Source organism: Hyperoodon ampullatus (assembly GCF_949752795.1).
Source record: "Hyperoodon ampullatus genome assembly, chromosome: 3".
NCBI classification, from domain to species: domain Eukaryota; kingdom Metazoa; phylum Chordata; class Mammalia; order Artiodactyla; family Ziphiidae; genus Hyperoodon; species Hyperoodon ampullatus.
The window spans coordinates 54,891,477-54,961,232 of NC_136916.1; the positions used below are offsets into that span (position 1 = coordinate 54,891,477).

General features: G+C 51.0%; 2 protein-coding genes and 1 pseudogene across 3 annotated transcripts in view; 1 reads left to right on the top strand and 2 right to left on the bottom strand.

Annotated features, from left to right (window-relative positions):
- Window positions 1-21,124: 21,124 nt before the first annotated feature.
- On the bottom strand, window positions 21,125-22,630 carry LOC307050653 (glyceraldehyde-3-phosphate dehydrogenase-like; annotated as a pseudogene). Its single transcript has 3 exons — window positions 22,586-22,630; window positions 21,500-22,310; window positions 21,125-21,270 (listed from the first exon to the last, which is right to left on the bottom strand). The product of its transcript is annotated as a glyceraldehyde-3-phosphate dehydrogenase-like (transcript).
- Window positions 22,631-35,668: 13,038 nt separating this feature from the next.
- On the bottom strand, window positions 35,669-42,130 carry PIF1 (PIF1 5'-to-3' DNA helicase; the record flags this gene model as incomplete). The annotated part of the gene is made up of 12 exons (XM_079699939.1): window positions 41,543-42,130; window positions 40,550-40,682; window positions 40,340-40,465; window positions 40,068-40,221; window positions 39,862-39,976; window positions 39,680-39,786; window positions 38,324-38,463; window positions 37,851-37,957; window positions 37,049-37,136; window positions 36,747-36,892; window positions 35,938-36,129; window positions 35,669-35,728 (listed from the first exon to the last, which is right to left on the bottom strand). Exons 1-12 carry the CDS (start codon window positions 42,098-42,100, stop codon window positions 35,669-35,671), a joined length of 1,926 nt encoding a protein of 641 aa, XP_079556065.1. The 5' UTR covers window positions 42,101-42,130.
- A 9,037-nt stretch (window positions 42,131-51,167) lies between these two features.
- The window catches only part of PLEKHO2 (pleckstrin homology domain containing O2), a gene marked incomplete at both ends in the record, with an annotated part of 21,919 nt that continues 3,330 nt past the window's right edge, over window positions 51,168-69,756 (top strand). The window contains 7 exons of the mRNA XM_079699081.1: window positions 51,168-51,353; window positions 51,443-51,645; window positions 51,791-52,034; window positions 58,014-58,163; window positions 63,611-63,727; window positions 68,005-68,109; window positions 69,633-69,731. Of these exons, the coding sequence (XP_079555207.1) occupies window positions 51,168-51,353; window positions 51,443-51,645; window positions 51,791-52,034; window positions 58,014-58,163; window positions 63,611-63,727; window positions 68,005-68,109; window positions 69,633-69,731 (1,104 nt within the window). The remainder of the gene's footprint in view (window positions 51,354-51,442; window positions 51,646-51,790; window positions 52,035-58,013; window positions 58,164-63,610; window positions 63,728-68,004; window positions 68,110-69,632; window positions 69,732-69,756) is intronic.

Below are 69,756 nucleotides of genomic sequence, written 5' to 3' on the forward strand. Positions count from 1 at the left end.
CCAGGCGTCTCTGGGTGTGATCTGTCACCTTGCGCCTGGTTCCTGTTCTGACTTTCCCTGCCAAACCTGGTAGTGGTACCTGGATTTTAAGGTTGGAAGCGACGCACAGCGTCGGTGGAGTGAGATAAGCTAGGTTTGCAGTCAAGAACCAGTTAGGACTCCAGACCTTGGACAAGTGACTCAACCCTTCAGAGCCCCAGTGTGCCTACCTCTAAACGGAGCCGGCACTACCCTACAGGAGTATGGAGTATGGAAGTATACACTGTTCCTGTGACTAAGTCTCCCCAATTATAATCTTTCCTAACCTGCTATTTCACAGATGAGTAAATTGAGGTCTATAGGTAAGCAATATCTTTTCCAATGACATTCATCTAGTAAATAATTGTTGAGCAACCACTGTGTGCTGTGGCAAGGCCAGGAACACCCTGGCTTCCCACTACCTCCACTGCCAACACTCTGTTCAGGCCCTAATATGAGGGAAACTGCTTCCTATAGGAATCGGGCATTGCCATGAATGATGGTGCTTCACTTTACCCAGAGCTTTCTAGGTACTTCTCGCCTCTGGCACCTCCAGATAGAGCCAACCTGTGAACCGCCAGATATCCTGACCATCCTGCACAGGCCTCTGTCCAGTCTGGCTCTTTTCCCCACCCCTTCTCCCTGCCCCTAGTATAGATATTCCTATTAGGTGTGTCTCCAACTTTGGCGGAGCAATGTTCTTCCTCCTTTACCTCCTCCTCCTGACCCTCCCCCCCATATCAATCCAAATACTCCCTTCCCTCAAGATTCTGCTTCAGTCCTACTTGTTCCAGGAGGAGTAGCCTGGCCCATTTTCAAAACTCCAGTATCCTCCAGAAGTTAGTTTGAATTTTTCAAAGAGGAAGGATTTCTCATCTTGTCCTTCAGGTCTACATTTTATAGATGAAGAAGCTGAGGCCCAAAGAGGTGACAAATAGGGACTTCCCTGCTGGTCCAGTGGCTAAGACTCCACACTCCCAGTGCAGGTGGCCTGCGTTTGATCCCTGGTCAGGGAACTAGATCCCACATGCCACAACTAAGAGTTCATATGCCACAACTTAAAAAAAAAAAAAAGATCCCACATGTTGTAATGAGACCTCGTGCAGATAAATAAATAAATAAATAAAGTGCTTTTAAAAAAAAAAGTGGTGACAAATAATGCAGGGTCCACAGTTGACTCCCATCACTGTATTTTTCTGTACATGAAGCTGATATTTATTGCGATTCTGATGATATAGCAATTCATGCTTATTGTTGAATATTTGGAAGATTATAAAATATTTTAGAAAATAATCTACCATGTAGAGAGCAAGGTTGTTAATATTTCCTCCTAGTCTTTTTGTCTGTGCATATTTTAAAAGACAAAATTGCCAAACAATTTAAATAGTCCTTTTTTTTTCTTAAATCTATCATGAACATTTCTTTTTAAGTTCTCGAGTCATAAATTTTAGTGATTGCCTAACCCCCATTAGATGTGCCGTAATTCAACTTATCTCTTATTGTTAGGCATTTGCATTATTTTTTCTTTTTTACCTTCATAAGAAACACCTTATATAAGGATGCTTAATGCCTCGGACAGCTTCCTGTATGTGACCAGCCCTAAGCACTTTGAAGGCAGCAACTGTCTTATTCCTTCCTGTACTTTTATTTTTTTTCTTTTCTTCTTCCTGGCTGCACCACGTGGCTTGTGGGATCTTAGTTCCCCAACCAGGGATTGAACCCGTGCCCTCGGCAGTGAAAGCGCAGAATCCTAACCACTGGACCACCAGTGAAAGTGCAGAATCCTAACCACTGGACTGCCCGACCGTGACCTAGTAACCCAGCCTCTAGCAGCCTCTTCAGTGTCACCCCCTACCCCCAGAGCCAGGCTCCATGTCACCTCTGAGCTTCTGACATATCTGTTCCCTTTGCCGGGAACCGCCCCCTTCCCAGACACCCACTCCCTTTCCAGAATGCTCTCAGAGTGCCTTCTCTATGTTCTCTTGAGCCTGGAAATACCTTGTCTTGAAGTCTCAGCTACCAAATAGGACAATCTCTGACTCTGAGACATGTCCACAAACCCTGCTAGTGAATACAGCCTCACCCCTCAATCTCTGTAGCCCCCTAGCCTCCAGCAAAGAGCTTGATGAGTGGTGGGCATTTGCAGGTGTTCAGTGAACCATTCCTGGGGCCTCTGGGTTATCTGGTGCCTGTGGCCCTTTCTCTTTGATTTCCTGTACATATTGATAAATTATCCTTTGATGTTTCATTCTTGGGGTAAGGAAAAGAGTCAGATGGCTTCACTCCTAAGAAATGCTACCCTGGGACCCAGCATCCTGAGGGTGTGCCTGGCTACTTCAGAGCAGGGCCCCCATTCTAACCCAGGTCCCCCACCATCAGGAAAGTCTGGGCAACGAAAAGGCAGGTAGATAGGGTGAACTTGAGGCCCGAAGGCTGGTGTGTATCTGAGTTGTATTTTCTTGGCACATAAGGTTTAAGCTGCACTTGAGTGCAAGAGGTTTCAGGAAGGGAAGGGGGCAGGATGCTGGCATTTATAAAGTACCTACTCCTTCCTGCCCCAGGCAGGTAATATGCCTTCTCCTGTAATCCATTGTTCTTGCTACCCCTAGTTATAGATTAGAAAACAGGCTCAGAAGAACTAGGGGAACTCGCCTAGCTACTGGTGGATGGCATGGGTGGTGGGGAAAGCATGGAACAGCCCTGTTGTGAGATTATCAGTTCATCTCCAAAATGGGAATACTAGCACACAACTTCAGGGGTGTATTATATAAGAGTTCATGGTAAGCTCTTGATGGTTGTGATTATTGCCTGTGGCCCTACTTCTAGTTTGAAGGTCAAGGTCAGAGTGGTTGCAGGTCAAGATCAGAGACTGGGTCATTTCAGTCCAGAGTTCCTGAGCTCTCTCCTCTCCTCTTGCCTTCCTTACTCTGGGCCACATAGTTACCAAATTTGCAGGTTCAAATCCAAGGCAAACAGTGTTTCTAAAATAGCTGTGCCAGAATATCTGGGTTTGAGTCCAGGTGACCCTGGCAACCTGTATAACCATGGGCAGGTAGTTTAATCTCTCTAAGGCTTTGTTTTCTCATAGTAAACCTAGAGATGCCTTTCAGGCTTTCACAAGTTACCTAGGTTTTTGCAAGTGTTGAGTGAGATCCTGGCACTCAGAGTTCTCGGATGGCCTCAAAGCTCTAGGGTAACTGGAGGGGTGATTATAAAATCAGCAAAGGAATAGAACCAAGAACTTCAATTCCAATCTTCCCAAGAGGCAGTGTGTCCCCCTCGATGCCCCCTCCCCAAAGATGTTATTTCTTCTGTCCCCACATGGCTGAAAACTAGGGGAGGACCCTCAGGTCAGGGATGGTGTCTTTTTTCATCTTTGAATCTTCTTGTGCCTGGCCCACGTCCTGGTAGAGGGGGTTCAGTAAATAATATTGAATGAATGAAAGGCTTGGGTTTCCATGGAAAGAGCTCTGAGAGAAGTATTTTTATACTAACATGTCAATGACTGCATTTCCCCTCTCCCAACATGGGAGAGAGCATAGGATACCAGGAACCTGAAAGGGAAGCAGAAGATTGCTTCTGACAATGGTCAGAAACCCATGAGGGGTGTCTGGGCAGGCCAGAGGTTTCTGGTCTGGACTCTAGGCTCCCAACTTACACCTCCCTCTCAGCAGCCAAAGACCCTGCCCCACTGCCAGTTCCTACCCAACCACTGGGCCAGTGGCCTTTGCAGATGGGGAAACTGAAGTTCAGCAGCTGAAATCAACTCACCTGAGGTCGCACACAAGGTACTGAGTTCATTTCATACTTTCTATGGGATTTTACAAGCAAGTGGCTTGGAAATTTTCTTTCTAAGAAAAAACAAAGCTAATCAAAGATCTTTTCATATGGAGTCCTCAAATGATCTTTTATTCCCCAGAAAGTCTATGTGTTTAAAAAAAAAGAAGAAAAAAAGAGTTTTAAGTTCTGGCAACGATTAAATGGCACTTGCTAAACTTTTACTGGTTTTGAGTCCTTCCCAGGGAGCCAAAGGTCATTAAGAATGGCTCTCTGGCCTGTTTCCCTGCCTGAGTTGCTGGTCTCCCAGAGCCTGGGAGAGGGCTCTCCAGGCCAGACAAACTGCAGAATTGCCTGGCATGGCCGGGAAGTTGGTCCCACAGGGCAGAGTTTCCGAGAAAGACCAAGGGGCTGAAAGCAGGAATGGTTGCACTTGACCGGGGTCCAGTGGGGCAAGTGACAGTCTTTTGGGGACTGGGGCTCTAAATGGAGTGGGGTGGAGCAGGGTGAGGGGGGAAGATGAGCTGGCTCTACCCACACCACTGAAGGTGGCAGTGAGGCTCCTGTGGCCTCCACCTTAACAGTCTTCTTTGCCTTCCAAAAAAGCTTATTGTTCAAAAGAGGAGGGGTGCAGGTGCAGTCACTCTCTCTAAGGCCTTAGGGATTTAAGGAGGCAGCTGGGGGGAAAGGGCGACGCCTAACCCGAAGGAGTGCTTCCCCCAAGGTGTGCTTTCCCCAAGGTGTGCTTCCCCCAAGGTGTGCTTCCCCCAAGGTGGGCGTTAGGGCATGCAGATCACAGAATCTGTGTTAGAAGGGGCCCTAGAGGTTAATCCAAGCCAGTGGACCTCACACTTGGCTACAGACCAGAATTATCTTTTTTTTTTTTTTTTGAGGTACATGGGCCTCTCACTGCTGTGGCCTCTCCCATTGCGGAGCACAGGCTCCACACGCGCAGGCTCAGCAGCCATGGCTCACGGGCCCAGCCGCTCTGCGGCATGTGGGATCTTCCCGGGCCGGGGCACGAACCCATGTCCCCTGCGTCGGCAGGTGGACTCCCAACCACTGCGCCACCAGGGAAGCCCAGAATTATCTTTTGAAAAAGACAGATTCCTGGGGCCCATCTGAAAACAACTACATCCATATCTCTGAAGGCAGACCTTGAGAATCTCCTTGTACTCCAGCAGCTAGAACCCCAGTACCAGAATCCAACCCCCTGCATCAAACACTTGAATCTCCACCAAAAGCTAATCCAGCCTCTCCCCGAATTTGGGGAGAAGCAACTCCACCCCCACCCCCAAACTGTTCATTCTACTGCTACAGCTAGCTACAGCTCTACTTACAGCAGTATCATTATCAGATAATGACTAGTGATAATTAACATTTGTCCAACACTTGGCCATTGACCTCTTAGCACAGAGGCTAAGCTGCCATATTCTAGACTGAGACAGGCCTGGATTCAAACCTTGCTGCACTTTATTTTTGTGACTTTGGGTAAAGTGACTAAGGACTCTGAGCTTCAATTTCCTCATCTGTGAAATGGGGATAGCTTGTGTGGAATCACACAACAGTGCTTAACACAGTGCTTGGCATTGTGTCCTGTCAGTTAAAAGTTTAAGTTGTTCTTCCATTTAAACCCAAATCTGTCTCCCTGTGCCTCCGCCCAACTCCTCCCTGCATTTGGCCCTGGGTTCCATAGCTCCATAGAGCAAGCAGTGCTTCCTGCCCTAGGGCAGTCCTTACAGACAGCAGGCCCCTTTCCCAGCATCTGATCCTGGTTCCTGTACCCTCACATCCTGGCTGGCCCCTCTTCTGGACTGATTGGCATTAGGGGTGGTAAAATATTATAGGAGGGGGACTTTGCTCAGCAGGTCCAGAAGTCCAGGAGTTCCTTGAGCATGTGGGGAACCAGAGCAGCTTATGTGAATAGGGCTGCAGAGAACAGTGATCCCAGCAGAGAAGAGGGTGGCTCCCCCAACCTGCTAGTGTAAAGCTGCTAACCTAGGCTGCCAACCATGTGCCAGTGTGCCAGGCACGGGCTGAGCATAACACGTCCCTGAGCTCATTTACCTTTCATAACTGGCTAAGGAGACGATTTTTCCTTATTTTACATTTGAGGTGCAGAGAGGTTAAGTAACCTGTACAATAATGCACTGCTGTAACAGACAGGACTGGGATTTGAACCCAGCTCTCCCTATATTCAACTCCTAGAACTAGAATGAAACAAAAGAGTTGAATCTGAATTGAGGTCCAAGTCCAAAATACAGTTTTCTTCCAGGAATCATCTAGTTAGATATTTACTAATTTTAAAAAATTAATTAATTAATTAATTATGTTTATTTTTTGGCTGCTTTGGGTCTTTGTTGCTGCCCAGGCTTTCACTAGTTGCAGCAAGCGGGGGCTACTCTTTGTTGCAATGCGCGGGCTTCTCATTGCAGTGGCTTCTCTTGTTGCGGAGCACAGGCTTTAGGCACGTTGGCTTCAGTAGTTGTGGCACATGGGCTCAGTAGTTGTGGCTCACGGGCTCTAGAACGCAGGCTCAGTAGTTGTGGCTCACGGGCTTAGTTGCTCCGCGGCATGTGGGATCTTCCCGGACCAGGGCTCGAACCTGTGTCCCCTATTGGCAGGTGGATTCTTAACCACTGCACCCCCAAGGAAGTCCCTATATTTGCTAATTTCTTACCTAACCGTAATCCCTTGCATTTACTGTATGCTTTATTTTTTTTCCATGAATGTCCACCTTCATTTTTTTCTTTTTCTTGGGAAGAGCTAATATTTGCACATGGTGTTCATAGTTTAAAATTCACAAGGTGCAAAGGACCTTTTTTTTTTTTTGGTTGTGCCGGATCTTAGTTGCGGCATGCGGGATCTAGTTCCCTGACCAGGGATTGAACCCGGACCCACTGCATTGGGAGCACGGTCTTACCCACTGGACCACCCATGGAAGTCCCAGGTGCAAAAGAATGTTGGAAACAGTTTGCAATTCTTAAAAAAGTTAAGCATGGAACTACCATATGACTCAGCAATTCCACTCCTGGATATGTACCCAAAAAGAACTGAAAACAAGTATTCAAACAAAAACCTGTACATGAGTGTTCATAGCAGCACTATTCACAAGAGCCAAAAAGTGGAGACAACCCAAATGTCCATCAGCTGATGAATGGATAAACAAAATGTGCTACATCCATACAATGGAATATAAAAATCCATAGAGGGACTTCCCTGGTGGTCCAGTGGCTAAGACTCTGTGTTCCCAGTGCAGGGGGCCTGGGTTCGATCCCTGGTCAGGGAACTAGATCCCACATGCCACAACTAAGAGTCCGCATGCTGCAACTAAAGATCCTGCATGCCACAATGAAGATCCCACGTGCCACAACTAAGACCCGGCGTGGCCAAATAAATAAATATTTTTTAAAAGTCCATAGAAAGTATGGACATTGATAAACTGCAAAAACTTGCTAAGTGAAAAAAGCCAGACACAGAAGCTCACATATTATTTGATTCCATCTTTATGAAATACCCAGAATTGGCAAATCCTTGGAGATAGAAAGCAGATTAGTGGTTGCCAGGGGCTAGGGGTGGGGAGGTGGAAAGTGACTGCTAATGGGTACAGGGGTTTCTTTTTGGGGCGATGAAAATGTTGTGAAACTAGATCCAGGTGATGACTGAACAACACTGCTAATGTACTGAATGGTATACTTTTTTAAAATTTATTTATTTATTTATTTATTTATTTTTGGCTGTGTTGGGTCTTAGTTGCTGCGCGCGGGCTTTCTCTAGTTGCGGCGAACGGGGGCTACTCGTTGTTGCAGTGTGTGGGCTGCTCGTTGTGGTGGCTTCTCTTGTTGTAGAGCATGGGCTCTAGGCACGTGGGCTTCAGTAGTTGTGGCATGCGGGCTCAGTAGTTGTGACTCGCGGGCTCTAGAGCGCAGGCTCAGTAGTTGTGGCGCACAGGCTTAGTTGCTCCGCGGCATGTGGGAGCTTCCCAGACCAGGGCTCGAACCTGTGTCCCCTATTGCCAGGTGGATTCTTAACCACTGCGCCACCATGGAAGTCCTGAATGGTATACTTTTAAATGGTTAAAATGATTCATGTTATGTGGATTTTACCTCAATTTTATAAAAAGAATATTGGATATTAACCCCAACCCCATCCCTTAGCAATTGGTACTAGTTCCAGAAGACATTCTGAGCATTTATAAACATTTGTGTGTATAGTTTTTCATATAAATGGTGGCATCCTGTATCTATTGTCCTGTACCTTGTTTCCTTCACTTGGCAGAGATCTTGGAGATTATTCAACATCTGCACTTAGCAGACTTGCTGCGTTCTTTTTTTTCTTTCCTTGATTGAGTCTATTTATTTATTTATTTGGCCGCGTTGGATCTTAGTTGCAACATACGTGATCTTCGTTGCAGCATGCAGGATCTTTCGTTGCAGCGTGGGCTCTTTGTTGCAGTGCTCCGGCTTTTCTCTAGTTGTGGCGCTCGGGCTCCAGAGCATGGGGGCTCAGTAGTTGAGGTGCGGGGGCTTAGTTGCCCTGTGGCATGTGGGATCTTATTTCCTTGACCAGGGATCAAACCCGAGTCCCCTGCATTGGAAGGTGGATTCTTAACTACTGGACCACCAGGGAAGTCCTGCTATGTTCTTTTTAATGTCTCTATACTCTTCCATGTTGTGGATGTACCCTGATTTGTCAAGCCTGTCCCCTTTTGATGGACATTTAGATTGTTTCCAGTCTTTTGCTCTTTCAAACAAGGCTGCTCCCTGTGTGTGTCTCGTGAAAGGCTCATTGGAAGTCTGCTGTAGCCTTATCCCACTTAGAAATAGGCCTGAGGGGTCAGGTGTCCTGAAAAAGTGCGCTGGAAAGAGGGCCAGGAGCGCTTTGGTCCGGCCTTTTTTAGATATGCATGCAAGAGCAATGACTGATGAATAGGATTCCTGCTGGATTAATGGGCCAAAATGGAGGCTTTGGGACTGTGAGGCTGGAGAGGAAACTACCAATCTGCCTGATGGACCTAATATGTTTTGTAAATCCCCCAGCAACCTCAGGTTAAACTGACAAGAAAGGCCTTTCTTTTTGCACTATGATGAGAACTCAGACATTCTGGTTTATTAAGCATTCCCTGCCCACCCCCACTTCCAATAAAAGGTCACATGAGAGGCCTAGGTCAAGGGATTAACATGATATATTTAGTTGAAAAACGGTGCCCCAGATGGTACAGAGAATGAAAGTGCCAACTCAAAGTATGATACTGGTGGACTAGAAGGCAAACTAAAGGATGTAAGTAGCTTAGTTTTGTCCTGGTTCTGAGTTGCTGGCAGGATGAGGGAATCTAAACCTTGTGCATATCATGCACCACTTAAGTCTGTTGTAAGTACTAAAGGCACAGACCAGGACAAATACCTGCTTCAAAGGGGTGGAAGATTGAAAGTTTGGTGCTGCTGGGAAGAAAAATCAAGCCAGCAGAGGGACATCCTCTGATCAGGCAAACCTAAAAACTAAAATGAACCATTGGAGAATCTACTGTATAGCTCAGGGAACTCTACTCAATGCTCTGTGGTGACCTAAACGGGAAGGAAATCCAAAAAAGAGGGGATGTATGTATACGTATAGCTGATTCACTTTGCTGTACGGTAGAAACTAACACAATATTGTAAAACAACTATACTCTGATAAAAATTAAAAACAAAATCATAAAATGAAAAAAAAAACCAAGGCTGCTGTGAGTCGCCTTGTACATGGGTCATTTCACACATGCCTCTATCTGTGGAGAAATTCCTACAAGTGGAATTGCTGGGTCAAAGGGCATGTACATTTTAATTTTTCCAGTTGCAAAAATAATGCATACTTGTTACACGAATTTCAAACAACTCTGAAGCTTATTGGTTAAAAAGTGAAAGAAACCCTCCCCATAACCCCAATCCCACTCCTCTGGTGGAGTTTTCCTTCTTTGCCTCCCTTTTGGGGGCACTTCCTCCCTGGCCCTGGCCTGCAGCTCTCAGTGCCATCCCTGCTTGCCTGATTCTGGGTCTCCCCTCCTCCTACTGCACCTCCTCTCATCCCTCAGTAGAGACTTCCCCATCAATCCCCAGAGCCTGGGCTGGGATTGAGGCTCACAGTCAAATATAACCTATTCCCCACCAAACCTACCAATGTCAGGCCCCTGGCAAGTGCTTTCAAATCACAGAATGTTCAAACCAAAAGGTTAGGGGCTTCTCATCCAACTCTCACATTCTACCTTACATAGTTTTACACAGGAGACAACTGAGGCCCAGAGAAAAGTATTTCACATGGTAGTAAGTGCCCTGTAAGGATAAACAGTGACTTGGGTCCAGGAGTCTTAACTGGGTGGGGATATCTGAGCTGGGACCTAAATGACAGGAAAGAGCCAGGTAAACCAGCATATGCAAAGGTCCTGAGGTAGGAAGAAAATTTGTATATTTGACAGACAAGAAGAAGGCCAATGGACTGGAGCAAACGAGGTGGCAAAGGTACCCAGGGCTAATCACTTAGGGCCCTGGAGGCAGAGTGAGGCCATTCTGCAATGCCATAAGGTCAGCTTCTCTCCCGCTCCTGTGCCCCCAGTAGCTCAGCCTGAAGAACACAGGAGGGGCTCCCTGAACCTTGCTGAATGAATGAATGAATGAATGAGCACTGTGTGTTAAAGTGAGTGAAGAAGAGGGGCAGAAAGGTGTGTTACAGAATCCTTGAACAGAGACATAGATTCAGACCCCAGGTTACTAATTGTATGTCTTGGGATCTGCTGTTTTTCATAAGTATAATCATCATCATAATGGTAGCCAACCCTTAGAGAGCTTTGTAGGCCATATAGTTAACATCTGTGTGGCAGCAACTCAATTCTGCCCTGGTAGCTGTAGTAGGGAAGCAACCATAGACAATGCAAAAACATGGGTTGGCTGTGTTCCAATAAAGCTTTATTTACAAAAGCAGGCTTTGGGCCAACCCATGCCTTAGAGAGCACTTAAAAAGTGCCAGATACAGTTGTAAGAGCCTTAAGTGTATTAACACATTTATAATGAGAGGCTCAACAGATCATTGTTCTGTATTTCATTTGGGTCTTGGACCCCCTTTAAGTGTCAGATGGTGTCTCTGGATGTTTGCTTCAGAAATCTACACATACTCAGATACAGAGTTGTGCACACAGTTGTGGTGGGGGAGGCGTTAAGGACCTTCTGAGGCCTCTGTGGGCCTCCTGGATGGATAATCCCCAAGGCCTCTTCTGCCTCAGTGACCAGGTCGGGGAATGCCGGGGCAGCAGGTGGGTCTGAGAGGTAGAGGGGGAACCAGGGACTTCTGGGATGGATACTACAGTCTGGGACAGTAGTTGAGGGGTTGGCTGACAAGAGGCCACCCAGCCTCTCTGCTAGAATCTGTAGTGTGAGCTCTAGATGGTTGTCTTCCACCCCAAAATGTGCCCACTTGGTCGCTGGAGGAGTTCCTTCCCAACTCAATGGCAGAAAAAGCCTAGCTTGGGGCGGAGCCCTGCAGGAGACCCCCTTAGTCCTGTCTCCTGGCAGCGATGGTTGGTCAAGCACAGCTCTGTGCCTCTACTGTAAAATGAAGGAGTTGTATTAGACTCATTCTTTCCAACTACAGACATTTATGGGCACCTACTGCATACCAAAGACTACATTGTAAAATTGTGAGCCATTATGTTGTACACCTGAAACTTATATAATATTATACATCAACTAAACCTAAAAAAAAAAAAAAAAAAAAAAAGAGTACATTGGACCCCACCAGTGATGAAATAGCCTCAAGTACAAAGAACTATGCCCAAGAGAAATGAGAGGGCACTTGCAGCCTTCAGCCAGGTCGGTTGGGAAGGTCCCTGGGAGGCCCTGCACTGGAGCCAGACCCTGAAGATGGATAGTTAGGGGCATTCCCGGCAGAGGGAAGGACATGGGTGTGGGAAAACTCAGGGTGTGCAGGGCCTACTTTGGCTGGAGTGTCAGGTGAATAGAGAGGAGCTCTCTCAGGAGCAAAGTAAGAAGGAGAATTGGGTCCACAGGTGGTTCGGGCCCTGCCTGGTGGGAGCTAGACCAAGGATCATCAGGAGGTGACAACTGCAGGGCCTTAGGGGTGGAGAAAGGGCAAGCACTGGGCCTCCCCAAGCTTTGTGGGAGGGGAATGTTGGGGGACAATGACACTGGAAGGGGGACACGTGGGCGGAGGGCGCTGGTGGCAGGACACAGAAGAGAGTTGGATTTGGAGCTTCCCTGGTGGCGCAGTGGTTAAGAATCCGCCTGCCAATGCAGGGGACACGGGTTCGAGCCCTGGTCCGGGAAGATCCCACATGCCGCGGAGCAACTAAGCCCGTGCACCACAACTACTGAACCTGCGCTCTAGAGCCCGTGAACCACAGCTACTGAGCCCACGTGCCACAACTACTGAACCCTGTGTACCTAGAGCCCGTGCTCCACAACAAGAGAAGCCACCACAATGAAGCCTGTGCACCGCAACGAAGAGTAGCTCCCGCTCACCACAACTAGAGAAAGCCCGCGCACAGCAACAAACACCCAATGCAGCCAAAAATAAATAAAAATAAAAATAAAAAAATTTATTAAGAAAAAAAAAAAGAAAGTTGGATTTGGTAGGATATTTGTCTCTCAGGCGATTGGAAATGGAAGGCTGGAGCTAGGGAGAGATTAGGGAAAAGACTGCCCAAGGTTAAAGGCAGGCAGTGGCCGCCTTCTCAAAGGAGAGGTGTTGGTAAGTGCTTTCAGAAGTTAAGTCTGGGAGGCTCCGTCGCTCTCCTTCCACCCCCAACAGTCTCTGGCAGGTTCACAAAGTACATTAGCATGTGAAAGGCTCAGGAAGAAGTGGGATTGAGGAGAAGAGAGTGGTTTAGCTCCATTCTACTCACTGTGAGGTTGCTGTGGGTCTGGGGGCTCGGGCAGGATCACACATGGACTTCCTGGAAGAACATTTCAGACAAATAAACTTAAGCAGGGGGCAAAAAGATTTAATCATCTGTCAAAGTATTTATTAGTTTGCTTCTTTGTTTATTAACGTTTTGAAGTAAACTAGCTTCAGCTCGAGGTCTGGATGGAGTCAGTGTGGTTAGCAGGTGTGCCCTGAGCCTTGTCCATCTCTACCAGAACCAGCTCCCCTTACAACATTTTAACCCACGAGGGTGGAATGACTATGTCTTTTCCAGATAGGGAAGCTACGGTTCAGATAGGTTCAGAAGTTGTCCCAAGATCACAGAGCAAGAAAGTAGGGAAGCCAGGACTGGGCTGGAACCAAGTGTCTCTCACCTCAGATTCCTTGCTCTTAACCTCCAGGGCTTACAACGTGGCAATTAAATTTAACTCTTAAAAAGTTGAAATTTAAAAATTTGTAGCAACATTAAATCTGTGGTTAGCAGATGAAGCAGCCAAGCTCCCCCCTCCCTCCCACCGTGTCAGTGTGGACCGCCTGCCAGCTTGCTGCCTGAGCCTCCAGCTCCCTCAGGGTTGCTGGTTGTCCTGAGACACAGAAGGTAGAGGAAATGGCAGAGTCTCACCAGACCTGGGGGTTTGGTGGTACTGCTGGTAGAAAGGGGCAGGCTGAGAAGAGGAAACAATTTTGCAGGATGATGACAGTTCATTTGTCACCAGATAGACCTGGATCACCACTTATCAGCTATGGGACCTGGGACAAGGAATAAACTGTCTGAACCTCAGTTTCCCCAAGTTGTAAAATGAGGATGGTTATAGTACATGTGAAGTTGAAACACACTACCATGTGTAACACACTCAGCTTAAGGCCTGTGTGTGTAGATGGTAGCAGCCATTTATGTGAATTTTATTATCGGTGGTGTTCTTGTCAGGTGGTTGAGATGGGTCCTGAGGTTTCTTTAACATTCTGCAGGACTCTAATGAATTCCCATTTTGAGTCCTGTTAGAGCTGCAGGACTAGAGACCTCTCTTGAGAGGTCTGGAGTGGAAACCCTGATCTGAGAGTCTGCAGCACAAACAAAGGTGGTCTCTGGGTATCCGGAGCCAGGGTGGGGGTGGGGCATCTTCTGGAGGACAGCAGGCACAGGAGCTCGAAGATGCTACCTGAGCTTCTCTCGTTCTTCAGTCCCTGCTGAACACTCACAGACCGACTGCTCCTCCCCTGCCTCGTTGTCATCATCCTTGGGTAGGGAACAAGTCAGGGCTCTGGGGTCAAAACCCCGGAGCTTGCCCTGCCAAGCTGTGTGAACTTGAGCAAGTCACTCAATGTCCCCAGTAGGCAGTTTCCCATGTGCAAAGGGGTGTATAATAATGTTAACCCTAGAGAAGAAGTTGAGAGGATGGGTCTAGACTCTAAAAAGAGGATATGAAAGCACTTAGTAAGCTTCAAAGGCCACACGAATGCAGGGCATAACTTTTCTCACAGGCCTGATACCAGTGGCACCTCTTCCACAAAGCCTTCCCAGATTGCCCAGTTGGAAGTGCTGCCCCCATCTAGAGGCACAAGTATGAGCACAGGAGAGGGCAGATCTCCTGAATCTGGCTAGTATCTTGGTAGTATCTCCTGACAGCCCTCTTGTTGTCTGTCCACCAAGCACTTTCCTAGCACTTGTCCTGTCCTCCATCTGTAGGATGCAACACCAGCCAAGTTCATACTATGTGGCCCTGCCCTCTGACCACACACCTTGGTGTGTGGTGGAGTCCTTAACCCAAGTGCACCAGTAAGGTCTTTCCCTAAGGATTTACACATGGGCTTAGGATTGACAGGGAGACAATTCAGCATCTCTCTGAGTAATTAAACCTGTACCATGCAAAACTCAGAAGCTGGTAGCTTTCCTATGCGACCATGTAGATGGGGAAACAGGGAAAGCTGTGATCAGGGAAGCAAAGACGAGGGATGAACAGAGAAGGCTTTCTGGGACCCTGCAGAGCTCCGTCACTTTCTGAAACTTCCTTCCAATGAAGTCCCTTTTTGGCTTAAACTAGCACTTACAGGTTCTGGTACTTTCTCTTTTTTTAAATTTATTTATTTAATTAATTTATTTTTTGGCTGGGTTGGGTCTTCGTTGCTGCATGAAAGCTTTCTCTTGCAGCGAGTGGGGGCTACTCTTCATTGAGGTACGCAGGCTTCTCATTGTGGTGGTTCCTCTTGTTGCGGAGCACGTGCTCTAAGCAAGCGGGCTTCAGTAGTTGTGGCATGCGGGCTCAGTAGATGTGGCTCACAGGCTCAGTAGTTGTGGTACACAGGCTTAGTTGCTCCATGGCACGTGGGATCTTCCTGGATCAGGGATCGAACCTGTGTCCCCTGCATTGGCAGGTGGATTCTTAACCACTGCGCCATCAGGGAAGCCCTCTGGTACTTTCTAACCTTTTACAGAAAAAGAAACTTAAGTCTCAGAAAAGCTTACCAGTGTGTCTGGGGTCCCGTAGCAAGTTAGCAGAGATACCATATCACATATACATCCTTTTAATCAGGTTTTGAACAGATTGAGGTGTAATTGGCGTATAATAAACTGCACCTATGTAAAGTGTGCAATTTGATGAGCTTTGACATAGGTATATATTTGTGAAACCATCGTCACATTCAAGATAATGAATATATCATCACCCACAGAGGTTTCCTCCAGCCCCTTCTTAATCCCTCCAGCTCCTCCCTAACCCTTACCCCAGGGAACCACTGAACTGCTTTCAGTCGCTGTAAATTAGTTTGCATTTTCCAGAATATTATATAAATGGAGTCATACAATATATACTCTTTTTTTGTCTTCTTTCAGTCAGCATAATTATTTTGAGATTCATCCATGTTGTATAGCTTAATAGATCCATTTTTGTGCTGAGTAGCAATCAATTTCATGGACATGCAACAATCTGTTTACCATTCACCTCTTGCTGAACATTTGGGTTGTTTGCAGGTTTTGGTTATTACAAATAAAGCTACTGTGAACATTCATGTATAAGTCTTTATAAGGCTCTGTGCTTTTTTTTTTTTTTTTTGGCCACTTGGCATGCGGGGGTGGGGTGGGCTGGGAGGTGTTCCCCCTGCAGTGGAAGCTCGGAGTCTTAACCACTGGACCGCCAGGGAAGTCCCTATGGCTATGTGCTTTTTTTTTTTTTTTTTTTTTTTGCGGTACGCGAGCCTCTCACTGTTGTGGCCTCTCCCGTTGCGGAGCACAGGCTCCAGATGCGCAGGCTCAGCAGCCATGGCTCACGGGCCCAGCCGCTCCGCGGCATGTGGGATCTTCCCGGACCGGGGCACGAACCCGTGTCCCCTGCATCGGCAGGCGGACTCTCAACCACTGCGCCACCAGGGAAGCCCTCTTCTGTTAAATTTATTCTTAAGTATTTTATTCTTTTTGATACTATTGTAAATGGAATTGTTTTCTTAATTTTATTTTCAGATTGTTGATTAGTATATAGAAATACAATTGATTTTTGCATATTGATCTTTTACCCTGAAACCTTCCTGAACTTGCTTATTAGTTCAAATAGTATTTTTGTGTATGTGTGTGTGGATATCTTAGGACTTTCTATATACAAAATGATGTCATCTGCAAATACAGGTACTTTTATTTCTTCCTTTCTAATCTTGATGCCTTTTATTTCTGTTTTTAATTGCCCTGACTAGAACTTCTAGTACAATTTTGAGTAGAAATAGTGAGAGCAGACATCCTGATCTTAGGGAGAAAGCACCAACTATGAAAGTATTAACATCATATTAAGGATGTGAGCTGTGGGTTTTTTGTAGATGTCCTTGATTGGGTTGAGGAAATTCCCTTCTATTTCTAATTTGTTTGTTTGTTTTTAAATTATAAATGGGTTTTAGATTGTGTCAAATGCTTTTTTTGTTTTGTTTTGTTCTGCATCTTTTGAGATAATCATGTGCTTCTTAAAAATTCTGTTGATAAAGTGTATTACATTAACTGATATTTGGATATTTAACCAACCTTGCAATGTTCCTGGGATAAATCCCACTTGGTCATGGTCATGGTGTAATTCTTTTTATATGTTGCTGGATTCAGTTTGCTAATATTTTGTTAAGGATTTTTGCGTCCGTATTCCTAAGAGATATGGGTCTGTAGTTTTCTTGTGATTTCTTTGGGTTTGGTATCAGGGTAATTCTGCCTGATAGAATGAGTTGAGAAGTGTTCCCTCCTTTTCTACTTTCTGGAAGAGTTTATGAAAACATTCATATTAATTCTTTTTTAAATATTTGGTAGAATTCATCAGTGAAGACATCTGAGCCTGTGGGTAATTTTTTAAGTTAATATTCTGATGTCTTTACTTGTTATAGGTCTTTACAGATTGTCTGTTTCTTCTTAAGTCAGTTTCAATGGTTTGTTTCTTTCTAGGAATTTGTCCATTTATTGGTATCTAATTTATTGGTATATAATGTTCATAGTATTTCTTTTTAATCTTTTTTATTTCTGTAATGTCAGTAAGAATGTTACCTCTTTCATTTCTAATTCTAGTAATTGAGTCTTTTTTTGGTCTTTTTTTTTCTTTTTAAATTTATTTATTTATTTATGGCTGCATTGGGTCATTGGTCGCTGCACACAGGGCTTTCTCTTGCTGTGGCGAGTGGGAGCTACTCTTCGTTGCGGTGTGCAGGCTTCTCATTGTGGTGGCTTCCCTTGCTGCGGAACATGGGCTCCAGATGCGTGGGCTTCAGTAGTTGTGGCACGCGGGCTCAGTTGCTCCGCAGCATGTAGGATCTTCCCAGACCAGGGCTTGAACCCATGTCCTCCGCACTGGCAGGTGGATTCTTAACCACTGCGCCACCCGGGAAGTCCCTTTTTTTTTTTCTTGATAGTTCTAACTAAAGGTTTGTCAATTTTGTTGATCTTTAAAAAAAAAAACAAACAGCTTTTGGTTTATTGATTTTCTCTGTTTTTCTATCCTCTACTTCACTAATTTACACTCTAATTTTTATTATTTCCTTACCACTGCTTGTTTTAGACTTAGTTTGCTCTTCCTTTTCCAGTGTCTTAAGGTGGAAGGTTAGGTTATTGATTTGAGATCTTTCTTGTTTTATAATATAAGTATTTACAGCTATAAATGTCCCTCTAAGCACTGGTATAGCTGCATCCCATAAGTTTTGGTATGTTGTGTATTCATTTTCATTTATTTCAAGGTATTTTCTAACTTCCCTTGTGATTTCTTTATTTTCTTGATTTGTATTGTTTTGTTTTCTTTTATTGTGTGTGTGATTTCTGAGTTGTTACTTAATTTCTACATATCTGTGAATTTTCTAAATTTCTTTTTGTCATTAATTTCTAATTTTATCCCATGTGGGTTAGCTTTCATTTCTGAAAGTTATTTTTCCTGGGTAAAAACATTTTAGGTTGATATTTATTTTTCCTTTCTGTATTTTAAAGACTTGGCTCCACGGTCTTCTTGCTTGCATTGTTTCTTTTTTCTTTCCTTCTCATTTTATAAATCAATACTCCTAAGAGGTTAGTAAATGTTTCACATGAGAGATACTTAAGTTTTATGTAGGAGTACAATTTGCCTTGAGTCACAGTTAATAAGTCATAAATCATGAATATTACTTGCCTTGTGATGAGCCTAGTTTCACTTGAAAAACTTGGAGAGAAGAGGTTAGTTATATATATTCTCAAATTCAAATTTTGTAGTCACCAATTCTCTTGATTTCCTTTTTGACTCAGTGGTTAAGATTGTGTTACTTAGTTTCCACGTATTTGTGGATTCTCCTATTTTCGTGATTCAGTTGATTTCTAGTTTCATTTCATTTTGTTCAGAAAATCTTGGTGTGATTTCCATATTCTTCAATTCATTAGACTCTACTGTGACATACATGTCATCTATCCTGGAGAAAGTTCTGTGATTGCTTGAGAAAAATGTAAATTATTCTGCTATTGGGCAAAAAGTTTTGTACATATCTTTTAGATCCATTTTTTATAATGTTGTCCAGATCCACAGATTTTTAAAATTGATTTCTGTCTCATTTTTTGTTTTTTAAAACATAGATTTTATTTATTTATTAATTTTTGGCTGCGTTGGGTCTTCATTGCTGCACGCAGGCTTTCTCTAGTTGCGGCGAGCGGGGGCTACTCTTTGTTGCGGTGCACCGGCTGCTCATTGCAGTGGCTTCTCTTGTTGCAGAGCATGGGCTCTAGGCACAGGCTTCCATAGTTGTGGCTCGAGGACTTCAGTAGTTGTGGCTCCAGAGCTCTAGAGCACAGGCTCAGTAGTTGTGGCACATGGGCTCTAGAGCGCAGGCTCAGTAGTTGTGGCACACGGGCTTAGTTGATCCGTGGCCTGTGGGATCTTCCTGGACCAGGGCTCAAACCCACATCCCCTGCATTGGCAGGTGGATTCTTAACCACTGTGCCACCAGGGAAGTCCTCAGTGTTTTATCCATTATTGCAAGTCCTGTATTAAAGTCTCCTACTATTATTGTGTTTCTCTCAATTTCTCCTTTCAGATCTGCCAATATTTGATTTACATACTTTGGTGATTTGATGCTGGGTGCATATATATTTACAATTGCTATATCTTCCTATTGAATGACACTTTTATCATTATGTAATGATCTTCTTTGTCTCTAGTGACAGTTTCTGGCTAAAAGTCAGCTTTTTGTGGTTTAAATATAGCCACTTCTGCTTTGTTTTGGTTAACATTTGCATGAAATATCTTTTTCCATCACTTCACTTTCAGCCTATGTGTGTCCTAGAATCTAAAGTGAGTGTCTGGTAGACAACAGATCTTGGCTTTTTATCCATTCAGCCACTATGTATCTTTTTGAAGGTCTAATTGTCTTTATTATGTGATTCATGACTCAGGTAGCATTCCATCTAGGAACTAGAAGGAGGTCCAGAGGGGAAGGCTTTTAGAGGCAGAAGGACGGTGGGGCAAGGATGTTACTAGCAAAAGGAAAAAAATAATTGTCTCAGGCCAGGTCATCTTCTTTGGCAGGGAAGGGAAGTGTGGGGATTATGCAGATTGTCTCACTGATTAGTGCTAATTAGGAAATTTAAGGTATTTATTTAAAAGCCACATTCCTGGGAGAGGTTGAAAGTACAATTTAAGTCTTGGTTTGCTGTCCTGGGGGCAAATAACTCCATTTTGGGTTTGTTACTTCTTTTTAACAATTCCCCCCTTTTGATCAAACTCTCACCCTGAGAGATGTGATCAAAATTTAAGGTATTAGTGCCACTCTGAGCTATGTATCTATGGATGCTTGGTGTGGTATCCACAGATCATAATGTTTTGTTTAATCCCTGTGACATTCACAGGTCATGGTTCCAGTTTCCTGATCCTTAAAGTGGTCATTCTCCTTGTTCCTTTTCTGACATCCCAGTCTTAGGGAGATCATTTGCTTGACATTTAACAGCTGTGAACACGCATTTCAAAGCTTTTGAGAGAATATAATGCACCAGGGGGATTTTTATGTTAACTATAAGCAGGAGAATTCCCAGTGTTTGGAGTGTACTTTGGAGCCATGGTCCCCAAGACCCAAACCAATCAGAATCAAATAAGTCAAAGAAAGACCCTATTGAAAGAGTCATCTTCTTAAGTCAAGTTTGCTCAATAATGTTACGTAACTGAGTTTCAACTTTCCCAGAAGTATTAACCCAGGTATAACAGGTACACTTGCATTGTTTCTGACCAAAAAAAATATGCTATCCTTATTTTTGTCTGTTTGTATGTAGTGTGTCTTTTTTTCCTCAGGCTGCTTTTAAGTCTTTCTCTTTATCACTTTTTTTTTTTTTTTGGAAACTATTATTTTATTAAGGAATCCACTTCTATGACTTATGAAGCCCAGGCTGAGTTAATAGTGATGAGTTCTGGAGGTAATGACACCCCACTCTGACTTTCTGGTTATAACCACTGTCTTCTCTCTCTATCCCAACTGAAATCCCAGACTCATGAGGCCTCAATCCCTGCCCTCCTATTCCTGGAAGACGCCAAAGCCAACTATGTAAGAGCCTTTTTCAGAGGAAAAGATGACTTTTGTCTTCCCAGAAGACAAACCCTCTACTTTGCTTTATGAGGCAGACAGCAACCCCAAACCACAGAAAGGTTGAGAATTCTCTTTATCACTTTTTAAAAACAATTTTGATATACTTTGGTATAGGTTTTTTTTTTTTCCTTTTTCTTTTTCTTTTTTTTTCTTGGCTGAGTAGAGAGTACTTATTGATGGTACATGACAAAGTAGGGGTCCTCCAAAGTAGGGCTTGGGAGAGCCCCAGCTGTGATGGGCCACAGTTTCTTATTCTTGGAAACTGTCAAGAACAAGAGATTCTCAGAGTCTTGGGAGATTGAGTTGAGGCAAGGACTCCCCAGAAGCTGAGGACCTCTCTCTTCCTCTTGTGTTCTTAGTAGGGCTGATGGTCCAGGGACTCTTACTCCTTGGAGGCCATGTGGACCATAAGGTTCATCACCCTGTTGCTATAGTCAGATTCATTGTCGTACCAGAAAATGAGCTTGATAAAGTGGTCATTGAGAGCAGTGCCAGCCCTAGCATCAAAGGTGGAAGAGTAGGGCTTCCCTGGTGGCACAGTGGTTGAGAGTCTGCCTGCCGATGCAGGGGACACGGGTTTGTGCCCCGGTCCGGGAAGATCCCACATTCCGCGGAGCGGCTGGGCCCGTGAGCCATGGCCGCTGAGCCTGCGCGTCCGGAGCCTGTGCTCCGCAACGGGAGAGGCCACAGCAGTGAGAGGCCCGCATAAAACAGCAAAAAAAAAAAAAAAAAAAAAAGGTGGAAGAGTGGGTGTCACTGTTAAAGACTCAGGAGACAGTCTGGTCCTTAATGTAGCCCAGGATGCCCTTAACGGACCCTTTGATACCTACTTTACCACCTTCTTGATGTCATCATATTTGGCACCTTTCTCCAAATGGAGGTCAGATCCAGAACCAACACATTGTGGGTGGGGACATGAGAGGCCACGCCAGTGAACTTCCCATTCAGCTCAGGGATAACCTTGCCTACAGCCTTGGCAGCACCAATAGAAGCTGGGATAATGTGCTGGGCACCCCCATGACCATCACACCACAGCTTCCCAGAGGAACTATCCACTGTCTTCTGGGGGGCAGTGATGGCATAGACTGTGGGTATGAGTCCCTCCATGATGCCAAAGTTGTCATGGATGATGTTGGCTGGGGGGAGTGGGGGCAAGCAATTGGTGATGCAGTAGGCATTGCTGACAATCTTGAGTGAGTTGTCATATTTCTCATGGTTCACGCCCATGACATACATGGGGGCATCAGCAGAAGGAGCAGAAATGATGACCCTTTTGGCTCCACCCTTAAAATGAGCCCCAGCCTTCTCCAAGATAATGAAGACACCAGTGGACTCCACAACATATTTGGCACCAGCATCATCCTATTTGATGTTGGTGGGATCTCACTTCTGAAAGATGGAGATGGGCCTTCCATTGATGACAAGCTTCCCGTTCTTATCTTTCTGCCATTGAATTTGCCATGGGTGGAATCATACTGGAACATGTAGACCATGTAGTTGAGGTCAATGAAGGGGTCATTGATGGAGACATTATCTACTTTGCCAGAGTTAAAAGTAGCCCTGGTGGGACTTCCCTGGTGGCTCAGTGGTTGGGAATCCACCTGCTAATGCAGAGGACACAGGTTCAAGCCCTGGTCTGGGAAGATCCCACATGCCAAGGAGCAGCTAAGCCCGTGCACCACAACTACTGAAGCCCGAGCGCCTGGAGCCCATGCTGTGCAACAAGAGAAGGCCCCGCTCGCCACAACTAGAGAAAGCCCACGCACAGGAACAAAGACCCAAAGCAGCCAAAAATAAATAAATAAATTTATTTATTAAAAAAAAAAAAAGTAGTCCTGGTGACCAGGCACCCAATACAGCTGTATTCGTTTACTCCAGCCTTCACCATCATGTCTCAGTGACACGGCTGGCACTGCACAAGAAGATGCAGCTGTCTTGGGAATTCCCTGGTGGTCCAGTGGTTAGGACTCTGCTTTCACTGCCAAGGGCCCGGGTTCAATCTTGGTCTCTCTTGTGCTTTCTGTTGGATGGGGAAGACCAGAGAGCTTGGTATAGTTTCTTTATGTTTACAGTGCTTGGGGTTATCTTAGATCTATGGATTTATTGTTTTTATCAAATTTAGAAATGTTTCAGTTAATTTTTTCCTTCAAATATATTTTCCTGTCTTCTTCCCTCAGGTTACATATATAGAAATATTAGGTCACTTGAAGTCATCTCACAGCTCACTGATGCCATGTTATTATTATTATTTTTTTTTAGCCTTTTTTCTCTAGGTGTTTTATTTTGTATAGTTTCTATTACTATGTATTAAAATTCACTAATCTTCTGCCATGTCTAGTGTTCTATTAATCCATCTAGTGTATTTTTTTTTTTTTTGTGGTATGTGTGCCTCTCACTGTTGTGGCCTCTCCCGTTACGGAGCACAGGCTCCGGACGCGCAGGCTCAGTGGCCATGGCTCACGGGCCCAGCCGCTCCACGGCACGTGGGATCCTCCCAGACCGGGGCACGAACCCGTGTCCCCTGCATCGGCAGGCGGACTCTCAACCACTGCACCACCAGGGAAGCCCTATCTAGTGTATTTTTATCTCAGACATTATAGTTTTCATAATTTCAACTTGGGTCTTTTAAAAAATACCTTCTATATCTCTACTTAACATGGTCAGTCTTTTCTTTATCTTCTTGCACATATGGAATATAGTTAGAATAACTGTTTTAATGTCTGTGATAGGGACTTCCCTGGCGATCCAGTGGTTAAGACTCTGTGCTTCCACTGTAGGGAGAACGGGTTCGATCCCTGGTTGGGGAATTAAGATCCTGCATGCTGTGCAGCCAAAAAAAAAAAAAAAAAGTCTGTAATAACTCTATCATCTGGATAATTTCTAGGTAGGTTTCAATTGATTGGTTTTTCTTTTCATTATGGGTCATATTTTCCTGTTTCTTTTTTACCTGCTAATTTTTATTGGTTGCCAGGCATTAAGAATTTTATTTTATCAATTGCTGGGTTTTTGTGTGTGTGTGCGTGTGTATTCTTTTTTTTTTTTTTTTTTGCGGTACACGGGCCCCTCACTCCTGGGGCCCCCCACCCCCACCCCGCCATGGAGCACAGGCTCCAGACGCGCAGGCTCAGCGGCCATGACCCACGGGCCCAGCCACTGCGTGGCATGTGGGATCCTCCCAGACCGGGGCACAAACCTGCGCCCCCTGCGCTGGCAGGTGGACCCCCAACCACTGCACCACCAGGGAAGCCCTGTGTGTGTGTATTCTTATAAATGCCCTTGAGCTTTGTCCTGGGGTGCAAAAGTTACTTGAAAACAGTTCGGTCCTTTCAGATCTTACTTTTGTTAGAGGGGGCCAGAGCAGTGTTTAGTTTTTTCCCACTTTTGAGCCAAAAATTCTTCTGATGCTGGCTCTATTCAGTGTCCCATTAATTGTGTGGTTTCTACTCTGGTTTGTGGGAACCAGCACTATTCGCAGCTCTCTGTGAGCTCCAAGGATTATTCTCTCATCCTTTTGGGTGGTGCTTACTGTGCTTTCTGGTGGTTTCCTCACATGCATGCACTGAGCAGAATTACTGCAGAGGTACCCTGTGTAGAGCTCTAGTGTTCTCTGTGTGCAGCTCTTGCCCTTTTGGTTCTCTGCCTTGTGTTCAGTACTCCCAGCTTTTCAGTGTCTTCTCAGTGTGGGGAGGCTGCCAGACTTCACCTGCCTTCCTCTTGCTGCGCTCTGGTCTGGAAACTTTCTTCAGGCAGTGAGGTGGGGCATTTATAGGGCTCACCTCATTTGTTTCCTTACGCCCAGAAGTCACTATTTTTCCCTGTCTGGCATCCAATGTCTTGAGAACCACCGTTTCATATATTTTGCGGGGTATTTTATTTTATTTTATTTTATTTTTATTTTTATTTTTTTGCAGTACGCGGGCCTCTCATTGTTGTGGCCTCTGCCGTTGCGGAGCACAGGCTCCGGACGCGCAGGCCCAGCGGCCATGGCTCACGGGCCCAGCTGCTCCGCGGCATGTGGGATCTTCCCGGACCAGGGCACGAACCCGCGTCCCCTGCATCGGCAGGCAGACTCTCAACCACTGCGCTACCAGGGAAGCCCTTTGCGGGGTATTTTAGTTGTCTTAGGTGGGGATGTAAATCCAGTCCCTGTTACTCCATCTCAGCTGGATGCAGAAATCCTTATGATCATTGGTTGATTTGTTCAGTTGGCATTTATTGAGGGCAAGCTTGCTGTGTGCCCACCTCACACCAGGCTTGTTCATCTCCAAACACTCCAAATATTCCTGTCTCAGGGCCTTTGCGTGGGCCCTCTTCTCTGTCCAGAATGCTCTTTCTAGCTGTTCTTCCCTCCCTCAGCTCAAAGGCCTTCTCAGACTAACCTGTGTAAAGCTAATTGCTCTCTTTTATTTCCATCACACTTATGCTTTCCTTTACAGCTTCTTTTACTAGAATGTAGGCAGGAATTTTTGTCCAGTTCCCCACAGCCAGCTCAGGGCCAGGCACACTGTCAGTGTTCAATAAATATTTATTGAAAGAGTGCGGTCTTTGCATATTTCAGGGTGCCTGTCATATAACAGAGCCCAGTCAACTTGGAGGTGCTTGGCTGGTGGGAACACAGCTCCCTGCCTGAAGGTGCCCAGCAAGGAAGGGAGACCAGGCCCCTGAACTGAGGCCCCCCTCAGCCGCGCTCTCCTTAGTGATAATCAAAGGCCCCACGTGCCTGCCTGGGAGGGCTGACAGGTGGGGCTGATGAGTTGCAGACCCAGGTCTCCGCCCAGCACAGAACCAGATGCTGGGCAGGAGCCAGAGCCAAGCTTCCATGACACTGTTGTCTTCAAAGCCCCTGTCCCACCCTAGGCCCTGGGTGGGGATTTCAGGCCTCACTAAACCCCTCAGAGTGTCTGCCACCAGCCTCTGGGAAAAGATGGAGCCATCCCCTGGTTCTAGTCCCAGATCTAGTTGTGTGACCGTTGACAACTATTAGAATGCTCACAGGATTAGAGGTTGGCTCTATAATGTAAATAGTACTTTGTAAACTGCACAAGTACTCACTGAGCCTTAGGAAATTTCTGTTCCAAACCCCTACTTTTTTTTTTTGCGGTACGCGGGCCTCTCACCGCTGTGGCCTCTCCCATTGCGGAGCACAGGCTCTGGACACGCAGGCTCAGCGGCCATGGCTCACGGGCCCAGCTGCCCCGCGGCATGTGGGATCTTCCCGGACCGGGGCACGAACCCGTGTCCTCTGCATCGGCAGGCAGACTCTCAACCACTGCGCCACCAGGGAAGCCCCCAAACCCCTACTTTTGACAGAGGAAGGGACTGTTTAAATGAGATGATGTATGTAGACTGCTTAGCACCAGGCTTGGGACTTTGTGTTTGTATTCTAGCTACTAACCAGCTGCCTACCTCTGGCTGAACAACCAACAGCCTGCACCCCCTCAGCTGGGGGCCTTGATCCATCTGTCCGCAATAAGGATTATAGCTACCATTTTTTGAGCATTTACCAGGTGTCAGGCCATGAGCTCAGCACTTTGCGTGCATGATCTAATTCTCTCATCATAGGATGAAATAGTTGTTATTATTCCCAGTGAGGAAACTGAGGCTCAGAGACATTGGGTAATTTTCCCAAGACCCTGAAACTAGTAAGTGGCTGAAGCAGTGTTCAAACCCCAGGGTGGGAGGTCTCCAAGCTTCTAGGTCCTGGCTTCTCTTCCCTTAGCATTCTCTTCTAATAAGTGGTATTTCCTGCCAGCTACTCCTTCCTGGGCCTTTGGGGAAGGTTTCTGAGAGTCCATTTGGCCAGTCACTGGATCAGGACAAGACAGGGTCTAAAACCTCCAGCTGAGAGTCTGCCCCGCAGCCCAGCTGTGAGCTTGTGGAGTTGGCAGTGAGGAAGTCTCTGAGAGTCAGAGAAAATCCCATGTTAAAAACACCACCCTGGGGGAAGGAGAGGGGGTTGGGCAGGAGCCCACAGACCCAAGGGTTCACTCAGCAAGTGCCTGCCAGCTGGTTCTCCAGGAGCGGCCAGTTGTACATTCCCCACAGGATGGCGGGAGCTGCAGATACAGGCAGGCAAGTGAATCTGGCCCGTGGGAGCTCCACATGGGCAAGGTCACTCAGATGGGGCCACCCAGGGGGCCTGGCCTCTCTAGGAGGGGATGGAGCTTGAATCAGCCTTGGATGAAAGAGTGGGGGTGGGATGGGCAGCCTTTTCAGCACAGAGAAGCCCTGAGTGCCACCCAGGCCATCCGCCTTTCCTGGGCTCCTGGCCTGCGCCCCACTATGTGTCCACACCACAGTCCCTAAGTGAGGGGTCGTTAGTGCTTGGTACATGAAGAAACTGAGCCCAGGGTCCAAGACTGCGGGTGGGATGTGCTGAATGCCAGGTGATGAGTTGGATTATTCTTAGGGAGGCCATGGAGGGCCATGGGAGATTCCTAAGCATCAGTAAGTTACCTGGGCAATGTCTGGGGCTGCTTATTGCAGGGGACGAGAGCGGAGGCCAGAGACAGTGTAGAGGCTGTTGGAGCAATCTTTTTTTTTTTTGGCCGTGCCGCACAGCGTGCGGGATCTTAGTTCCCCCGACCAGGGATCGAACCCGCACCCCCTGCCGTGGAAGTGCCGAGTCCCAACCACTGGACCACCAGGGAATTCCCTGTTGGAGCAATCTTGAGGGGCTATGAGGCAGACCTGGGCCTGGGCGAGAGCTGGAAAGGCCTGAGCAATGGGACTGTGCTGATGGGAGGTGCAGAAGATGTAAACAGTAAGGGATCTTAAAGACCATCTACCCAACCCACTTGTTTTACACAAGAAGACTGAGGCCCAAAGAGGGAAAGGGGATTGTCCAAGGGCAAACAAGAGGTAAAAGGTAGAGCCAAGCTAGAAAGACCCTGAAAAGTTCAAGGACACCCCACCCCGACTAAACACTGAGCAGAGTTTCCTCCTATAATTGACCCTCCTTCCCCTGGGATCAAGCCCCACCTGAGGTTACCAGGGGTCCCAGTAAGACCCAGCTCAGCTTCTGTCTCACTGTGAGCCCCCGGGGCCTCTCCTCCCCTTCCCTGGGCCACAGTTGCTCATCTGTGAAATGAGGCCATTGGACCAGCTGACCTCTTTGGCCCCTATCTGCTCTATGTGCCCAGAGGAAGACAAGGCTAGGGCTTCTTCCTCACTCTGGTCCCCCACCCCCTAGTCCAGCATGACACTGACACGCGGGTGGGGCTGGCTTCTTGGGGCTCACATGCCTGGGGAGGCAACATGATCTGTAAAGGATCCCTAACCCTCTCCTTTTGAACCCCAGAGAGGGCACCTCCTTCATGTGAGGACCACAGGGGGATTAGCCACTCTGAGATGGGAGGCTGGGGAGGCAGCCAGGACACCTGGGGGAAAGAGGAAGAGAAGGAAGCAGGAGAGGGAGGGCCTCCGGGCCTCAAGGGGGAAGAACAGAGGGACTGGGAAGGGCCCTGCGGGGGTCCTGCAGCGGGAAGGAGTCTAGCCTCGCTGCTTCACTCCTTCGGAGGAGTGTGGGACATGACACTTTCTGGCTGTAAGTTTCTGAGTACGTGACCAAGTTAAGGTGAGCTAATCTGGGGGCCGGGCCAGAAGCAGGGGGATGCCTGGGCCAGGAACCTGGGAGGAGGAGAAGGAGAGGTGTGGTTGGCCTGGAGAAAAGAAGAGGGAGGCAGAAGCGAAGGAGTCAGGGTCCCTGCCTGGGAGCTACTCAGGCAGGAAGCGTGTGGGGGGGCACTTGGTTTTTGTTTTCGTTTTTTAAAATTTATTATTTATTTATTTATTTTTGGCTGCGTTGGGTCTTTGTTGATGCGCGCGGGCTTTCTCTAGTTGCAGAGAGTGGGGGCTACTCTTCGTTGCTGTGCGCGGGCTTCTCATTGCAGTGGCTTCTCTTGTTGTGGAGCACGGGCTTCAGTAGTTGTGGCACACGGGCTCAGTAGTTGTGGCTCGCAGGCTCTACAGCGCAGGCTCAGTAGTTGTGGCGCACGGGCTTAGTTGCTCCATGGCATGTGGGATCTTCCCGGACCAGGGCTCGAACCCATGTCCCCTGCATTGGTAGGTGGATTCCCAACCACTGTGCCACCAGGGAAGTCCCGTGTGGGGGACTTTGAATGATGCCTTGTCCCTGATGAGTCACTGTCTGGTGTTACATACAGCCCCAGACACGAGGAGACCTGGCATGGAGGGGCAGAAAGCATAAATCTGGAGCGGGGCCAGGCCTAGGTTTCAGACCTCTCCACTCACTAGTTGTGTGGCCCTGGGCTGGTCTCTTGGCCTCTCTGAGCCTCTGATTCTAGAAGGGAATAGCAGTTGTTTCATCCTTACTGGGCAGGCTGTGAGATCAGATGTCAGTCTTACCCCAGACCCTCCCACTCCCCTTGCTGGTCAAATGCCACTTCTTCACCCAAGCACACCACCCCCCAGGCCTTGGGAGTGGCATTATTCCTCAGTCTCCCACACCACCACAGTCCCTGGGGCTACAGGAAGCCTTCTGGGAGTGCCCCAGTCCCTCTAAAGGGGTTGGAGCCAATCCAGGGCCTGTGCAGTGAGGGAATCAAATGGGAGGCTGGGGTAGGGAGTGCAAGGACCCTCCCATACCTGCTTCACCACTGTATCTCCTGTTCCCCCCCACTCTCTGATGGGATATTTGCAACTACCTCCCTCCCCTTTTTCTAAGCTCAGGCCCTGCTTGTCTGTTCCACAACAAGGAGTGAATGTTATTTAAAAGGAGATCAGGAGATTTGCCTTAAATAGGCATGGAGTGCGTGCCAGGGCCCAGGGTGCAGGGCGGGGGAGGAGGCCACCCTGGGTGTTGGAGGGAGAGGACTGGAGCTGAACAGAGAGGAGAACACCCTCCCTAAGGGTGTGCACAGCCCTTCACAGTTTACCCAGATTAGTCCTGGGCTGTGATGGATCAGTTACACAGGGCTTATTCCCACCCTACCCCCATTCTGAGGATGGGGAAACTGAGGCCTAGCTTAGGGAACTGACAGGTGTGCTAGTTGCCAGGTGGCATCTGAGGAGGATGCCATGGTCTTTCTGCTTCAGCCCCCAGGAGCTGGGGCCTCCTGCAGCAGGGAGGAGGCCCCTGCAGGGTTGGGGGGTAGGTCTTGAGGCCTCCCCCTGACACCTACCCCCACCACCAGGTCCCAGGCCTTTGGCTCCTGCCCCTGGGTTGCCCCCACTTGCCCTCCCAGCCCCAGCTTGTAACTGGACGCCCTCCTCACTCGACACCTTCCCAGGTGAGCTGGGGCTCTGCTTACTGAACCCAACACCAGCTGGGGGAGGGGAGTGAGGGGGCACCCCTGGGGCAGGCATCTGCCGGGAGGCTGCGAGGCTGCAGGAGGGAGCTGGAGGTGGCGGGAGTCCAAGGAGTGGAAGGTGGGCTGACTGTCAGCCTCTCCCCCGCAGGGCTAGTCTGGCACCCGGGTTCACTGCCCCATTCAGCGTCTCCTACCAAGCCCCTCCCCTTCCATCTCATCCCCTCCCAGCCATTTATGTCTCAGCAGGTGATGCTCTTGGAATCCTAAAGAAATGGAGTCTTGAGTGTGGGGTTTCAGGGACAAAGCTAGGGGAAAGGAAGCAGCGCCTGCTTCCTCCTTTTTGCAAAGGTCCTGAACACCAAGGTGAGGCTTCAGACACCTGGGTGCCATCCTGGCTCTGCCATTTACAGCCCTGTGACCTTGAGCTGCCCACCTTCTGTGAGCCTCCTCTGTAAACTAGGTCTAAAGATCCCCCTCGTAGAGTCATCAAAGACGCTCAGATAAGAAGGTGGACAGAGGCAAGAAGAAGGGCAGTTATGATACACACAGTCACCGACCAGGGCTGGGACTCAATTTGTTTTGGGAAGGAGAGGGGACAAGACCTCATTCTCCCCTTCCCCTTAGAGGCTGGGCACAGCCTGGGTCCTCCAGGAGGGAAGACTGAAAGAGAGTCTTTACTCTGGTCTCCTGCTAATTCTCTTTGTTATTCTCTGGCCACCCTAGAGGCTGGGGGACAGGGGGAGGGAGAGATGAGGAGGGTTGCAGGGTGGCCTCTTCAGGTAAGTGCAATAAAGGCCTATAGGAGCTAACCATGAGGGTTTACCACATGCCTGTCCCCACCCCAGCTCTTTACCTGTCCTAACTCCATGGCTAATGATGAAATTTGGGCTGAGGTTTTAGGCAGCATGTCCAAGGTTACACAGCAAGTGGTGGAGCCAGTATCTGGCTTCAGTGTCCTCTGCTGACCTTGCAAAAACCCCAGGACCCTGGGACTTGGGTTCCAGACCCAGCTTGCAGTGTGACCTTGGCCAAGTCACCTAACCTTACAAGGGATTAGTTTCCTTACCCCATAAAGTGGGGATAATGTCCCACTCTCCTCTTGGGGTTATTGTGGAAAAACAAGGGGGCTAATGAATTCAAACCATGAGGCACTCAACAGATACCTACTACTAGCTTCTCAACAAAGAAGCTTCCCTATGCCTACTGGCCGCCCCAGCTCCTGAGGTGGCCCACCCAGGCACAGAGACTTGAAGACAAAGGACCGGACAGGTCTCTGGGCAGAGACCGACTGACCACTTGGCGCCACCTAGTGGTGCCTGGCGTGTGGTGCTTGGGGAGCAGGAGGCCCACTACTCTGGGATGCAGGGGTCTGAGCACCACCATTGGCCCTGTAGGGGTGAGCAAAGTGTGCCAGGATCTCAGAAAGGAGCAGGTCATGCCTCGCTAAACCCTCCCCTGGCCTCCGACTGAGGGTAGGGTGAAGGTGGGCCCTCCACCGGTCCCTCTGTTTCAGCCCCACCTCTTACTCCCTTTGGACAGCTCCGTGAACACCAAGTGGAGTGCACAGGGTTCCAGTTCCAGCTCTGCCACTGCCTAGCTCCCCAGGCCTCAGCTACCTCCTCTGCAAAATGGGAGTAAAAATCCCCACCTCTCAGGGGATGGCACTGGCCCTGAATTCTTTAAATATCAAACATTTTATGAAGTGTCTCCTTTCTAAAGTAATTGTGCTCAGTGCTTTGGTGCACGAAGACATCTAAGCCAGGTCTCTTGCTACTGTGGGGTCTCCAATGTCTAGCCAGCACCTGGATAAATATTTGTGAAGTGAATGAATGAATACATGAACACACAAGACGGGCAGGAGGTCTCCTCTATCCCAGTGTGACAGGATGTTACTGAGGATGTTTTCTTGGTTCTGTCTGTCCTTATCCCTCCACCCCTGCCCCCAAATTCTAAGTGGGGTCACCAGGCTTCTTTGTCTCAAATCTGGAAGCTATCTGAGGACACAATGTTTCCTGGCTTTTGCATCCTAGGTCCACTTCCTTGAGGGGATTATGTTGGGGGTAAGGAGAATCAGAGAGGAAGGTCTCCAAGACAGGGGAGGGGCCAGCGATCAGAGGGTCCCCTGGGAGTACCACAGGGAGATGCAGGGTTCCAGAGGGCATGGTGTGAGGCCCCCAGAGAGGTTATGGCTCTGGGAAAGCCCTCCCCCACCCTGCCCCTGGGCCTGGGCAGAGTTATGGCCTGTGGATGCTGGTCACTGCGGGTGTCAGCAGCTACCATGAGGCCCTGGAGCTGAGAGGCCTGCTCCTATGAGGCCTACTCCTGCCTGTATGACCCTGAGGGTGGGGAGCCCCCAATCCTGACTGAGATAGGGGTTTCCCTACACCCCCAGGGATGCAGGTTTAAAGTTAGATTAAATGAGATGCCAAGAAAATAAAGAACGGGGAGGTTCCTTGCACACCTCCCTCATGAGGCAGTCTACTCTCATGATCTGGCCTGAGGGGCAAGGATGTCTGGAGCTCCCCCTCCTATGAACACGTTTGCCCTCCTCCAGGGGCCTTCTGGAGAGCATCTTCACCTTGAGAGAGGATTGCTCAGGACAGGACTTTCTGGTGCCCAGACGGTCTCATGAGGAAGACATCTTTAAGCAGGGTGAGTTCATCTGAGAGCAGGGAACGCTGAAATCAGTCCCTGGGGAAGGGAAAGGGGCTGGAGGTGGTGGGGATGCCTCAGCAGTGTAAGTTGAGGGGTGGGGTCAGAGAGGAGAGTCCCAGGAGAGTGTACAGAAGAAATAACTGCATCTCCAAGACATCTTCAAGAGCCTGGCTCTGGAGGATGATGGGGGATTCATCTCTGGGCAGAAGCCCTGGTCCTTCTTGCATCCTGAGAGCATATTCAGCCTCTTGTCAGTGGCTGCAGGCTCTGCGCAGGAGACCAAGCTCAACCAGAGACACGCCCACCTGTGTAGTTCAGGACTCGTTCCCTGGTGGCTGTGCTCATTGTCCAGGGGTGGCCGCAGAGGTCCTCCAGGCCAGCTGCTCCCAGCTCCACCTTCAGTGACTAGCCTCCCTGGTTCCCACTGGTTCCCAAGCCTGGGTTTCTGGGCTTCATATCAGTTCTTTGAGCTAGGCTTCTGTTCTGCCACCTTCCTTTCCCACTCAAGTTATCTTGACTTGGGAACACCCTGATCCTTGAATGGCACCACATTTAAAAGCCCCCATGGTTGCCCACTTGTGCGTGTGGAGTCACCCTGATGGGCTTGGCTTCTCCTAAGACTGTCTTGTATTTGGGGCAGAGGAAAGGGTTCATGCCACAGAAAAACAGCTGACTCCTCAGGGTCAGGAAGGGTGGTGGCAAGTGCAAGACAGGCAGGGGTCATCCGGGGGGCCCGGGTGGCACCCCTCTAAGCCCCCACATCTTGTTTGCCAAAGGAGCCAGTGTAGGAACAGGCAGGACTGTGCTCTACAGACACTACGGTGATGATAACCATTAGTCATCATAAATTTTATTTATTTATTTTGGCTGCATTGGGTCTTTGTTGTTGCGTGCAGGCTTTCTCTAGTTGAGGCGAGCGGGGGCTACTCTTCGTTGTGGTGCGCGGGCTTCTCATTGCGGTGGCTTCTCTTGTGGAGCACGGGCTCTAGGCGCGCAGGCTTCAGTAGTTGCGGCACGCGGGCTCAGTAGTTGCGGCTCACGGGCTTAGTTGCTCCGCGGCATGTGGGATCTTCCTGGACCAGGGCTCGAACCCATGTCCCCTGCATTGCCAGGCAGATTCTAAACCACTGCACCACCAGGGAAGTCCCATAAATGTTAATAACAGCTACTGATTGACCTCCTGCCATGTGGCTGGCCTTTCTCCCAACAAACCTATGTGGATGTCAGTTACCACCTGCACTTTATAGGTAAGGAAACCCTCTCTGAGAGGTTGTGTAACATGCCTAAAGTTGCACAGCTGGTGAGTGGTAAAACCAGGATGGAAAGCCAGGTCTCTCCCCGATCTATAACCATCAGTCAAATTCTCCACAGGCTGTGCCTCCTCCACAAAGCCCACCGAGAATGTCTGAGGCCCTGTAGCCCCTCTGAAACACCGTGGCACTGAGCCCCCATTTAAGCAGACACTCCCTGAGCACCCAATCTTTGTGTGCTGGAGCCTGTGCTGGCTTTTGGGAGACAAGGACAAACACCTTCAAGCACCCGAGATTTCACGTCCCCTAGCAACCAGCATGGTTTCCGCCTTCTTGAGGTCTCCCACCATTGGCAATTTTACATTTAACTAACCATTGCTCTCTAGAGCTGCCACTGCACGCTTCCACTATAACCTGTATTTATCAGCCAGAACTGATAACCTTTTCACTCATAAGCAGTGAACCTTAGTCTTTGCCAGCCTATGAGGGCCCCTGAGCAAATTCCATCAGGCTTTTTGATCAGCTGAAGCTACCATGATCAGAACATCCAAGCTGGAGCCCCAGCAAGGCACAAAGTGAGAAAGTTTCAACCGAGGCCCCCAGCATTTGGACATTGTGACAGGCCCATTTCCCATCGTGTGAATTCTCTAGTGTGTCCTTGTCAGACTGTTGGGTAATGGCAATTCGCTATGAGTCACCAACCTCAGGTAACTCAGCTTTGCCAAATAACCAGTGATACTAACGAAACCTCATATAAGGGTGCTCTGAGCTCAGCCATCAAGGCGTTAACAGACACCTCTGTGTGACCAGGTATGCGGGGTGGGGTAGGGGTAGCACCCCGGAAAGGGTCAGCCAGTGCCCCGGGTAGGGGTTCTTAAAGGGAGCATAAGACTCAACTCACAGTCCTCACACAGTTCACAGGTTTATTTGTCCAAAATAAATACAGTCTGAGAACAACCATTTCAATACTTCTACACACGATTTCTTCACCGAAAGAGCAGCGTAAGATATAGACACACAGTTTGCAGTGCATGTTCTCAGGTTAGGCTCAGGAGGGTGTTTGTCCTGGCTTGTGCTGGGCTAGGTCTAGCTGTGAAGATTCCCCCGCCTCAGGTTCCCTTCTCTGCTTGGGACCTGAGTCCCCTGCCAGGACCCCTACAGCCTGTTCCTGCTCCTGGAGGACCTGCCACCTCTCCTCTCTGCAGCCTAAAGAGAACGGCATTCATGGGCTTCCCTGGTGGCGCAGTGGTTGAGAGTCCGCCTGCCGAGGCAGGGGACACGGGTTCATGCCCCAGTCTGGGAAGATCCCACATGCCGTAGAGTGGCTGGGCCTGTGAGCCTTGGCCACTGAGCCTGAGCGTCCAGAGCCTGTACTCCGCAACGGGAGAGGCCACACAGTGAGAGGCCTGCGTACCGCAAAAAAAAAAAAAACAAAAAAACAAAAAACAGAGCGGCATTCACAACCATGTGGCCCTGTGGCCAGCCCCTCGCAGAGAGCTGTGTCCTATAACACCAGCTACCACTGCAGGCCCATTGCCAACTCCTGACCCTGGAAGCAGCTCACCAGGGCAAGGGGAAAAACTGAGGCACAGCTGGCAAATGGATGGGAAGCACTCTCCTGAGCCCTGCCAGGAGGCTGAGAGCCCCTGAGAAAGGGACATACACTACCCTCCCCCAGGTATCCCCTGGGGCCTGGCCCACCAGGGAGCAGGAAGAGGGGGAGACCACCCTTTGTCTTCTCTTTGCAGATCAAAGGTTCGGGTCCACGTTCTCCTGGTCTGAGGCTGCCTCATCGTCATCTGGGGACTCCTATATCAGAGCCAGAGAAACCCAGTCATGGGCTTGTGCCACCCCCGAGTCGTAGCCTGGGGGCCAGCATCTCCTTCCTCTTGCCCCTGCTGCCAACGGAGCCGAGGAGGCTCTGCCACCCCCTCCCCATGGTCCTTTGGCCTTCCCTCTGTCCTAGCTCCCAGGCTGCCCAAGGCCCCATGGCCCACCATTGGGTGACTCCCTCTTACCAGGCTGAGGCCCCTGTCCTGCCGCAGGGTAGCATAGAAGCTCAGCACACGGGGGTCACAGCGAACCACCATGGGGTCAAAGTCCAACACACATAGGCCCTGCAGGCTGCGGGCCCGGGAAAGGGCCACATAGGCCTGGCCGCTGGCAAACACACGGCCCAGAGAGATCTCCACGCAATCCAGGGACATGCCCTGGGGGATGGAGGGACAGGGCTGGAGCCAGCTCAGCCTGAATTCACTTGTGCCCAAGAACCTGACCCCACCTCCACCAGCCCAGCTATTGCCCCTGATCTCCTTGCCCAGTCCAGAGACTCTGAGTCAGAGAGACAGGATGATGGGTGTCTGAGTAGGGGGGTGTCCAGGAAATACAGATCCAAGATAAGAGTAGAGGGATAAGGGTGAAAGGAAAGAGCTCAGGTCTGGGTCAGACAGACATGGAAATGAATCTTGGCTCTACAGGGCACTAGCTGTGTGACCTTGGACAAGTTACTTAACCTCTCTGAGCCTTGGTTTCCTCTTCTGTAAAACAAGAATGGTTATTACAACTATAACTCCTACAGTTGTCATAATATGTTAAAATTAACATATCTAATAGTGGCTCAGAAAATGGCAGGGCCCGAGATGACAGAGGGGAAGTGTATGTGTCCAGGAAAGAGAGGAAGTGGGATGGGAAATGCACTAAAGAAAGGTTTATTCTACAGCTGGTCTGGAACTTTCCATCCAGGGCAAGTTCAACCCTCACAAAGCCTCTAAGACCCCGCACCCTTCAACATGCCCCAGGCCTATCCTGCCCCCATCCCCACACTCACCTGGCTCTTGTGGATGGATATGGCCCAGGCCAGCTGGAGGGGCAGCTGCTGCCGGCTGAGAAGCCGGCCCCCAGTGGCCTGCACCATCCAGCGGTCAGCACGGATGACCTCGGTGACTCCACACAGGAACCGCACCTGGGGCAGCCCTGAGGGAGGCGTGGAGAAGTCCCACCTTTCAGTCCCGCTTCAGGGCTCCAAGGTGAGGATAGGCCTCACCTTTCCATGCTAGCCTTTTCCTCTGCACATTAACCCCAGGGCCCTGCTGCAAACCTGAGCAGTAGGACTGCTCCCCTATCACTTACCTCTCCCCTCGGCTTCGAACCCAACTACCACCCCTCGGGCACCATTTACCAGGCCCCGAGACACTGCCAAGTTCTTCACCAGCATCACCTGCGAGAGAAGGAAAACTGGAGGCATGGACTGCAGGGCATCCCCACGCCTGGCCTCAGCTCCAGGGGTCACTTCGGCGGATCTCTGAGGCTGGGGTCTGTCATGGAGGGGCACTGAGTCTGCTGAGGCCCCTGCGACAAACTGCTTTATTTCCTTAGGTCTCAGTTTCCCCTTGTGTCAAAGGGGAATGACATTTGCTCAGTTTGCCTCAGAAGGAGGGGGTAAAAACAATAAGGTGACAGGGCACAATGACCAAGTCTATTACAGGGAATGTGTATGGACCTCAGTCTTGAGGGATAGCCCTCTTCCAACCGCTGTGCCCGCATTTCCCCCTAGGTGCCCTTTGGAACCTGAGAAAAGGATCCCACCCTCACCATTGTGGAAGGAAGGAGGATGCTCACAGTAGAGGCTACACTGCAGAAGACAACTGAGTGCGGTAGGTATTTTACTCTGAATTTAGAGATGGGGAAACCCAGCTTCAGCAAAGGAAAGGCATTTGTCTAAAGCAACACTGCTTGGAGCTTCAGGTGGAGGAAGAAAATGGAAAATGGCTGGGAGCGTCAGGTAATGGAAGACAGGAAAGTGGCTGGGAACAGGAGGGAAGAAGTTTGCTATGGTCACAGCTGGGCCCTCTGGCTGTGGAGCAGCCTGTGCAGAGGGGCAAGGATCAGGGAGGCCGATGCTCCCAGGGTCTAGGCCCTGCTTCCCACTCACCTGAGCCCCCAGCTTTAGCTGAAGGAGCTGGCTAACGGGACACTGGGCATCTAGGGTCCGGGCTTGCTCAGGGTCACTGTCCATGGCCTCAAAGCTGTGTACCTCACCTGGGAAAAGAGAGTTGGGCAAACAGATTACAAGTCACTGACTTGTGGCTCAATTTCCAAAAAAACACCTATTAGACCAGGGCATGGAGGGAGGTAGTGAGCACAGCTCAAACCTAGCTGGGGCTTTGGAATCAGAGGCCTGGGTTCAAGTCTCATTTTTAGTGTTTACTGGCTGAATGACTTTGACCCAGGAAAGGTTACATCTCTCAAAGACACAATTACATCTGCAAATGTAAGGGACTTTATGGTCACAGAGGCTGGGATCGAGATATCTAAATGACACCAAGGGCCCAGGCTGCCTGGGGGGCCATGCCTGCCTGATGGCCTCTCCCAGCTGGTCTGGCCCAGCCCCAGCTCCCTGCTCACCTGGTAGTTCCTGCAGCTGCCTCTCATTGGTAAGGGCCACATCATCCTGGTGGGTGCAGAGCCTCGTGGCCACAATCCCATCTCGCCCCACCCTGTGGGCAGCAGTGGCCCGGAGCTGGCGGGTGACCTCATCTGAGCACCTGTGGAGGCCAGGCTATCAGGGCAGAGCCTACCTGAATACCAGGGAAGGTGGGGCATGTGGGTGATACGGCGCATGCAGCAGGCCATGGACCAGGCTTGGGGACTGGATGGAGCACCAGGGCAAGATCTGCTGGTTCCCCAAGCTGGCCAAGTTGTTCCTTCCTCACTTGGACCCCAGACATGGAGAATGAGCACGGGGGTGGTGCTTGGCTGTGAGCGTGGGCAGGCACCCTTCCCTGTGTCTGCCCCCAGGTTGGAGCTAGCCGCTCTCCTGAGGAAGTTAGATATGATGAGTGAGCATAGGCCAGAGATTTAGAGACCGAGGTGAGGCTCTGATGTTGATACCCTGTAATACTGGTACCCTATAATCAGATTGGCCTCCAAGCTACAATTTTCTAGCCCCTTGCCTGCTGCCTTAAGGGAAAAAAAAAATCTAGCCTGTGTTTCTATTTTCCCCACTTCAAGCCTTCCTCCAGGGAAGCCTGGGTGCTGCAGCAACTCCAGTGAGAGGAGGGGGAAGAACTTGGGAACACCTCTCACTGCTCTCACACTCAGCCTTTCTCTTGTCCCCCACACTTGCTGGTGTATGCTGTGCACCTTCCTACCTGCCTCCTGTCCCCAGGCATAGAAAGCCCCTCACCACCACCACCTGCTTCCTTCATCCCATCCCAATCTGACCTGGGTCCCAAGACCCAGCTGCGGTCCATATCTTCTGCCCTCCTGGCCTCCTTTCCACCCCCAAGTTAGAGTACCTGTAGCATTTCAACCTTTTGTCCTAGCTGGGGTGGGATCATGTCTGCAACCTCCTCTCCCCCGCAAGTGGCCACACAGGGTCAAAGAGTAGAAGGAACTTGGGTTTTAGAGTCAGACCTGAGTTCAAATCCTAGCTCAGCCACTTACTAGCCATGACTTTGGGCAAGTCACTTCACCTCTTTGAACCCCAGTTTCTGCATCTGTAAAATGGGAGTGTTAACATCTCTGAATAACTCCTGTGTCTCCATCTGCCCATAATTCCCTGACATGTACTCTGTGCCAGGCCCTGTGCTGGATGATAGGGCCCCAACCCTGGGGGAGGCTGGGCCCCAGTGCTCACAGAGTGACCATCCCCAATGGGGCCATGAAGCATTTCTCTCCCTTCTCTGGGTTCCTGTGCTCCTCCCTGACCCACGCTTGCATCCGCATCCCCTGGCCCCTTCTCTATTCACCAGGGCCCACCTGCCCAGCCGCACAGCTTGCAGCAGAGAGATGAAGGTCTTGTCCGTCTGCCTCCACACCTCAGTCAGCTCCAGGGTCACTGGGACACATCTCCTCCAGCTCTTGGCCTGGTAGGGGCAAGGTGGGGTGTCAGGGATCAGAGCAGACCCCTATGGGGGTTAGGGCCAGAGGGTGAGTGCTACCTGGAAGCAGAACTGCGGGGGCTGGGATCCCTTGGTTACAGGTGGCAGCTGCAGGAAGTCCCCACAGATGATGAGCTGGATCCCTCCAAATGGCTTGTTCTGCTGCCTCACAGCTCTGGAGAGGAGCATGTGGTGCTTTAGGTGCTGGGATGAGCGAGTTCCACATGGAAGACCACCAGAACCCAGTCCTCACTGCCCATACTGACCTGGCCACGGCCTCCAGCTTGTCAAATAGGTCCGCTTCCACCATGGAGATCTCATCGATGACTAGCCGCTGGCAGTTCAGCCAGCCCTGCCGCACACCTGGCCGCTGGGCCAGGGCCACACACTGGGCCAGGGGAGCCTGGCCCGAGCCAATGCCTGTGAGTGACACTATTCAGCCTGGGCTGAGATCCCAGCCCTGTCTCAACCCTGACCTCCCCTCTCTTCCCACCTGCCTGGCTTGCTCCCAGCTTAAGCCCCAGAGGCTCTCACTTACCTGCAAAGGCATGGAGGGTAGTACCCCCGATGTGGCAGGCTGCCACCCCAGTGCTGGCAGTGGCCACAGTGCCTGTGGGAGGCAGTGAGCCCAGGATACGCTTCAGCAGATAAGACTTCCCCGTCCCTGGGCAGAAGGCAAAGCCAGGGCCACTTCTCCTCCATCCTAGCACACCACTGTTCTCCCCACACCCACTCTGCCCCCCACTACCTGCACTCCCAGTGAAGAAAATGCTCCGGCCTTTCAGGACAACCCTCAGCACAGCAGCCTGTTCCCTGGAAAGCTCTGGTTTGGTGGGGGGCAAGCTCAGCTTCTTCACAGGCAGGGGCCACCTTGGGACTTCCTGGGGGGATAGGGCTGTCTCAGGGCCTCCCCACATTCCCTAGGCATTGCCCCCTCCCTTCTTGGCCTGGTAGCCCTTTGTGTCTCTGCTGGCTTCTCTCCTTGGAGCCCTTGGGCAGCCTCGGTTCACCTGGAGATCTTGCCAGTAACCACAGGGGTCCAGGTCTCTCCTTGAGGAAGGGACCGAGGCTGGATCTCCACTGACTCCTGGTGCCCTGAAGACCCCAGTGTGCAGGTCCAGATACTCCTTCAGCTTTCTCCCCTGGGTTCCCTAACTCTCCTGGTTCTCTTACCCATCCTTCCTTCTCACTACCCTTCCTGTCACAGATGTGTCTCTCTTGACTCAAAACACCCAAGCAAAACCCTGCCTAGCCAGGGCCCCTTCTGGCCGCATCTCCTTCTTCTTACCAGCTTGTCTCAAATCTCTGTGGTCTGTGATCCATCTGTTCCAGTTCCCGAACACTGTCAGACCCACCAGACTTTGTCCCCCTATCTGATTGGACCTGTTGGCTGCCCCTACACAGCTGACCGCTTCGTTCTCTCCAAAACCTCCTCTCCTCCTCCAGGGCGACCAAGTTCCCACTTTTCTTCTGAAGCACCTTCTCTGCTTTCTCTTTTAATGTGACCTTGGCCCCCTTTTCCTAGTCTCGTTACTCAATCTCAGGGATTGCACCATGAGAAACACATGCACAATTCCCATATTCCTGTCATTCTCAGAAGTCTGATGAGCATCTCGTCTGAGATAACCAGTAGCCATCTCGAACACCGCCACCATCTTCCCCCCACACTTGGGCTTTCTCGGTCTCTTCCGTCTCAGTGGCACACCCACTCCCCAAGGCGTACCCCCCTTCCTGTCCTCACGGTGCTGGGCTTGGCCCCCGACCGGGGCTCCGTGGGCTGCTTCACCGACGTGGAGTCCGTGACGCAGGTGGCCGCGGCGCGCTGCAGCTCCTCGGGCTGCACCGGGCTGATGGTGACGAAGTCGCGGGGCCGCGGGCCAAGCAGCTGCGTGCGGGCGGAGGCCGGCCCGGGACCCGGGGCCGCGGCCAGCTTGAGGCGCAGAGTGCGCAGGAAGCGGCGAAGGCGGTCAGGGGGGCAGTCGGAGAGCAGCAGCTGAACAGCGCCGGTCCGGGGAGCGCCGTCGGCGGGAAGCCGCAGAGTGCTGCGCCCGGACGAGGCGAAGCGCGTGAAGAGGCGCGCGGCGCGCAGTGGAAAGCACCGCGGCCGCTCCACGGGTCCGGGCGCCTGCAGCCTCAGCATCAACTCGCGGCGCTCGTTACGACCCAGTCTCAGCTCCGCGGTGCGTAGGGCCTGGCGCCTTCGCGGCTGCCCGCCCGGGCTCAGCTCCTCCACAGCAACACGGCACCGCAGCTCCGCGTCCGCGCATTCCGCTGCCACTGCCTGGGTGCCCGACAGCATCGCCACCAACTCTGCAGGCCTGCAAAAAGACCGGAGCGCAGGGGTCATCACAGGTGGTGTAGAGGTCAGGACGGGGAGCCGGGTCATAGCCACAAAGGGTCCCGGGGCTGTCACTGGTAACACAGAGAGTTCACGGAGAAGGTAAAAGGGTCCTGGGGCGAACCGGAAATTCTCTTAGAAATTACTCTCCTACACAATAATTTCCAGAGCGGCGGATGGGCAGCGTCAAGTACACCCAGGGTTGGGGAACCTCGGCTGTGCGACAAGGGCCACAGAAGAAGGGATCCCCTGAGCAGAAAAGAAGCCTGCTTCCAAGAGACCCAGGGCGAGCACGAGAATCCTGAGTCTTCTCGCCAGGAAGCAGGGGACTCTCACGTGTGGAGGTAAGCAGGGGACTGACATGTAATCAGCGCCTTCTGTCTTCCAGGTACGTTCACTGGTTTATATGCAGCCAAGCAGGTCTCACTATTCCCCGTGTACAGAAGTGGAAAACAGGCTGAGAGAGGCCACAACGGCTGGTGGGAGTCAGGGCTTGTGTGATTCTGAAGCCCCGGCGCTTCCCATCTCCAAGGTGGGATGGGGTAGAAAATATTTGGCTAGGGAAATCGCGGAGGGAACCTGGCGTCCGGGTTTCCGTTCACCCTCCGTCTGACCCACTAGTACGCACCCTCCCGGCAGGGACCCCTTGAAGAAGCAGGCGCTCTGCCTCCCACCTCTAGGATCGGGTGAACACTCACTTGCGCCAGCACTCGGGCGAACAAGCTAAACAAGGTCCACATGCAGTCAAAAGTAGGACACTAGTAACTTTCAAATACTGGGTGTAGAAAATCACCCTATCACCGGCCGGATCTTTAAATTTTCCGGCCAATCAGAGACAGCGGGCGTGACAACGGGAGTGTCTTTCTTTGGGTTTCAACTCGCGGGGCTTGGGCTGTACCAATAGCACGCCGGAGGAAGGAGGCTTATTGTGGTGGGGGAGCATACCAAGTCGCGCGGACTAGTGGGTGTGGTGGGAGGGGGCGGGGACTGCAGCGGGGCCGCGCGTGGTGTTGTGTCACCAGTCGCGTCTCTGAAGGTTTATTTTCAGAACCATACCTCCAACGCACACTCCCTCCTCTCTAGCCCTCGCACTAAGGCTGAACTTGGCCTTGCGGAAGAGCTGCCTCTGATCCCTCTCATCTCTGTTTACACATCACAGGACCTTTGCCCATTTCTGGGCAGACCCCCCCAACCCTCGCGCTCGCGCGCGCACACACACACACACACCCATGGCCTACTGCTCTCGCTGCCCACCCCGCCCCCAACAGCTCTTTCTACACTTATCTGTCTCTGTAACCATCATTTTACGCATTTGTCTTTCCCACGTGTCTGAGACCCATCAGTGAGGAACTCTTGAGACCTGTGGCCAGGTGCTCAGGGAGTACAAGGGAAGTGTGTGGGCCTCTGTCTTCAGGGAATTCGCATCCCTCTTATTGAACTGAATGCTTAGGGAATTCATTTTTAATTATCTTTTTCCTCCCTCATTAAATCTTGGAATGACATAGCTAGGAGGCATCTTACAGGTGAGTCAGCCTGCTCATTTATTGAATTGCCCCCATTTTTCAAATGAGGAAACCAAGGCTCCAAGAAGTTTTACCAGATGTCACGTAGCTTGTAGATAGCAAAACAAAGCCTTAAACCCAAGTCTAAGCCTGCTAGTTTAACTGCTACACCACACTGCTCCCAGGTGACTGGTCTAACTTGGTGAAGGGAGTCCAGCCCTGGACTGGAATCTCAGCTCCTGAGAGCCAGTGCATTGCCCCAGGCCTGCCAGTCAGATGTTACTCTAAGCAAGTTTCCTTAATGTCTCAAGCCTTTGTTTCCTCATATTTAAAAATGGAGAAAGATGAAGATGTGATGATTGCACAACTCTGTGACTATACTAAAAAGCATTAAATTTTTTGCTTTAAATTGTACGGTATGTGAATTATATCTCAATAAAACTGTTAGGAAAAAATCATGAGAAATATTTTTCCTCTTAAGTGTTGTCTTGACATGTGAGTACTAGTGGCACAGGAAAATTTTTAATGTCACTGTGGTAGGCAGAATAATGACCCCCCCGCCCCCACCCCCCCACAAACCGCAAAGATGTCTGCATCCTAATCCCCAGATTCCTTTTGTGAATATGTTACCTTACATGGCAAAAGGGACTTTGCAGATGTGATAAATTAAGGATCTTGAGATGGGGAGATTACCCTGGGTTGTCTGGGTAGGCCCAACTAGGATTCTTATAAGGGAGGCTAGAGAGTCAGAGAAGGAGATGTGATGAGGAGGAAGCAGAAGTGTGTGTGTGTGTGTGTGTGTGTGTGTGTGTGTGTGTGTGTGTATGTATATGTATATGTAAGAGGGAGAGACAGAGAGAGAAAGATTGATTTGAAGATGTTACTGCTGGCCTAGAAAATGGAAGAAAGGGCCATGAGACAAGCCATAGAATACAGGAGGTTTCTAGAAGCTGGAAAAGGTGAGGAAGTGGGTATCCCCCTCTAGATTCTCCAGAAGGAACACAGCTCTTGATTTTAGTCTAGTGAGACACATTTTAGGCCTCCAGAACTGTAAGATAATAAATTTGTGTTGTTTTAAGCCAGTAAATATGTGATAATTTGTTACAGCAGCTATAGCAATAAGAAACAAATACAATCATAAGCTAGAAAGCGAAAGCTGGGATTATGAACCCATGTCTGTCTATTTCCAAAGCCTGTGTTCTCTCTTCCCACCACCCTCTGCTCAAAGTGGGCCTAGCACACTCACACTGTCGGCTACCTTCCCCCTTCTCTCTGTGTAGTACCCCAGACCAGTTCTAGAGAGAGCATGGAGGCTTCCACATGAATTTTCCCCCAATATTTTCTTTCTTTTGGCTTTCAATTTTTTTTTTTTTTTTTTTTTTTTGGCCTCGCCACTAGGCTTGCAGGATGTTAGCTCCCGACCAGGGATAGAAACCCGCCCCCCGCAGTGAAAACCCCGAGTCCTAACCCCTGGACCGCCAGGGAATTCCCTCAAGTTTTTTTTTTTTTTTTTTTTTCCCTCGGTACGCGGGCCTCTCACTGTTGTGGCCTCTCCCATTGCGGAGCACAGGCTCCGGACGCGCAGGCTCAGCGGCCGTGGCTCACGGGCCCAGCCGCTCTGCGGCATGTGGGATCCTCCCGGACCAGGGCGCGGACCCTCAACCACTGCGCCACCAGGGAAGCCCCCAAGTTTTTTTATTGTAAAATATACATAACGTAAAATTTACCATGTTGACTATTTTTACGTGTACAATTCATTGCCATTAAGTACATTCAAATGCTGTATAACCATCACCTCTATTTCTAGAAAAGTTTCATTATTCCGAAACAGAAACTTTGTATCCATTAGACAATGGTTAGAAAACCATTAGACAACTCCCCATTCCTCTCTCCTCTCAGCTCCTGGTACCCCAAACATTTTATTCTGAAAATATTCCAACATATACAGAAAGATAGAAAGACTTTCACAGTGAACACCATATACCTACCACCAAGATTCTACAATTAATATTTTGCTGTATTTGTTTTAACACATCTAACCATCTATCCATCTCCCCATTCATCAATCTATTTTTTTAAACATCTTTATTGGAGTATAATTGCTTTACAATGTGTGTTAGTTTCTGCTTTATAACAAAGCGGATCAGCTATACATATACATATATCCCCATATCTCCTCCCTCTTGCGTCTCCCTCCCACCCTCCCTATCCCACCCCTCTAGGTGGTCACAAAGCACCGAGCGTCAATCCATTTTTTGTTATTCATTTCAAAGTTGCAGACAACAGTTCATTTCACGTCTAAACACTTCAACATGCATAGAATTAACTAGAGTTTATGCTTACCTTTTTAAAAAAAGAATTTATTTATTTGGCTGCACCGGGTCTTATTTATTTATTTATTTATTTTTTTGCGGTACGCAGACCTCTCAGTGTTGTGGCCTCTCCCATTGCGGAGCACAGGCTCCGGACGCGCAGGCTCAGCGGCCATGGCTCACGGGCCCAGCCGCTCTGCGGCACGTGGGATCCTCCCAGACCGGGGCACGAACCCGTGTCCCCTGCATCGGCAGGCAGACTCCCAACCACTGGGCCACCAGAGAAGCCGGCACCGGGTCTTAGTTGCAGCAGGCGGGTTGTAGTTCCCTGACCAGGGGTCCAACCCTGGCCCCCTGCATTGGGAGTGCAGTCTTAACCACTGGACCACTAGGGAAGTCCCTATACTTATCTTTTTTTTCCCCCCTTAAATTTATTTATTTATTTATTTATTTATTTATTTATTTATTTATTTATGGCTGCATTGGGTCTTCGTTGCTGCCCGTGGGCTTTCTCTAGTTGCAGCGAGCGGGGACTACTCTTCATTGCGGTGCTCGGGCTTCTCATTGCGGTGGCTTCTCTTGTTGCAGAGCTCGGGCTCTAGGCATGTGGGCTTCAGTAGTTGTGACACGTGGGCTCAGTAGTTGTGGCACGCGGGCTCTAGAGCGCAGGCTCAGTAGTTGTGGTGCATGGGCTCAGTTGCTCCATGGCATATGGGATCTTCCCGGACCAGAGCTCAAACCTGTGTCCCCTGCATTGGCAGGCGGATTCTTAACCACTGAGCCACGAGGGAAGTCCCAGTTGGTTCCTTTTTAATGCTGAGTAATACTGCATTGTATGGATATACTACAGTTTACCCATTTTCCTATTGATGGAAATGTGGGCTTTCTGGGATTTATGCTTTAATTTCTCTTGAAAGAATTCCTAGGTGAGAAATTGCTGGTCATGGAGTGTTTTTTTGTTTTTTTGTTTTTTTTGCGGTACGCGGGCCTCTCACTGTTGTGGCCTCTCCCGCTGCGGAACACAGGCTCCGGACGCATAGCTCAGCGGCCATGGCTCATGGGCCTAGCCACTCCGCGGCATGTGGGATCTTCCCGGACCGGGGCACGAACCCGTGTGCCCTGCATCGGCAGGCGGACTCTCAACCACTGCGCCACCAGGGAAGCCCAGGTCATGGAGTTTATATTCAGTTTTATATGAAGCTGCAAGAGCTTTTTCCAAAGTGGTTTTCTGCCCACCAGGTTAACAGTGAGTCTTTGGAGCGAAAGGAGTCGGAGGAAAGCTAGATACCGCCTGGCGATGGATTAACGGTCCTCAGACTCCGCCCTCCTCCCCGCCCCAGCGCCACCAGCCGTCAGCTGGATCCTGATTGGCCGATGGGGGAAGGAGGCGGAGGCAGAGGGACTCCTCAAATCTGGGGCCGGACTTCCTCACATCTGGGGCCGGACTTCCTCCCTCTGGGCTTTGGGCCCTCTTCGCATCCGCGGGTCTTCTGCTCGCTGCTGCCGCCGAGAGGTCAATTCCGAGTGAAGCGCAGCACTGCTCCCCGATCTCCTCGCCTAATCCAAAGCCTGGTTTTAACGCAAGCTGTCAGGAGGAACGGGTTTTCTTCACTATGAAATTTCCTCCTCCAGAACTCTTTCTATACGTCTTATCTGCTTTCTCCCACTGGCGGTCTCAGTCCAATCCCCGGCTCACTAATAATAACGACGACATCAGCACACGACTAGGTGGTTTACTAATTGCACTTTCGGCGTTTTCTCATTTGATACTTGAAACAGCCAGCCCCTTCCTTCCTCTCTCCCTGCGGCCCTTTCTCGCTGTGCTTTTGCCCTCCCCGCCTTTACAGCCCTAAGCTTACAACAGTCTGGCAGAGGAGCTGAAAGGGTGTTTCGCGGTCTTCCAGCTTCCAGAGCACACCTCGTGTTGCTTCTTCTTTGGGCAGCTGACACTCATTTAATTGAACCTCTGGTACAGCTGATTATACCTCGTTGAAATACTCTCTTAACTTCCACAACATACTCCCCTCGTTTTTCCTACATATTGGCTGCTTCATGTCTGTCTCCTTTGCTAATCCCTTTCCCTCAACCAGACCTCTCAATGTGGGAGGACTTTCTTTTTTTCCTATCTTTTCCAATCTCATGACTTAATTATCAGCTACATGCTGATTCTCAATATTATAACCCCAGCCTGCCCTTCTCCCCTGAACTCCAGACTGTATTGCCATTTGTCCTCCTGATATCTCCATACAGATGCCTAAATGGCATGTTTTTTTTTTAATTAATTAATTAATTTACTTATTTTTGGCTGCGTTGGGTCTTCGTTGCTGTGCGTGGTCTTTCTTTGTAGTTGCGGTGAACGGGGGCTAATCTTCATTGCAGTGCGTGGGCTTCTCATTGCGGTGGCTTCTCTTGTCGCAGAACACCGGCTCTAGGCGTGCGGGCTCTAGAGCACAGCCTCAGTAGTTGTGGCGCACGGGCCTAGCTGCTCTGCAGCATGTGGGATCTTCCTGAACCAGGGCTCAAACCCGTGTCCCCTGCATTGACAGGCGGATTCTTAACCACTATGCCACCAGGGAAGCCCCTAAATGGCATGTTAAACTCACGCTCTCCAAAACAGAGCTTTTAATCTCCTTCTCCTATACCACATAGACCTGTTTTTCTCCTGTCTTCATCATCTCTGTAAATGGCACCTCCATTTTTTTTTTTTTTTTTTTTTTTTTTTTGCAGTACGCGGGCCTCTCACTGTTATGGCCTCTCCCGTTGTGGAGCACAGGCTCTGGATGCGCAGGCTCAGCGGCCATGGCTCACGGGCCCAGCCGCTCCGCAGCATGTGGGATCTTCCCGGACCGGGGCATGAACCTGTGTCCCCTGCATCGGCAGGCGGACTCTCAACCACTGCGCCCCCAGGGAAGCCCACCTCCATTTTTGGCTCAAGTTAAAAACCCACACCATATCCTTGATTCCTTCTTCACCTACCACATCCAATCCACCATCGAAACCTGTTGTTTCTGCCTCCAAAATGTTTTGTTTTGTTTTTTAGAATTGTAGTATAGTTGACATGAAAAGACAACCTATGGACTGGGAGAAAATATTTGCAAAGAATGAGACTGACAAGGGCTTAATTTCCAAAATATACAAACAGCTCATACAACTCAGTAATAACAACAACAAAAAAACCAAACAACCCAATCAAAAAATTGGCAGAAGACCTAAATAGACATTTCTCCAAAGAAGACATATACAAATGGCCAATAGGCACATGAAAAGATGCTCAACGTCTCTAATTATCAGAGAAATGCAAATCAAAACTGCAATGAGGTATCACCTGACACCGGTCAGAAAGGCCATCATTAAAAAGTCCACAAACAACAAATGCTGGAGCGGGTGTGGAGAATGCACACTGTTGGTGGGAATGTAAATTTGGTGCAGCCACTGTGGAAAACAGTATGGAGGTTCTCTACAAAACTAAAAATAGGGTTTCCCTGGTGGCGCAGTGATTGAGAGTCCGCCTGCCGATGCAGGGGACATGGGTTCGTGCCCCGGTCCGGGAGGATCCCACATGCCGCGGAGCAGCTGGGCCCCTGAGCCATGGCCGCTGAGCCTGCGCGTCCCGAGCCTTGCTCCGCAGCGGGAGAGGCCACAGCGGTGGGAGGCCCGCGTACCGCAAAAAACAAACAAACAAACAAAAAAAACAGGTCCAAGCCTTGGATTCTTGATCTGTAAAATGAGGATAAAAATTCTATTTATTTCATGGATGGGTACCTACTTTTGTGAGGAGTTTAGTACAGTGAGCAGATAACAGAGGTGCCCCAAATTCTTTTGAGTAAACAGATAAATGCCAGGGTGAAGTACTGGAAAACACCCCACTTCAGAGGCACTCAATAAACTTTGTTGATTAAATGGCACATACATATGCAAAATAGACTCCATCCCTTCCACAGCCCTGGACTTTCAGTGACTTCCCATTGGCCTGAGGTTGAAATGTAGTCTCCTCAACACAGCTTCAAGGTCCTCTCTACACTGAGCTCTGTCTGCTTCTCCAGCCTGGCCTCCCTATACACACACACACACACACACACAAATACTCTTTCATGCCTCCATGCCTCCATGTTGTTCACACTGTCTCCTCTGCCTGGAATGCCTGTTCCTTCTGTCCGGGTTTTAGTGCCCTTCCTTCCTCTATGCCTTTATCCTCACATTTAACACATAGTTTTCTCTGTTTACATGCCTTTCTCTCCTGAAAAAGGACAGGGACCCTGGGTCCTGCCATTATCTTCCAGCCATTAGTGTAGGGCCTGACGAATAATCAAGGCAAATGAAATATTTGTGATGAAAAAAATGCGTGTGGTGTGGTGGCAACAACCAGAGGGCCAGTATGGGCTGAGTGGGGAAACTGAGACCAAAGTGGTTATCAGTGGCTCACTCTCAAGGGACAGAGCTGCCTGGATATCAAAACTGACCTCACCCCCAACCCACCATGAGTTGCTTCTGTGCAACAACATGAATTCCCCAGGGGCTCTGGTCTCCAGCAGGCGGAACATGAGTTTCCAGATACAGGATCTTCTGAGTCCTCAGGCACAGGGAACAACGGCTGCACAGCTCTGCAAGTTGAGGGAATAAAACCGTGTGGTGGCCACAAGAGGTTGTTGTCATGTATACTGATTTTCTCAGTTTCCCAGGCTGGGTTTTCTTCATCCTTTTAGATAAAGGAACCCAGGCCCAGGTATGAAGAAAAAGTCTGACTCCATCTTCTTTCCCCTTGGCCCTGGAGCTCCAGGCTGCCCTTTTCCATGCTGACTGGAAGTGACTTGGAAGCCTGAGGGCCAGCAGAAGGCAGTGAAAGGGGAGCTGGGTCAACTGGTACAGCTGCTGCTATGGCAACCAGAGCCAAAGGAGGTCACCATTGATTCCACACGCACTTAATTCTTCCTGCAGAGGCATTGGGCAGGGTTGACCCAGAGAGCTAAGAGGGAAGAGGTGTGTGTGTGGAGGGAACAGGACCGTGCTGGAGGTTGGGATGTAGCCAGTCACTTTCTCTCCCTAGGCCTCTGATTCTCTAAGTGTAAAGTGAGAGTACAAGGTATAACTAACACCATTATCTGGTCCCTACATTTCACCCCTCGGCAAGGTTGTCAAGGCTGCAAGATTCACTGCTGGATGGGGGTGGGGGCGGGGCCCTCAGATATAGGAACCAGAGGAGGACGGCTCTGAGCAATGCCCAACGAGGGCAGGAGAACACTGCATTTGGGGACCCCCGAGAGTCAGAGGCAGACCTCCTCCCCCAAAGGGACCCTGGAGTACAGACTCTCAGACCCAGGTCTTCCCGTTAAACGACTCTCCGGACGGGATCCGAGCTCCAGGCGCCGCCCTGCCAGGAGGTTCCAGGGAGAAGGGGACCAGGTAGTCGCCACTACCCTAGCGTCAGGTAGGAAAGAAGGACTCTGGAGGCCCCCATTTCTGGGCCGCCCAGGCCGGCTTGGCCCGGTCAGGCAACCCCAGCCCACTCGGTCAGGAGACCTGAAATGCAGAAGCCGCCACCTCCTCGGGCGCTCTCTCGGTCTTGCTCCACCCCGGCCCCGCCCTCGGACCCCGCCCGCTTCCCTCGCCTCTGCCTCTGGCCGGAAGCCCCCTCCCCCTCCCCCTGCCGGTGCCCCGCACCCTTTATCCCTTTCCAGTCCCTCTCCTTCCGCGAGTCAGGGAAACCTCTCTCCACTCTGTTCCCCACCCCACCCCCGTCTTCCTACAGCTCCGGCTCCTCCATCCAGTCCCCAAGCCCCCGCCCGGCCCCGCCCAGGCTCCTCCCTCAGCCCGGCCCCGGCCCTAGTTTCCCGCCCCAGACCAGGGCCTCGGGGCCCCGCTAGTCCCCTCCTCGGGCCCCGCCCCCGGCCCCCGGAAGCCTCTCCCCGCCCTCGGCCCCGCCCCCCCGAAGTTTCTTGGGCCCCCGGCAGCCAGCGGGACAGAAAGCATAGAGCCGCCGCCCGGCCGGCGGTGGATGGAGGTAACGGAGACCGCGCGGCGCCGGGAGTGAGCGGCCGAGCGGTCGAGCGGCCGGACCTCAGCGGACTCGTCATGGAAGAGGAGGTGAGGGCCGGGCCAGTCGGGGGACCAGGGCTGGGGTCTTCGAGACCCTCGCGGTGGTTGAGGTCCCTGGCTCAGGCCCTTGTTCCAGCCAGCCCCTCTCCCGCGGGTCTCCAGGCAAAGCCTAGGCAAATGAGATGAGCAGGGGCGGGGGTAGGGATCGCAGACCCATCCTCCTTCATTACTTCTGTCTTCTCTCACCAACTATGGGCATGGTGGTTGTTATTGTTCCCATTGGATTGATGGGGAGACTGAGGCTCTGGTCAGTTTGATGACTTGCTGAAAGTGTCCTAGGTTGCTGGGCTCGAACCCTGGTTACCACTGACTCCCTGTGCTGTCCACATCGGATCCTTAGGGCACACTGTGTGTGTGTGTGTGTGTGTGTGTGTGTGTGTGTGTGTGTGTCTGTGTTCTGTGGTGGGTCTGTGGGTTCTGGAGTCCCTGTCTCAAGGAATCTTGAGGTTGTGACCCTGTCTGGTGGCCTCAGGACTGGAAAAGTTGCGTTTTCTCCCCTGTTTAAGTCCGTGTGAGTCCCCTTTCCCCTGTGAGTCTACCTTCTCCCCTGCTTGGGTGTCAGGCCCTTGTAGGGGCTGATCCCTGCCCCTGCCTTTCCCACATCCCTGGAGGGCTGACTCCCTGGAGGAGCTGGGCAGCTGGACCAGCAATGCCCCTTGAGCCTCCCTCTACCCCCTCAGGACCCCCTTGGTCTGGGGTGGGGTCAGACACTCTGTGACCCCTGCCCTTTACTTGCAGACTCAGTTCTCTCAGTAGCCCCCTCATCCAGGCACACTGCCAGCACTTAATGTGTGACTGTGGAATGCATAAACTAGGGAGGGGCCTGCTGTGGCTAGAGGATTTTGCTTCTGGTCCCCCAAGGGGGTCTCAGCTTCTGCCCCTCCCAGACCGAGGGGAGGAGATGTGTCTTTGCCTGGATAAGTGGGGAGGAAAGATGAAACCTTCACTCTTGGGGCAACCTTGGCTAGCTGGGGACCAGGCTGCCTGTGTCCCCATCAGTGCTCGTCTCCCTGCTTCCTGGGACCACTGCCCAGGGTCAGCTGGGGTATCCGTCAGAGTTCCCTCCAGGCCAGGCCCTGCATTTCTATGGGATGGTAGATAAGTCACTTCCCCTCTAAGCCTGCATTTCCTCTTCTATAAAATATAGGGCCTGGTCTCCTCCCCGGGTCCTGATTGTAGCCCCTTCTCTCAGAGTGGGTGGAAATAGGGGGCAAAGTCAGGCCACTATGATTGGCTGTGGTTTCTTGCTGACAGGGGTGGGGCTTCCCCACCCCTGCTGTGAGGGCTGGGCTGTCTGGCTGTGGCCCCTCTCCTTCTCCCAGGGGATTTGGGACAGGATTACTCCATCTCCTGATCTGCTCTGGCCCCTAATTAAGGGAAGTTCTCCTGGGGCCTCCTGGGCCAATGGCTTGTCTGGAGGTCAGCCCAGCCCTGTACTCCCTCTGGTCCTGAGTCTCTAACATTGCCACTTACTGACTCCCAGATGCCAAAAGCTCCCCGCACATCTGGGCTATCTAAGGTCTTGCCCACTACCTCCCCACACAGCCGGGGGCTCCCTGTTCCCTACCCTGCCCCCGCCTTTGACATCCCTCTTTTCCTCTCATTTCTTTTCCCCTTAACTGCCTCTTGTTTCTCCAGGCCTCAGTGCCCATCCTCCTTTCTCTAAAACACCTCTTAGATCTTAGTCGTCTGTTCTGCCCCATGACCCCAGGCTGGCCTCATCACCTCACTCCCAAATGGCTGCTTTTAGTCCTCCCCTGGCTTTGAACTTCCTCCCCACACCCCAGGAACCCTGATGCCAAGCCCCCTCAGCCTCAGTGACCTCCTCCATGCAATGGGTTGGTAGTCCCCATCAGGCTGAGATTTGGTGCAGAAGTGCAGGTCTGGGCATGGGGCATCTAACCATTTGTGTTCTCAGGGCCTCAGTTTCCCCATCTATAAAATGAGAGAGGTGGGCAGTCCAGAAGTGCGATGGTTTATGTGCAAAAGCTTTGAAAGCTTCAGTTATCAGTGTGAGGTATTGTTGCAACTGGACTCAGACTTTTCTATCTCCGCCCTGGGGTTCTGCCCCTCTTCCTCTCAGTCATGCCTTTTCCTGGCTTGGCCTCCAGTGGCACCAGGCTGCTCCTTTGCCCTAACACACCCAGAGAGAGGCAGGGCAGTGTCCTGTCCCAGCACCGGTTTTGTCACCTTAAGCTAATCTTCGACCCTTTCTGGCCTGCACTTTCTCATCCTGTAGTGAAGGGGTTGAGAGTATAGGGTCTTTGGTTCCTCCTGTGCCTTTCCTTCTTCTCTGGGCCAAGATGTGTGTCTCTTTCCCTCCTCACAGTCCTACCAAAACCCTTCCTTCTGCAAGGGCTTTCCAAACTAACCCCAAGTCCTTCCCCTACCAGAGAGCCAAGACCCCCGGGGTATCCGTCTGGGTCAGTGCTAGAGCCCTCCCAGTGGGCTGGGATCCTCTCAAGCAGGGGGTGCCTACCCAACCCCCAGACTGGGGATTTCCCTTGTCCAGGGTCTGTGTTGCCCCCATCAGACTGGAAGTTCTCCAGGTCAGAGCCTGTGCTTCTTCTCTCTGATTGCCCCATCACAGGGCTCTGACATGGTAGGTTCTTAGCAGAGTTTGGTCAGGGAAACATGGGGTTTAGTCAAAGGGCAAAGGTCATTATCCTAAGCTCCCTGTGATGTGAGGCGCCAACAGGTTCTCTTCTGTTGGTCTCTATCTCCCTGTCGTGGCCTGTGTTGTGGCTTTCCACATGCTCCTTTCTGTGCACAGTGTTGGGCTGACTGACCTGGTATCTTTTTCCTTTTTTTTTTTGTTTTTAATGAATGACCCAGAGGCCCTCCCATCTCAGGCAAAGCAGAGCCAGGCTGGTGCCCAGGGGTGCCTCAGGAGCTGCTCACGGTGGGCGGGGGGAGGGCCTGAGTGAGGATGGGTGGGAGAAGAGAGAGCGAAGCAGGAAGAACAGTGGTCAGCTGGTCAATAAGAGGAGAGGAGGCCGAGAAACTGGGCTGAGCAGGACAAAACCTCCCCTGTGAGCCCTGCCAAGGGGAGGGCCTGCTTATTAAAACTTACTGGGGCATCTCCAGCCCCCTGGTGGGGGAGTGTCTGAGGGGCAGGGAGAGGGGCTGGTGAAGGATGGCAGGACTCTGACCTCCAGCCAGGCCTGTCTTCTGGTGGCTGTTGCTGTGGCTGATTCCTGGCAAGGAGACCCTCCCCTGGGCTTCGGTTCATGCCACCTCCAGCCCCTCAGCTGTCACTCCCCCCATCCTCAAGTGCCTTCTCTCCTCAGTGCCATCCTGGTACTCCCATCCCTAAAGGCTCTGGACTGGCTTCCCTAGCTAATCCAGTCATGGTATTCACCTGGCACTTCTCTGCTACATGCGGAGAGGATGGTGGTCAGGGTACCAGGTTCCAGCCTGGCCCCCGGGAGCTTCCAGCTGGCAGGAAGTTTTCACGTCTCAGGCTGTGGGTGAGGCAAGTAGGGGAGGTCACAAGTGGAGGGGGATGTGAGATCCCATGGGGTCATGGGTGGGCCTCTGCAAACAGGAGGCGAGCTTGGAGCTCAGAGGTAGATCTGGGCAGCATGCTCCGCGGTCTTGTTTAAGAGGAGCCTAGAGTCTGCAGGCCTAGGGGGTGGCCAGCTGCTGTAGTTGCTAATGGAGGGGTGTGACATGTCAGATGTTGAAGTGGGGTTTCCCATTTCCCACTTCTACCCCTCCAGCCCTGGTGGAGGCCAGCATAGAGGGGTCTCTGTGTGGATGAGGCCCCAGTGGGTCACACAGCCCATGGGGCTGAACACAGGGTCTCTGGTGATGGGGGCGGCATTGGGTGCATGGTAGGATGCTAGAGCCTCCCCCTTCTTGTCAAAGGGCCCTGAAGTCCCCTCTTTCCCTGATCAGGGTGGCTCATAACTGGCCTGTCAGCAAGCCTCTCACTTCCTCATTTCTCCATCAAGGAAGACCGTTTGGGACCATTCCACTTCTCCATTTCCCTTGCCATCTACAAGTTAGGGAGAGACCCTGAGGGGGCATCTCGTATTCCTGGAGCTCCTGGGAGCATTGAGACCCAGCAGCTAAGCCCAGAAAGGCCTTGTCCTGAATTCTGAACCAGGCCCAGGGAAAGGGTTCCAGAGAGCCAGAGGGGATGGCAGTGACAACAGTAACAATAATGACAGCTGCCATTTACTAAGTTTAGGGTATCTTAGGCATTGCTTTGTATGTCGTATCTTTTTATTTAGCGACAAACATTTATTGAGCACCTACTGTGTGCCAGACACTGTCTAGGCATTGGGGATACAGCAGTAATCAAAACAAAAACCCCTGCCCTCATGGAGTTATAATCCTTGCAACTTCTGTTAATATCATCATTTCACAGATGAAGAAACTGAGGCTTAGAGAGACCAAGTGACCTGCCTCTGGTCTGCGTGACTTGGGCTTCAAAGCTCAGACTCCTGACCACTGGAGTATGCAGTCCAGAGGGGGAGGGGGCCACAGTAAGAACCAGACTGGGGATTCCCTGCCATGATGGAGCACAGGGAGGCCATGCCCTGTCCAGCCCCTAACAGCCCACCACACTTCTGTCTGGACTTGTCCTTCCAAAGGCAGCTGTGGCCACAGGGTATCCCTGGGGAGAGGTATGCTCCTTTTAACTGGAGCCCCTTTTTTAAGCTTTATGTAAATTATAAAGCAGTCAGAATTAGTCAGTGCTGATTTCCTTCTAGCATCCTGTAGATTCTGACATGCTCTTAGCACCCCCTCTCCTCCACTCTCCCCTTCACACTCACCACTGTGGGTACCAGTCATTGAAGCAAAGTGGTTAGCAAATTGGGTGTATTTTTATTTTCATTTCACGTATATTTCTTGAGCACCCATTATGTGTAAAGGAACGGTACTGGGTTCTGGGGACCAAATGTGAATTCGACCCCATCTGGTAGGCATATACCTGGAGTCTAGCTACTCAAGCAGGTAATCAAGAGGCACAAGACGTCAGTGACTGGCCTGGAGACTCCAGGGTGGCTACCATGTCCTAGAGAAGGGTTTGAGTTTACCTCCTGTACCTGTCTGTGGTTGAAGACAGCATCCTTGGAGCCCTCGCCAGACAAGGTGGCTACCCTAAAGTCCTGGCCTGGGGCAGGGATGAGGGCAGTGGAACCTCCTGCTTTGGGGTAGGATGCAGGGGCCGGAGAGTGGGCTCTCTAGAAGGGCAGGGGTAGGGAGGAAGATTACCACTCTGCCTGCCTGCCTCCTCCCATCCTTCTGATTCTGCGTGAATGTCCTTTCCTCTGGGAGGCCTTCCTGAGCCACCCGGACCTGAGCCAGGTCCCCCGCTGTCCTCTCGCACTCCCTCCTCTTCACTTCCCCTTCACTGATTCCTTCATAGCATTTCATGGTTGTTAATGTATTTATGTCTGGTGTTTATTTGTTCAGCTCCTCCTTCCCCGCATTGCCAGCCCCATGAGGGCAAAGATGTGTTATTTTTATTCTTCCCTGCCTACTCCAGCATCCGTGACATTGTAGGTGCTCAGTACAGCGTGTGTTGATGAGGTTGAATGAATACACGGGAGGCAGAATGGTGGAAGGGAGAACATGGGGTCAGAGAGACCCAGTTTGAATTCTGGTTTTGTCCTTCCAGCGGTGTGACTCTGGCGAGTCACCTCCCCTCTTGGAGCTTCAGTCTGCTGTGACATGTGGATAATGATGCTACCACCTGGGAGGGTAGTCGCATGAGTTAAATGAAACAGTTTGGGTAAAACATAATACAGTGGTTCAGTATAAGGTGACTGCAGCTGTTACTTTTGTGGCTGCTGTTATTAACTGTTATTTCTGATATTGGATTGAGAATATCTGCCTCAGGGGTTGTGGGGAAGCTCAAATGGGGTGATATCAGTAGGTATCCAGCAGAGGGACACATCCCTGTGTGGCCTCACGGCAGCAACCCTAATGGCGTGTCTGGATGCTGTGTTACAGGGCGTGAAGGAGGGGGGCCAGAAGCCTCGGGGAGCACAGACAGCGGACAAGGCTGGCTGGATCAAGAAGAGCAGCGGGGGCTTCCTGGGCCTCTGGAAAGACCGCTACCTGCTCCTCTGCCAGGCCCAGCTGCTGGTCTACGAGAACGAGGTAAGGACCTGCCTGGTCCTGAGTTTGGGGGTGCCGGGTCAAGGAGCAAAGTGAGGGCAGCCCAGCCCAGAAGAGGATTCCAGAACCCGGACTGGAAGGCCTGCTTCGCTTTTGACCTGCTGTGCAACCTTGGGCGATTGCCTGGTCTTCTCTGGGTCTTTGTGGTACGAGGACGATACCTCTAGGTGCGAGTGTAGGACTCCTGGATGAGGGGCTCTTTGAAGCATATGTGCACAGGGATGTGTGTGTCTCCTCAGCTGTCCACCTACACTGCAGCTCCCTATCCCAGGGCTAGGTTCCACATCTGTGAAGTTTCCAGAAAACTGAAGCTTGCTCCACTCAGTAATGATAGTAGAAATAATACTTATTGCTCATGCTTGTTTGGAGGTCTTACATACCTCTTGGGCGATGCTCACAATAGTCCCCTAAGAGTGGCCATCATGGGGACTCCCCTGGTGGTCCAGTGGTTAAGACTCCGTGCTCCCAATGCAGGGGGCCCGGGTTCAATCCCTGGTCAGGGAATTAGATCCCACATGCTGCAACTAAGAGCTCACATGCCGCAACTAAAAATCCTGCACACGGCAACAAAGATCCTGCATGCCTCAACTGAGATCTGGCACAGCCAAATAAATAAATAAATATTTTTTAAAAAGAGTGGTCATCATGTCACATTCTACAGAGGAGCACCCTGAGGCCCAGGGTGCTCAAATCCTGTTCAACATCTCAGTGAGTGAAGGTCAGGTCTAGAACCAAAGTCAGGGATCTCTCCACCCAGCTATGCCAGCAAGTAAACTCGAAAACTTATTCTTGGTGGAAGTCCTCTAAAATATGTTGGATATTGTCTGCCCTTCAACAGAAGGTACTGGCCTAAACGGAGTCTTCGTGTGTATATATATAATCAGGTTCGTATTTTCCCTCAAAGTTATTCAATGAGTGCTTTTGTTTAAAATAGTTTCTTCGGGAGGTGGGGTAGGGATGTATATAATTGGGGGAAAAGAGTTATATGTACTTAAATGGATGTCAAGTTCTTACTAGGTCTCTATACTGAAGGTTCAATTTTTTTTTTATAAGTTCACTTTTCACCTACTCTATTCTTTGTGCAAAAAAAAAACCCCAGAAAAACAAACAAACAAAAAGCCATGCATCTAGGAAAACATAGTTTAAATACTGTATATATGATAATGAAAGTTAGTAATACTCATTATTTAATAAAGTTTGTAAAGTACAAAAAAAAAAAAAAGTTACAAAACACACTTGGTGGCTCAGAGTCACTGATGATCAGGCTGTTCCGTACTGCCAGACTGTACTTTTCAGCTCTGCATTCTCCTCTAACATCAAGCTGCCAGTTGCCGCTTTTGCCATCCTTGTGCCTCTCACAGTCCTCATATCTTCCCACTTCAGACTTGTGCCCGTTTTCATTTCAGCAGGTTTGGAACTTGGACAACCCAGGATGTGGAAGTTGTGTGTTAAATAAGTGTCAATAAAGTTCTGGGTGAAGATCTGAGGCGAAAAGGTGGCCTTTACTTAGAGATGCTGTTTATGTTCTGGGGTTGAGGCTCTCAGAGGGCCTGTCCACTGCAACTGGGTTATTACTGTATGACTCTGACAGACGGAGTACACGGGGAAGAACTGGCCTGGGGGCAGAGGAAGGGGGATCCTGCCTGTTCCCCATCAGCCTCTGTCAGCATGCCTCAGGCTGTCTTGGCAAATTCATAACTGTCGCAGACCAGGAAAGATCTAGGTGTTCAAAGGAGCTGCCTTTGAGAAGCATCTCACCTTTCCTGAGTAAGTCCCCAGGCTCATGGAGTTGGGGTGTCAGAGAAGCAGCCGGAGGAGGCCAAGGGGGTGAGTGGTGCAGACAGCCCCCCAGATGTTCTCTACTGCTGCTGTCCCCAAATTAGGATGTGCTGTGGCGGCAGCAGGGGGCTATTTTTATAAATAAAGGGGGCTGTCGCAGCTTCCTCCAGTCCCAGCTGCCATAAGAGTTCAGTGACAGGCCCCCCGCTACCAGACTTGTCCTGGGTCACCTCTCTACATCTGGCCCACGTCTGGGAAGCAGGAAGGATTTCATATCCCCTAAACACAAAAAAGTCTAAATCATGCTTTAAAAAAAAAATCACTATTAAAAACCTCAGGGCAGTTTTAAGAACTTAGCACTCGGGGGTGGGGGAGCTTGGCACAGGAGAAGGAGTTGAGAAATGCTTACTAGTTTAATTCCTCTTTCTGATGTAAGGAACTAGACGAGTGCGAATGACTCTTGGCTGTTTCCTTGCTGTCAGTGAGGCTGACATTCCAAAAATGCTGCCCCCACCCAGTGCCTGCTGGTTTATCCGACTTCTGAGATGCAGAAGGGCCGGATGATTCAGCGTTTCAGGTTGAGAGGAGACCCAGGTCAGGCAGCCATGGGGAGCTGGGTGGTGCAGATGGAGCGACTTTTGTTTCCAGACAGAGGAGGGGAGGGTACGTTTGGACCAGTAGCTGCCTAGTCGGGGGAGGCCTGTGCCCATGGGGTAGGTGAGCCTCTCTGTCTGGGATGGGGGTCGGGGGGACGTCCTTTCTGGAGTCTCACTCTGAGTCAGGCATTCAGTTCAGCAAACTTTTCCTCTTGAGGGCTGCCCCTTGTAGGGTGCTGTAGGGGGAACAGAAAGGAGAGCAGACACATGCAGCAGAGGGTAGAGAGAGATGGCTCAGCAGGGAGTTAGGACCATTCTTCCCCATGACAGGGTGTCCCTAGCACCTAGTAAGATGCCTGCAGAAGTGCCCTCTGATGGGGACCCTTAGAGGAGGGAGAGAGCACTGAGGCTTAGGCTCTTGCAGGTGAGCAGGGCAGCTTCCTGGAGCGGGTGGATTTTACCAGCCCTTATGTTGAGTGCAGGAACCTGGAAGGGACTGGAGACTAAGGATTGGAAAGAGATGTGTGGAGGCAAAAATGGGAAAAGACACCTGTTTGAATCTAGATGGAAAAGATCAGGCCACCCTGGCCACCCGTTCCCCTTTCCCTGAAAGGCTAAAGAGAGAGTAGTTCAGTGGTTACTCACCTTAGCTGTACAATCATCTGCTTTGAAAAATACTGATGTCTGAGCTCTATACCCCAGGGATCCTGAAGTAATTGGTCGGGGATGTTGCCTGTGCACTGGGATTTTTTAAAGCTACCAGGAGCTGCCACGGTTGAAAATCTCTGGTATAGAGCAGAGGTTCACAAACTTTTGCATAAGGGCTTGTTAAAACTCAGATTGCCAGGCCCATTCCCCCAAGATTATGATTCAGTAGGGACGGGCCTTGAGAATTTGCATTTCTTTTTTTTTTCCCAATTATCCAATTTTTTATTATTAGATTTAACAGACAGAAAATTATATTTCAATAAATTTAACCAGAACAAACGTAACATAGGGGTAAAAAAAAGATTACAAAAACTGTACCATTGGGCTTCCCTGGTGGCACAGTGGTTGAGAGTCCGCCTGCCGATGCAGGGTACACAGGTTCGTGCCCCGATCCGGGAAGATCCCACATGCTGCAGAGCGGCTGGGCCCATGAGCCGTGACCACTGAGCCTGCGCGTCCTGTGCTCCGCAACGGGAGAGGCCACAACAGTGAGAGGCCCGCGTACCACAAAAGCAAAACAAAACAAAACAAAAAAAACTGTACCATTATTCACTGAACATGTGATTAATATAAACTACATCTTAATGAAGACATGTAGGAAATAATGTGCAAACCAGCGCTGGTCCCCAGATACACTTTGCATTAACTTTTTTTTTTTTCACACACACACACTGTATTTTATTTTTACAAGAGATAAACAAACTGACACCAATCATTGTAAATGGATGACCACAACAAAAGCAACAATGATTGCAATTACCAAACACGAAACACACTCATACTATGTCATAATATTGACATTCAGTCCAGTAATCCTCCACTGTAACAGCTCCTTTACTTTGCAGTGAAAATTGATTTGTATATTTTTTGCCTCTGAGTCCTTGTGGGATATATATATATTTTTTAATTCAAGAGAATTTGCATTTCTAGCAAGTCCTCAGGTGATGCTGCGGCTACTGGCCCAGGTACCACACCTGGAGGACCACTGATGCAGAGCAGCCTGCTGCTAGGGCACTGTCCAGCTTCTGGCTCTGGCTGGAAGGAGTGTGGTATGCTACAAAGGGCTCTGGCTTGGGAGTCAGAGGATGGGTGTTTGCATTTGGCCCTGCTCCTTATATTTGGGTCTGTGCCCAAGGGCAAATCTCTTCGCCTCCAGGTCTCATTCTCTTCCTCTATAAAATGAGACAAATACTGGGGCTTTAGGATTTCAGGGTGCTTGAGGGACTCAGGAGAATCGGGCATGCGAAAGTGCTCGCTAAGTGTCAGGGTTTCTTAGTATATGCGACTTACCATGGAGGAAAATTGGGGCATTTCCTCTGCAAATAATCGAGTCACTGCCTCCCAGATATTCCACCCCAAACTGTGGAACACTGAGGCGGTCCCTGGTTGGATGCTCTGCGTGATGTCCAACAGCAAGAGTTTGCTTAACTTGCTTGCCAGTCTCCAGGGCCTGCATCTACTTCCCTCGAGTCTCCAGGGGGAGAGTGTGCCACACCCAGGAAGCTGTTCCAGCTGGGTGTCCCCTGGAAGTGGAACCAACTGACCACCATTGAGGGAAGAGGGTGTCCCAGACAGCTGGCTGGAGAGGCACCTGGTGGGTAGAGCCCATGAGGAGAAAACACTCAAGGGCCAGGACTGGCAGGCAGAAAGGCAGCCCAGCCAGTGTCCAGGGGTGGCTGAGAAGAGGCTGGCCACTGTCCTGCACCAGCCTTACTAGTGATGAGGCCTCACGGTGGCAGACTCAGGGGATACTCTAGAAGGAACCCTTGCCTTCTCCATTGTGCAGGCCATGGAGAGTGGCCTCTCACCCCAAGCCAAGGGTCAGCAGAGGAAGATGCCAAGTGGGGAAGTCAACTCCGGATCACTGTGGGGAAGGCAGGTTGTGTAACCTCAAACAGCCTTATTCATGCTTCTCTCTGTGGCTCTGCCTGGAAAGCCGTTTTTTTCCCCTCATTTGTGACAACTTGCTCCTCCTTCCAGACCACCTCTTTCACAGGTCTCTGCCTGGCTTCTGGGCCTGCATGGACTCCCAGGCACACTTTCCTAAGCCTTTCTAGCTTCCCCGTTTCCTCCTTTGACCTTACGCACATTTGAGTCAGCCCTGCTGCCCACCTTCGGGCTGTGAGCCCCATTTCTCATATGGATGGTGAGCCTTGAGGGTGGACTGAACACCGTCTGCTTGCCAGGGTCTGAATGCTGCATCTCGGTGGTTGATTGGCAGCCCGAGGGCCCCCTCTGACCAAGCAGTGCCCTCACTGAGTGGGATCGGGGTCTGGGCCGGGACCTGGGTGTTTGAGGGTCTAGGGCATCTAGCTCTCACCACGTCCCCTGTGTCTCCCTCCCCAGGATGAGCAGAAGTGTGTGGAGACAGTGGAGCTGGGCAGCTATGAGAAGTGCCAGGACCTTCGTGCCCTCCTCAAGCGGAAACACCGCTTTATCCTGCTGCGGTCCCCAGGGAACAAGGTAGGGCTAGGCCTGCTGCTGACTGACCTCCCTCCAGGCCAGGGTCTGCTGGGGAAGGTCACCCCTGGAAGGCTCTCTCTAAGACAGGCTGGGCCCCTGGATGCAAGTCTGCAGGTTCTCTGTTGAATGTGGCTGAGGCTCAGACCCAGGGGCTGCCACAGGCTGGGCCTTTGGCTTGCTTTTATCTTGAAGTCGCCCCAGCCCCTGGCTGATAGGAGGCGCATTTAGAGCTCTGCGGAGAGCTCTGCTCTCCTCTCCCCTTCTAGGCCCTGGGGCCTCCTTCCCGGGCTGTAGTTGGAAAGTAACCTTTAGGAGGTGGGACCCTTGGCCATCTCCCGTACCCAGGAGGCCCAGGACTGAGGCAAGAAAGCTGGGGATGAGGCCTTCACCCCACCAGGCCTCTGACACCCTGACGTGTAGTCAGGCGGCCACACCCTCCCCTCATCCCAGGCCTTCCTGGGTGGGCCACCTCTCCTACCTTTCATCCTAGGCTCAGTGCTCGGACCTGCAGCCCCCCAGCTTTCCTCCCTTTGCACTGTTCTTTCTTGGCTGAAGCTGGAGGAAGTCTCTTGCCTGAGAGGTTCTTGCCCTGGGACATGCTGTGTGTGTGGATGAAGCTCACTGTTTGCACCCCGCATCTCTGGCAGGGAGTCCGGGTGGGTGTTAACATGTGGTGGAGTTTCACAGATGTCAGGAGGGAGATCAGATTGGAGGCTGGCATTTACAGCGCCTCTCGCCAGCTCACACCAATCTGCAGCTGGGCCGTGCCTTGCCCTGACCTCTGCATGTCACGTGGAGCCTCGCAGAGCGGGGCTGAGTCACAGAGGCTGGGGGTTGGAGAGTGGGCCTCGTCTGGGCTTGCCCGAAGCCATTCTGTCTCTTTCATAGGTTTAAGGGCCAGGAACCCAGTCCTCTGTGGTCCCTGGAGCTCTGGGCCCTGGTGGAGACCATGATGCTTTACTCACTAACCCTCTGTCTCACTTGGCGGTGGGGGGGAGGGACAAGGGAGCCACCGTGGAGCTCTGACCCTGGGGGTGGCGGTGTGCCCAGGGTAGGGGCAGGTTTCATTGCCCTCTGATGCTTAGGGCTCTGTGAGGAAGGGGAGAGCCACATTTTGGTCTTTCAGGCCCTGGAGCCCCGACCCTGTCCTCGAGATCCACTTCCTCTCTCAGTGGCGCTGTATTTGTGTGTGTGTATTTGGGAGAGGTGTAGAGTGCGCTATATGTGAAGGTCTGCCTGTGTGCCTGATACACGTGTGTGCACCTCTTCATGTGCCGCTGAGTGTTCGCCTGGCCCAGGGGCTGCCCGGGTCTTTGTGTGTCCCTTAGTGAGCTTATGTGGATGTGAGGGGGAGGGGGCCTTGCTTCTCTGTCCTGTGCCAGCACGGTTCTGTGGGCCACCTCCTTTCGCGGCTCTGAGAATCATCTGGTGGTGAGCCAGGTGGGTCGGTCCCCACTCAGGGGGGTGGCGTCACCTTCCGAGAGGCCTGTTTGTGCAGCTGCATTGTCAGCTGCTTCGGCCAGCACCCTCCCTTTCATCCCTGAATCGTGCCAAGAGTTCAGGTCAGCTCTGGGTGACCCTGGGAGCAGGGCGAGGGTCGGGGAGATGGGACCGTGGGGTGATTGGTGGGGGCTGCTGGGCAGCGGGAGCACAGCCCACCCTGGTTCCGGCTCAAGGGCCCCTGACCCTCGGCACCCAGGCGCTCACACAGAGAGTGGGCGCTCTCCAAAGGCCAGATGGTAGACGGCCCTGCTCCCCCACCCCCAGCATCCTCTCTCCTTTCCTATCGCCCTGGGTGTTCCCCTCCTCAGGGAGGCTGCAGGCTGGCCGGGAGGTCACATGACCCCGGCTGTCTGGTCCTGAGGCCGCCTTTTTTTCCCTCTAATCAAATAAACAAAGACTCCAGTGTCTTGCGTGCCCCTCTCCCTCCTGCCTCCCTGTCCCCACGCCCCTACCATGAGGTCACAGGCAGACGCTGCCAGGAAGCAGGGTGGCCTCTGCTGGGCCTTGCTGCCCCGCTGGTTTCAGCCAGCTTGGCCCTTTCCTCTTTCCTGCCTCCTCTCTCCCCCTCCTGCTTCTTTCCTCTCTGCCATTTTGTCCTCCCCGCTTTTCCAGCCATGTGGGCCTTCTCTGTGTCCAGTCCTGTTAGTTTCTAACCTCCTAGCGGGGCCTGTGCTAGGAAGGGCTTGAGGAGGGACGTGTGCAGCCTTCAGGACACAGGGGTGGGGCAAGAGGAGCAACTTCTTGGTCTCCTGTTTGTCCCCGTTCGGACCACCTTCTGCGATGCCTGGCTCATTCAGCAGGATTTCAGCGTTCCTTAGGGTGACGCTGGGTCCCATTTAACTTCGTATTCCCTCTCCTAGGGGAGCCCCTGGGCCAACACCCTCCCCCCAGCCTGCCTAGGTGGGCTGTCAATGGGAAAGAGTCACAGTTTGGGTTGAGTCCAGTGGTTGTGTTTTTGTCCCACTGAGGCCCTGAATAGTAAAGAGACCTGTGCAGGTCTCATTGCAGGTTGGCGCGACTAGAACCCTGTGATCTTGACTCTCAGGCCAATGCTCTTTCTCTTGCTACATCTGTTGCTGAGTTCAAGTGTATGCCTCTCAAGCTCTCTGGGATGCTAAGTCCTGCACCAGGCAGGGACCCCACCAACTCAGGGCCTGTGAGCAGGAGAAGCATAGCTGGGCTCATGGGCTGCCCTGGGTCACCTTACTCGCAGCCCTCATTCAGGGTTGGGTGGACCCTTTCAGAGCCCAGATGCAGCGCTGTCCCTTCCTGAGCCCCTACCGGCCCTGATGGCTGGGCTGAGGCAGTTGCCAAGGTGCCCTGGGGTTTTCGACTTAGCTGCCGATCTGCTGCCAGGATCAAATTTACCCTGATCATGCAAATGAGCATTTGGCTGTGCCTGGCCTGGGGAGGTGGGTGGGACCAGGGCCCTGTGTGAGGAGAAGGCAGAGGCAGCCAGGAGGAAGTTATATAACGAGGATGCTGAGGGGGCCAGGCGGGCTGCATGTTACATAACTGGGAGAGCAGCAGGAGGGAAGGTGCTATCTTAACACCCGGGCGGGGATGGGCAGCTGGTGACCCGCCTGACAAAGAACTAGGGCATCTTGAGGTCAGACTGGGCAGCGGCCCCAAAACAGGAACCTTGGGCCCGTTCATTCATTGATTAGCTATTCATTCAGTAACTATTTACTGAGTACCTACTATGTGCCAGGCTGTGGCTTTAGTCATGTTTAATTCCCTCAGCATTGCTTTGTGGTAGGCGGTGTCATCCCTTTTTCCAGATGAGGAAACTAGGACTGTTTTGTCCAGAAGGAGAGAAATGGTGATAATTCCTATTACTGAGCACCCCCTCCGTGCCCACTTCCACGTTTAACACTTTGCTACGTCACTGATCTTCATAGCTCCCTGAGGCTCCGAGTCAGCCAGATGTGAGTGCTGGTCTGTCCAGCTCAGAGGCCCTGCTGCTGTGTCCACCATAGGGGCGGCTCCTTGGTTTGTGTGGCCTCACTCCTTCCACTGTTTCCTGTCTGACCGTGGGGCCTGGCAGGAAGGGGCCTCTGTGAGCTGCCTTCTGATTCTCATGTAGGAGTTCGGAGCTCCTGCCTGAGGTGGGAAGGAACCCATGGGGTGGCGTGGGATGAGGTTGGGTGTGAGGTCAAGTCATGGGATTACTTTAGGCCACCTTGGCCAAGTCCCATCCCATCTGATGAGCCTCTTTTTCCTCATCTATATGATGAGGGGCTGGAATTGACCCCCTAATGCCCTTTCTCTCTTGCAGCCTGTGATTCAAGGCCAGAAAGGAGACCCTGGGACTTTTTCACTTGTCTAGGACTGGTTGTGGGGCCCACTGGGCAGCTGCGGGCGGCCCTGGTCCCAGTGGGCCTTCACCAATGGACACCCCTCATGCCTGTCACCTCTGTCATTGTACACAGTCTGGTGGAAGTAGACTGGGACTACTCCTACTTTACAGAGAAAACTCAGAGGTCAGGCAGCTGGTCTGGGGGAGTCACATGGAGTGAGACCAGATCTGGGCAAGGCTGATTCGAATCCAAATCTCTGGCAGCTGTATACGTGGAGAGGGCCCCTCCTCTGCTGGATCTGTCCCGTCCCTTGCTCTGAAGCCCCAGTGTCAGACCTGATGTGGGGGTCATTGTGGTTTGCTCCTGACCAGCTGTGTGGGGGCAGACTTCAATTCGGGGTGGGAAGCTTCCTCAAGACCCCAAATGTGAACCCTTTTAAACATCTGCTATCCACCCCACGCATGCCCCTTGCAGGTCAGCGACATCAAGTTCCAGGCACCCAGTGGGGAGGAGAAGGAATCCTGGATCAAAGCCCTCAATGAAGGGATCAACCGAGGCAAGAACAAGGCTTTCGACGAGGTGCGATGAGGTCCTGTGGACGGCTCTGGGTCTCCTTTCCCACCGTGTGTGATCTCAGAGTGGACCCGGCCCCACCCCACCCTGACAACCCCTTGATTATGTCACTGCTACAAACACTGGGGCATCTGTGGTTGTTACCTCGTTTAATCCTCACAACACCCCTCAAAGTAGGTGGTTGTGTTCCCATGTTACAGATGAGGACACTGAGGTGTAAGGAAGTTAAGTAACTTGTTTTAAATTAAAACGTGGGTAAGTGGTGGGGTAGAATTTAACTGGGTGCAGCCATGCATCCTTTCCAACCCAGCCCCAGCCAGAAACAGCAGGAAACAGCAGAGAGGTCTATGGGTGAGCTGAGAACCCGACAGCTCACTCTTCAGTTGGGCAGTGAAGTCCAAGCTTGGCTGGCTCTAACCCTGGGCCTCCTTATCTGCCTGCAGTGGCCACCCAGCCCCCTGTGCTGTAGTGGTGATGGCAGCAGGGCCATGATCAGGCTTTGGGCAGTCAGGGTGTCCCAGGGGGCCAGATCTCCTAGGGAGGGTTTATCTTTGACATCATGGATTCATAGCTGTTTGGGAAAAAATGGGCTTGGGGGCCACCTAGAGTGACCCCTTGGATTGCAGAAGACTGAGACCCAAGGGGAGCGAATTTTCCCATGCAGGTTCCCTCTTAACACCCAGGTTCCCTGCCTCGCAGCCATGGCTCCTGGATCACGTCTTACGTGACTGTGCCATGCTCAGCCCTTCACTTGCTTGGGAAAGTGTCCCCATTTCAGGTGAAAGAGTGTTGGAGGCCACAGGAGCATGGGCTGGGTCTCGGCCCACAGCCTTGGCGGAGCAGAACCAGCTCCTCCACTGCAAAGACCCTCAGGTGGGCCTGAGCCTCACCTGTGGGCAGAAGAGTCTTAGCCGCCCCCCACCCCCCACCCCACCACAGGGACAGGCTGCTCCAGGATTCAGAGTCTGGATTTCCCATGTGACTCTTCCTGTGGCTTCCCGGCTACTCCTCACCCCCATTCCTTATCCTTAGAGAGGAGATGCTGCCCCCCAGACTCCCTGACCCCTGGGGGTAGAGGCCCTGCTCTTTCTTGAGCTATCCCCAGGGGTCCTGGGAGAGTGACTGGGGCCAGGGAAGGTCTTTTCTGGAAGCCAGGAACTAGGGGATCATGGGCTGTCTTCTCCCCGCTCCCCCCACAGCTAAGCACAAAAGCAGCCTCAGGGCTGCTTACATATTGCAGTGGACTGAGGGGTGAGGGCTGATAGCCCACATTTGGGCAGGAAGACTGAGGCAAAGCAAGCAGCTGCAGAGAAGGGAGAGCCTCAGACTGCAGAGAGACGACACAGGCTGTGTAGAGTCAGGGAGAAAAGCAGGGAGATACCTCAAAGAGAGGGACAGCTGGGGCACTTGACCCTGTCAAGCAAGGATGCAGGTGCAGACCCTGCCTCTGAGTCTCAGGTTAATGCCTGGGCATTTCCTCCTGTCCTCAAGGCCTGCTGGGGACTGACGTGGTTCCCTGTCCTCCCCAGGTAAAGGTGGACAAGAGCTGTGCCCTGGAGCACGTGACACGGGACCGCGTACGTGGGGGTCAGCGGCGCCGGCCCCCTACAAGAGTCCACCTGAAGGAGGTAAGGCCTTGGCCCCAGCTTGGGG